A 55934-nucleotide genomic window follows, 5' to 3' on the forward strand; every position below is an offset into this window, starting at 1 on the left:
AGATGGCAGATTGGTTGTCCATGTACAGCACAGAGGGAGAAGAGAGTGGAGAAGCAATTTCAGAGAGTAAATTTCAAAGCCATTTGATCTCCCTGCCTGCCTGGACAGCTGCTATGTATTCTGCCTCAGTGGTAGATAGAGCAACGATGTTTTGAAGCTTGGAACACCAGAAGATTGCACCAGTACCCATCTTGACAACATATTGTTGAGATAACCACAAACTGAGGCCACTTGTGCCCAGTGTAAGAGACTGTTATTCAAGGGAATGCTACATAAGATATACCTTGTGCCCAGTGTAAGAGACTGAAGAAAATTTCACTGGGCACACAACAGTAAGTGCGCAAAAATGATAAACAAAGGTAAACAATAAACAAAAGCAAACCAAGGACACTTAGAGCGAAGCTAAGTGTCCACTACATGTCTGTAGGGTTAGATAGAAATGACACAGAGGATAAATGCAGTCCTGAGGTGCACAGGCACCTAATATGAACACATATCCACCTGTAGAGCGACCAGTATCCTTGCAGCCACCATGATCTGCATCAGAGAAGGTGGTGAAGGGCTCAGAGGTTGAAGGATCAGGAGAATAGGTCAGGGAATAGTCCAGAGTACCCTTGATATAGCGCATTAGGTGCTTCACAGCCTGCCAATGAGCCCAGCCAGGATTGGAGTTGAATCTGGCCAGAACTCCAACAGTATAGGCAATGTCTGGGCAGGTAGTGGTGGCAAGGTACATCAGAGCACCTACAGCAGAGAGATAGGGTACTTGGCACATTTGCTCGATTTCTGAGGCATCCTGGGGAGACTGGGAGTGAGAGAGGTGAAGATTTGGCTCCATGGGTGTTGATAGGTCGCATTTATTGCAACAGGTTATGAGCCCCGGGCGCTTGTGGGACTGTCCTGATAAGTCCTTTCTGCTTAAGGCAATGGATTCCCATGGCTGGGATTTCCCCATTAAGACCTACTTGTGCCTCAGTAATACATTTACCAGAGGCAACATGTGTAAGCCCTACCAATTAAGGCAATGGCCCCTGAGCCATCTAAGACCTTTGCAGGAGGCAGCATGCTGTAAGACCTACCACTTAAGGCAGTTGCCACTTTAGGCAGTGATTTCCCATGCTTTGCGCCTTGTTGCTGTGCACTGGATGAGGGGAGGCTGTTGCAAGTGTAATACTCCAGCACTCAGCAACACTAGTCCCTACTAGCACTTGGTGGTTAAACCACACCAAGTAAGCCAAGATACCTTGACCAAATAGCTCAGTGGTTAGAGCAGCCAGTCAAAACCTGGGAGGTCCAGGGTTCAATCCCCTGTCTGGTTGCATTTATTGCAACATTTGGCGCATTTTCTCCATTTCTGAGGCATCCTGGGGAGACTGGGAGTGAGAGAGGTGAAGATTTGGCTCCATGGGTGTAGGATAGTGGCTTGCAGTCAGCCATGCCAAACCTTTCCAGTAAATCCAGGCAGTATTGGCGCTGGGAGAGCGAAATTGAGCGATTGGGGCGATCTCTGTTGATTTTGATGCCCAAGAGTTGGGTAGTAGGTCCTAGATGTCGCAGTTTGAAGTGCTAGCTGAGTTGGGAGATGAAGGAGTCTATTGCAGCCTCAGAAGACGAAGCAAGCATCATATCATCCACAAAAACAGGCAAGATGATGGAGACACCATCCTTGGAGTAAATATAGATGCTGGCATCAGAATAGGTTTGTTTAAAGTGCAGGGACTCCGATACAAAGCACATTTTCTTGTTCCAGCAATTGCCACCTTGTTTGCTGCCATAGATGGCTTTCTGCAGCAGGCAGACATGAGATTTCGAGTTTCCTTCCACAAATCCTTCAGGTCATGCCATATAGACTTCACAGTCCATTTCCCCATTCAGGTAGGCATGGGAGATGTCCACAGAGCACAGATGGAGGTCCTGGAGAGCTGCAAGAACTAGAACCACTCTGACAGAGGCAAGGCACACTGTAGGAGCAAAGACCTCGAGGTAATCAAAGCCAGGGCACTGATTATAGCCTTTTGCAACAAGTCTGGCCTTGTAGCGATCTATGGAGCCATCAGCATTCCTCTTGACCTTGAATACCCACTTGGAGCCAATGACGTTGCATTCAGGGGGTCTAGGGACAAGTTGTTGATATTAGGTGCCTGTGCACCTCAGACTGCATTTTCCTTTTGTTTTATCTCTGTCTAACCCTACAGACATGTAGTGGACACTTGGCTTCGCTCTAAGTGTCCTTGGTGTGCTTTTATTTACTATTTACATTTGTTTGTCATTTTTGCGCACTTACTGCTCTGTGCCCAGTGAAACTTTCTTCAGTCTCTTACACTGGGCACCAGGTACAGTCCTGTATTACTTTACTCAATATTAGTCTCTTACACTGGGCACCAGTGACCTCAGTGTGTGGTTATCTCAACAGGTTATGAGCCCCGCACTCTAGGATTCTCAGCACTCGTTGGTCGCCATGTAATCCACCTCTGCGCACAACCTCGACCCAAAGGAACCACACACTTGCTCGCTACAGCTCAATCTTCGAGCTCCCAGCTTCCAGACTCACCCCATCCACCCCATCCTTCTCCTGTTGACTCAAAATTTGCCACCATGGCTGAGGACCATGCCAACTCGTCGCCCTCTGTCACTAAACTCACTGCCTCCAACTACTCGACCTGGAAAGGCAAAATGAAGGCTTTCCTGCGCACAAAAGGGCTCTGGACCATTGTTAGTGGTCTGGAAAAGCGCCCTGATGACTCCAAAGTCGAAGCTCAGGCCAAGTGGGACCTTAGAGCGGACAGGGCAGCTGGAGAGCTCTACCTGGCGCTTTCTAGTGAGCAGAGGACCATGTAGATGCTGTACAGGATGATCCTGTAAAGATCTGGAACATCCTAGCTTCCATCCACCTCCAACAGCGCCCTGGAGCTTGGTTTAATGCCTGGGATGACTTCTTTTCGATCAGGAAGGCCCCAGATGAGTCCCTGTCCTCCCTAATCGCTAGAATCGAAGATTCCATGTCCAAAATCCAGGAATTGCGCCCTAGGGATCCCTCTACCCCCTACTCCATCAAGGACTTGGACAATGAGCTGGTCTGCATGGCTATGATTCGCTCTCTAGGTGATGAATATGCTCATTTTGCGTCCTCCTTACTCCTATTCCACTCCCTGGACAAAGAGAAACTGAAGGAAGCATTCCTGGCTGAAGAATCGCAGCGCAGGCGTCGCCCTGATGCCAGTACATCAGCGACTGCGCTGTTAACCTCCTCTGGCGATTGCAAGTGCCTAGCTTCGTCGGTTTGCTCGTTCTGCAAATATTCAGGCCACTGCATCCACAAATGCCCCAACATTGCAAAATCTAAAGCCTACTATCGCTCTCAGAAGAACAGGAAGGAAAAGAAGACTCCAAAAACCGCAAATCAAGCATCTGCTTCATCACCTTCTGTTGCTATTAGTGCCTGTGCACCTCAGACTAATTGCCAGGTTCCCCACCTTCCATATTAATGATGTGTGCACTTATTTTCATCAGTTGTTCTTTGTTTGCTCAGTGTTCACATTTTTACTGTGCACAGAGTATCTTGTTCTTTAGTTACTGACTCTGTGCACATAGGTGTGTAAAACTACATAGACAACAATTTAGTTACTGACTCTGTGCACATAGAGTGCTGAGTATTGGGATATCTTAACACCTTCGCCCCAGACCTCTGGCTCATTGCCCTCTACCTCCATGCAAAACCAGAGCGCTTCCCAAGCTGTGGAATTCGCAGGAAATGCAAGTCTTCGCTTCCCTGACCCCTCTTCCCTCCTCTGTCCTCTGCAGCTCGATGCTGACATCCTTTGGATCGCAGACTCGGGGGCCACTGCTCATATGACACCCCATCGCCATTGGCTGCGAAATTACAGCCAAAAATGCGTTCCTATCAAGCTGGCAGACAATAAGTTGATCTACTCAGCTGGGGTTGGGTCTGTAGTGTTTGAGCCTGTGGTGGGAGGTAGAAAGCGTCGCCCTGTGGAGTTTAGCAAGGTCCTGCATGTGCCAGACCTTCGAAATAATCTGTTATCTGTGTTATATCTCTGTCACAACAAGGGCTTTACTGTGACCATCAATTCTTCGCAGATGGCATTTAGGCTGCGCTTGCAACATTCCCTCTTCATTGCACGAATTTCAGACAACGACTCGGCCTTCCTTGAGGGGGAGACTGTTCCCCTCACTGAGTATGCCTCTGCAGCAAGCACTCTGCCTCTGGATGTCAACCTATGGCACAGGAGACTTGCTCACCACCACCTGACTGGTGTCAAATCGCTGCTGGAGCAAAATCTGGTCACTGGGATGACCCTAGACTCCAAATCCTCCCCTGACCCCATCTGTGAACCATGCCTGGCTGGAAAGATGCATGCAAACCCCTTCCCCACTGCTTTCCTGGCGTGCTTCTAGGCCTCTGGAACTCGTCCACAGCGATGTACACCATGTAGGGCATGCCTCCTTCTCAGGCTACAAGTATTGGGTCACATTCATCGATGATTTCACTCGCTATCACTTTGTTTTGCCTCTGAAAGCGAAATCTGAGGTCTTTGAGGCTTTCAAGACCTTCAAGGCCTTTGCTGAGAACCAGAGCGAACGAAAAATCAAGATTTTGCAGGATGACAAGGGAGGGGAGTATATGAGCAATGCCTTCATCAATTTTACCACCCAATGCGGAATTCTGCGCCAGCACACAGTCAGAAATCGACCACAGCAAAATGGAGTGGCAGAGCGAGCCAATAGGACTACTCTCTGAGCGGCTTACTGCGATGCTGGACGAGTCTGGCCTTTCTAAGGCCTTCTGGAGCGAGTGCCTAGCCTCCTTGGTCCATGTTTGGAACAGATGCCCCACTGAAGCAGTCCAAAATGCGACCCCCTATGAACTATGGCATGGGAGAAAGCCAGATGTCCTCCCACCTTCGAGTTTGGGGGTGTACTGCCTATGTGCACATCCAGAAGGACAAAAGGCGACCTCTGGAGTCCCACATGGAGAAATGTGTGTTTATAGGGTACCCTGAAGGCTACAAAGGCTGGAAATTCTACAATCCCACCACAAAGCGCACAATCATCTCAGAAAGGGCTGATTTTGATGAGAGGTACTTCCCTTTGTCCACTCGCCCTTCCACACCTTCCCTACCTGTGCCTCTCCCTCCAAAACCTACCCAAAATGCGCCAGTAGCTCCTATGCCCTCCATTCCACCCCCTACAGCGCAATACTACCATCCAAGCACAGATCTGGAGACAGATAGTGACACTGATGATGATCTGGATCAAGGTGTTGTTGTTAGTGCCTGTGCACCTCAGACTAATTCCCAGGTTCCCCACCTTCCATGTTAATGATGTGTGCACTTATTTTCTTCAGTTGTTCTTTGTTTGTTCAGTGTTCGCATTTTTACTGTGCACAGAGTATCTTGTTCTTTAGTTACTGACTCTGTGCACATAGGTGTGTAAAACTACATAGACAACAATTCAGTTACTGACTCTGTGCACATAGTGCTGAGCATTGGGATATCTTAACACAAGGGGGAGTGATTTGTTGCAAGTGTAGTACTCCAGCACTCAGCAATGCTAGTCCCTACTAGCACTGTTCATATCAGGTGCCTGTGCACCTCAGACTGCATTTTCCCTTTATTTTATCTCTGTCTAACCCTACAGACATGTAGTGGACACTTAGCTTCGCTCTAAGTGTCCTTGGTTTGCTTTTATTTACTATTTACATTTGTTTATCATTTTTGCGCACTTACTGCTCTGTGCCCAGTGATATTTTCTTCAGTCTCTTACACTGGGCACCAGGTACAGTCCTGTATTACTTTACTCAATAACAGTCTCTTACACTGGGCACCAGTGGCCTCAGTTTGTGGTTATCTCAACACTATGTGCACAGAGTCAGTAACTAAAGAACAAGAGACTCTGTGCACAGTAAAAATGCGAACACTGAACAAACAAAGAACAACTGAGTAAAATATGTGAACACATTATTAATATGGAAGGTGGGGAACCTGGGACTTAGTTTGAGGTGCACAGGCACTAATAGCAACAATACTTGTAGCCAGAGAAGGAGGGGTGGCCTACATGGTGTACATCGCTGTGGACAAGTTCCAGTGGCCGTGAGGCGTGCCAGGATGAGGTAGGAAAGGGATTTGAGTGCATCTTGCCAGTCAAGCAAGGTTCACAGATGGGGTCAGGCATAGCTTTGGAGTCTGGGGTCATCCCTGTCACTAGGTTTCACTCCAGAAGGGACTTCACACCAGTCAGATGATGGTGAGCACATCTCCTGTGCCATAGGTCGAAGTCCAGGGGTAGAGTCACAGCTGCAGATGCATACTCAGTGAGGGGAACTGTTTCACCCTCCAGCAAGGCCGAGTTGTTGTCTGAAATTCGCACAATGAAGAGGGGGTGTCGCAAGCGAAGCAAAAGGCCATCTGAGAAGAGTTGATGCTGACAGTGAAGCCCTTGGAGCGACAGAGAAATAACACAGATAATAGATCATTGCAAAGAGCAGGAACATGAAGAACATTGCTAAACTTGATAGGATGACGCTTTTGACCTCCCACCACAGGCTCAAAGTGTTGAGATAACCACAAACTGAGGCCACTTGTGCCCAGTGTAAGAGACTAATATTCAAGGGAATACTACATAAGACATACCTTGTGCCCAGTGTAAGGAGACTGAAGAAAATTTCACTGGGCACACAACAGTAAGTGCGCACAAATGATAAACAAATGTAAACAATAAACAAATGCCAACCAAGGACACTTAGAGCAAAGCTAAGTGTCCACTACATGTCTGTAGGGTTAGATAGAAATAACACAGAGGAGAAATGCAGTCCTGAGGTGCACAGGCACCTAATATGAACACAAAGAGCACAGACCCAATCCCAGCTGAATAGACAATTTTATTGTCTGCTAGCTTGATAGGAACACATTTTGGGCTGTAATTTCACAGCCAATGGCAATGGGGCATCATATGAGCAGTGGCAGCCAAGTCTGCGATCCAATGGATGTCAGCATCGACTTGTAGGGGGCAGAGAAGGGAGGAGGGATCAGGGAAGCAAAGACTTGCATTTCCAGCAAATCCTACCGCCTGTGCAGCGCTCTGGTTCGATGAGGGAGTTGTTGGCACTGTACCAATTGCAGGGCAGGAAGTAGATGATGTAGAGGCTTGATTTGCGGTGGTAGCAGTCTTCTTGTCCTTCTTATTCTTCCTAGAGCGATAGAAAGCCTTTGATCTCTCCATATTTACACACTTATGGGATGATGTGTCGTATGACGGGTCTGGGAATTTCTAGAGCGTGGGGCTCATAAACCTGTTAAAATATCCCACAAAGTAGGCCTTGTGCCCAGTGTCAGAGACTGAAGAGAAAATACACTGGGCACACACAACTGCTAAGTGCGCAAAAATGGTAATCAAGGGAAAACAAACAGTCACAACATACCACAACACTGTATAGTGTAGGAATGTGAACTTAGAGCATATTAGCAAAGCATATAACAGTAGAATAAATGAAAATGCAAACAGAGGTGCAGAGGCACCACTGTAACAATAAGACCATTCTAGTCTCTCTAATTCAAACTTTCATTGACACAGATGGTCTCAGATATGCTTCTTGATTGCCAATACATGCATATGCAGCTGAATGCTTTGAATTCAATCAACTTATAAATCTAGAAGACAAAGAACCACCAGCCTGAAGAAAGGAGCTATTCTGGAGCCTGGAAAGCTCTGCAAACCCATCTATTCCAAGGCTTGCCCTCTGTCTTTGTGAGGCTTGTTTGAAATGCATAATCTTTTTCTGACACTTGGCTATCTGTATATTTAAATTTGTCATATCAGCTCCCCCTTGGAGAAGACCCTTCTCCAGTTCATCTAGTCTGGCATCATATGTTTCCAGTGATTTCTGAGTTGCCATCTGTTCATATTAGGTGCCTGTGCACCTCAGGACTGCATTTATCCTCTGTGTTATTTCTATCTAACCCTACAGACATGTAGTGGACACTTAGCTTCGCTCTAAGTGTCCTTGGTTTGCTTTTGTTTATTGTTTACCTTTGTTTATCATTTTTGCGCACTTACTGTTGTGTGCCCAGTGAAATTTTCTTCAGTCTCTTACACTGGGCACAAGGTATGTCTTATGTAGTATTCCCTTGAATATCAGTCTCTTCTTACACTGGGCACAAGTGGCCTCAGTCTGTGGTTATCTCAACACCATCATGTGCATTATAAGATTTTCTGTGGCTTTTGCAGAGTACCCTTAATTTACTGTCAGCTCACAGCAAGAGGAATCACTTATACAGGAAGCTTACAAGATGCTGGCTTGGTTTGTACTGAACCCTGAGCCTCCCATTCAGCTTGAAGTGTCTGAATATTGATTCCAGATCTTCTTAGACCCTTTTTTGCAGAAGCCTTTTTTGCTTGACAGTGATTCCAGCACCGCAAAAGCCACTGGCCAAGACCAGTAAGACTCTTCATGTCAAGATAGTGCACCTGGGAGTCAATGACAAAGAGGCATTGATGATACTGAATAAAATATTAGCCTGCATTTTGTAACACAACTAACTGCATACCCCAGAAACTCACAGAGATGGTATTAGTGGCTTAATTGAACTCCAAAATTGCTCACAACCCTCTCCATCAGACAGTCCAAACCCTTCTCGTTTCCAAGGGTGATAGATGAGCTGGCAAGCCCATTGATGACCAAAGGCATGAAAGACTGATATAGCAAAAGAAATTCAGGGCAGAAATGGCCCAAGGTAGCCCCACTTTCTGCAGCTCTGTTCAAGCTGACAGCCTATGTCATATAACTGTTTATATCAGGTGCCTGTGCACCTCAGATCATGTTTTTCCTTTCTCCTATTTCTATCTCACCCTACAGGCATGTAGTGGACACTTAGCTTTGCTCTAAGTGTCCTTGGTTTGCATTTGTTTATTGTTTACCTTTGTTTATCATTTTTGTGCACTTACTGCTGTGTGCCCAGTGAAATTTTCTTCAGTCTCTTACACTGGGCACCAGGTACAGTCCTGTATTATTTTACTCAATGTTAGTCTCTTACACTGGGCACCAGTGGCCTCAGATTGTGGTTATATTAACAATAACAGCCCACTGTGAAAATCATCAGGGAGGTGACTGAATAATGATTTGATAAGGGCAAGTGCAAATGTTGCTTCTCCCCTGCTGAAGTCATGTTGGCAAGGTGAATAACACAATCATGACGACAGAGTAGGGCCATAACTCCAGTATCTGAAAAGAATTGGGTACTTGCCTATACCACCATCAGAATATTGCAGACAGGTTAAATGATTAAGCTCACTTTCTGACATCTTTCATCAGCTGCAGTGAAGGATTCATTACAACTCTTGAGGGCTGATGGTGGTATCCTCGTACTCTGCTCAAATCTATCCTCATCTCCACAACTCTTCTTAGAAGACTGACCACTCCTCTTTTGCATTGATGCCTTTGTCCTTCTCAAACTTTCAACCTCACATTCCATAGTATCAATGTCTTCTTGTGACAGAAAAACTGAACCTGTAGGGTTTACTGGATCATCCTGTTGACTTCTTCTACATTTCTGGGAAAAGCAAGCATTGATGCAAACAATTGCATCAGGATTAGAGGAGCTAGGACCCAAGACTACTTAGTAAGATTATGTATGTGCACCAAGAAACATACCTATTATTATTTTTCCAGTTGTGACTACCAAAGCACAATGGGCAATGCTTTCATAGGTATTCCGAAGGCCCTGTCCTTGAACTTGAGACATCTGGAGGGTGGTGAGAGGATGATGGAACTGCAGGGAGGATGTCAGCTGGTGGGGTTGCAGCACTTTCCAGGTGTTGTTGAACATATTCATCAACTGAGATTTCCAGGATGCAATACCAGTGGTATGCATTACTAAACCTTCGACATATACCTTCATGTAAGTATCATTAGCAAACATCATTAATAGATATGGATGGAAATAGTTAAAAGCATGCATTGACTTGATAAACACAGCACAAGATCAGATCTGCAGACATGTGCACATTCATACAGCCACAGTGCAATCATTCATTAGACACAAACAACAAAGTCCCAATAGGTTAGACATACACAAAACTGTAGTCTCATAATCACAACATAAATGAAAACAGTGGATACAGATAATATAATCATTGGGACAGAATTCAGACACAAACCTTTGTGTCTACCTTGTAGCCCATGCTAGCAAGATATGCTTCAAGGGACTCACACCATGCAGAAATGTTTGGGGGCATGCACATAAAGACCTGCCTGACCAGACTCAGAAGCTGTAAACTGACAGCAAGGGTTGGCCCCAGTGGCTGTTGCAATAAATGCGACCAGACAGGGGATTGAACCCTGGACCTCCCAGGTTTCGACCGGGTGCTCTAACCACTGAGCTATTTGGTCAAGGTATCTAGGCTTACTTGGTGTGGTTTAACCACCAAGTGCTAGTAGGGACTAGCATTGCTGAGTGCTGGAGTACTACACTTGCAACAGCCTCCCCTAATCCAGTGCACAGCAACAAGGCACAAGCATGGGAAATCACTGCCTAAAGTGGCAACTGCCTTAAGTGGTAGGTCTTACAGCATGCTGCCTCCTGCAAAGGTCTTAGATGGCTCAGGGGCCATTTTGCCTTAATTGGTAGGGCTCACACAATGGGTGAGTTCTGGGGCTACTAGCAACAAATATAGGGCTAGAGAGCGAGGGATAGGTCCAGGAAGTATGGAAAGATGCGCAGAGGTGGATGATGTGGCAAATGACGTGTCCAGAGAGTCCTAAGGCATGGGGCTCATAACCTGTTGCAATAAATGCGACCAGACAGGGGATTGAACCCTGGACCTCCCAGGTTTCGACCAGGTGCTCTAACCACTGAGCTATTTGGTCAAGGTATCTAGGCTTACTTGGTGTGGTTTAACCAACAAGTGCTAGTAGGGACTAGCGTTGCTGAGTGCTGGAGTACTACACTTGCAACAGTGGCACAGATGGAAAGTACCCCATCTGCAGGAGCTGAAGTGCTGCTGGTGCACATGGACAGACAGCAAGATCAACCATTTGCAAACCTGGCACAAGACATATATGTCCTAAGTAGAGAGGAACACATGCAATAAAATCTTACCATTGAAACTAACACAAAGAACCTTCAACTGTTGAGAAACACAACTACACTCTGGTCATTCATACTCAATGCAGTGCTGGAAATTTCTAGAGAGCTGTCAATATGCAAGATAGGGCTTGATAAGTGAGGGGATGGTTTCAGATGACCACTACTGCCATTGTCTCATTTTCTTGTGAGCATTGTGGGATGGTGAGGATGGTGGGACAAAAAAGTCATCATGACTGACATGTAGCCCCTCTGTTAGACTGCATGTAAAATAATGCAAATTTTTCCACTGCCCAAACATGTGCCAGTGAGGCTGATGATGGAAGTGAGGTTCCCAAATCTGGCAGAAACCCTGGCCACAAAGCAGGCAACATCCAGAACCTCTTGACATATTCTGTTCATATTAGGTGCCTGTGCACCTCAGACCGCATTTTTCCTTTGTTTTATTTCTATCTAACCCTACAGACATGTAGTGGGCACTTAGCTTCGCTCTAAGTGTCCTTGGTTTGCTTTTGTTTATTGTTTACATTTGTTTATCATTTTTTCGCACTTACTGCTCTGTGCCCAGTGATATTTTCTTCAGTCTCTTACACTGGGCACCAGCCTCAGTTTGTGGTTATCTCAACATATTCCAGCTTCATTTTGGGTTCTAGTGAGGCCAGACCTTGATCCTTAACTGGGAAGGGTTCAGTGAACATGGTAAGCTCCAAATCTCCCAGGAAGATCTGCATAAAAATTTAGTAAATGGATTCTTTTGAGGTACAAGGCAAAAACTTACCTGATGGACTTGGTCCAGCCACTCAGATTCCACACTCAACCAGAGGGTGGGCACCAGCAGATGGTCCAGGGTGACCAGCTTGAAGTGGAAATTGGGCTCATACTGGTCCCAGAGAATCTTGCCCTTTGTTACCGAGTTGATGGTAGTGAGGTCTGTGAGATCAATTGTAATGTTGCAGAATTGCACTTGACTCGGTACATCATGCTGAACCTTCATGAACTCTGGACCAAAGATATCAGCAGCTTCACATATTTGGTTCCCAGAAAAACTGATTGAAATGTGGTCAGGAATTGTGTTAAGATAATTGCACCACAAACAAGGAATGACAGGGGATGCATCCGAAGCAGCAAGTCACATGATCCAACCTGCTTGGGCTACCAATCAATTCCAGAGGTACCTCTGCCTCCACTCTGAGGACTCACCTCTCATAAATAGCATGGGGTGAGGGAAAAAATATGCAATTTTGGACACACCAGCATGAATTCTCTTGGGGTCCTTGTTGACATCAGTAAGCACAGTGTTCCATGAGTAAATGTGAGCAGGGAAGGCAGGATCATCAAAATCCTGCAGCAAGTCAATGTTTGGAGTGGTGGAAGTCTTGGCCTTCTTTGAACCTGCAGAATTATCTGAGCAGATGGTTGTAAGCATAAAGCTCGATCAGTAACAAAACACCCACAAGAACCACTGTGATGTTTAGCCCTATCCATTCTGACAACTCCTGAGGTGGAGCCAGGCATGCTGGAACTCACAGTATTCAAGGCCACTGAGCCAGAGGTTGTGGAAGTCAACACTATGGGAATTGGGTCTGGCCAAGGTGCCACAAATTGCTCAAGACCCACTACTGGAGCTTCATGGGTGTGGACATGCATAGGATCACCAGGGTAATACCACCTAGCATTCCACTTGAGCATTTGGCCAACCTTGAACTCATCTGGGGTAGTGATAATATGTTGAGATAACCACAGACTGAGGCCACTTGTGCCCAGTGTAAGAGACTGATATTCAAGGGAATACTACATAAGACATACCTTGTGCCCAGTGTAAGAGACTGAAGAAAATTTCACTGGGCACACAACAGTAAGTGCACAAAAATGATAAACAAAGGTAAACAATAAACAAAAGCAAACCAAGGACACTTAGAGTGAAGCTAAGTGTCCACTACATGTCTGTAGGGTTAGATAGAAATAACACAGAGGATAAATGCAGTCCTGAGGTGCACAGGCACCTAATATGAACATAATACCCTCCAGGCATGTAATGTCGACCTTACGATGTATCTTCATATCCTTTGGCACTAACTCCAGCTTCCAGACTAGCCATATGGGGATGTGTGCTTCAAAAAGTCGCTTGCAGACATCAGGATCCATGGTAAATGCACCCATCCAATGCTGTTTTGCATTAAAAAATGGGCCAGAAGGGGGGGTAATTTTTATCTCAAGGGAGTCTACCATAGCATAAATATCCAGACAAAGACATTGGAAGAGTGTGGCTAGGACCACTGTATCATGGAAGGTGAATGGGAGTTGCTATGGAATTGTCAACTATTGAAATATCAGACAATGAGATATCATACCTTCAGATGCATGAGAGTCCTTTGACATTGCCTAATCCATATGTGCACCCAGAGAGGTCCCTCATCATCAGGGTTCTTTGGTGGCCAGTTCTTCACCTGCTCTTCTAGTCACTTATACATGATTTCCAGATGCTTCCACTTGTCCAGATGAACCCTACCAACCCTGAATGCCAATCCTCTCTCCAAGGCGAAGTCTTCCAGCACATTCCTGATGTTCCACCACATCCAAGACCATGTCAGGTCATCCTGATAGACTGCATGTTGAGGGATACATCTGGCCCACATATAACACTCAGCATATAGTTGAGGCCACTGGAAACAGTCAATGTAGCCAAATCAGCCATCATGGCAGAGTGTGATTGTCCTCCCCTTGAAGAGAAACGGTTTGGGAATGAAGTCAGCATTAGGAGAGGTGATCCAGTGGTTGTTATATTTCATGAGAATGCATGCATTGAAGGCACCATAATTCCATGAAAGAGAATGCATTGGTTATGAGCCACATTAGGTTAAATAATAGAGTGCACCATCACCTGGTTGGGTTGCTGCCATGACCTGTTGAGTGCATTCTTGAGGCATATCAATCCTATAAATGAAATAAGAACTGAAATATGTAGCATCTTAGTATGGATTCCACTACAGGGTCAATAAAAACATACCCAGGAGATAAGAGGCATTTGAAGGGGGAGGAGATAAATAAAGCAATATGGCTATAGTAGAATTGTTGAAGCATGCCCTGGCACTGAGTCAGAGTACCAGTCACAACATGGAGTCACATCATCCAACATTCCTCCAACAACACTAGCATTGCTGGTATCTGTGAGACCATCAAGGGGGAGATAAATGAGAAAACAAGTGGATCATGCACCTACACAGTATAAAGAACCTTGCACCCAATGAAGATTTCATGCACAGATGCCAGGCACACAGTCTTCAACGCCCCAAGTTGCACTATGCAAGGTAGTGCCTCCATGAAATGGAGTCTTGTCCACATGACTGGTACCACAAGCATGCCAATTTTACTGAGATAGGCACCAAACCCTTCAAATCCTGGCAGAGGAATGTGCCAAATGTTCCTCTCCATGACACAAATTGATAAAAAGAAAGAAGAAAGAAGAACTCACCTTAGACAGTAGCATGAAGGTGGTTGTGGATTAGGATGTGTGGATCATTTGAAGGGCTTGCAAAAGAAGTGTGACAAGTGCAGTGAGCACATGATCATTACTGCATTAAGTCAGAGCTGACTTAGCATGAGAAATTTGCTGGCAGTGCGCACAGACTATTTGGTGGTGGCGGTGCCATGGCAATGTTATGATGCCACCAGTATGCAGTCAGGTTCATGCATGTGGGGCAGGCTCATTGGTGCCTGAACCTAATATATAACATATGTTGTAATGCCCCTGCATTCAATTCAAACCAGAGTCCCAGAGGAGATACCAACAAATTAATTGTCATAGGTGCATACTTAGTAACCAAACATACACACTTGTTTCCCTTCTCTACTCTCCACTCTCCACTCTCGTTGTCAATCTTATGCCAGGGGAATGCTTGGTGCCCTTGATGGCTCTCAAAGGCTTGGAGCCTTCAAGAGTTGTCTTGGTATGGATTGGCTGTCAGCCACACAGACAAGAGTCCATCTCATGGAGGTGCTACTTTGTATAGCACAACTTGGGGCATTGAAGACTGCCAGCTTTCCTTGGCCTCAGCTGTTCACATTACCCACTGGTGAGTTTGAGGCTTGTGTCTCCCCAAGACATTAATCAAGTTTCTCTTCACTTTCTCAAACTTCCTGATCAATGCTATATTCTCTCCATCATCTGTTAAGGTTGACATTTGTCCTTGGCTGCCCCCATCTCTGCCTTCTCCTTCTCAGACAAGACTCTGTTCACTTTGCCCATTGGTGAGTTCAAGGTTTGCATCTCCCTTCCTTGGCTGATTTCCAATTGTCTTTGTATAGGGACACCAATCGAGTATCTCTTGCTCACTTTCTTACTTTCCTGCTTAAGGCAGTGTTCTCTCCATCATCTATTAAGGCCAATGGTTTTCCATGGCTACCCCCAGCTCTGCCTTGTCTGTCTGAGACAAGACTCCTTCACTTTTCCTGCTGGTGAGTTTGAGGCTTGTGTCTCCCCCTTCCTTTGCTGATCTCTGATTGTCTTTGTATAGGGATGCTAATCAGATTTCTCTTACTTGCTTTCTTACTTTCCTGGTTAACACAGCATTCTCTCTGTTATCTAATAAGGCCAATGGTTTGCTGTGGCTACCCCCAGTTCTGTCTTCTCCTTCCAATACTAGAGTCTTTTCAATTTGCCTGCCAGTAAGTTTGAGGCTTGCATCTCCCTTCCTTTGCTGAGCTCCAACCGCCTTTGTGTGGAGATGCTAATCAGGTTTCTCTTCTTCACTTTCTTACTTTCATGGTCAATGGTATGTTCTCTTCAACATCTATTATGCCAGGGGAACATTTAGTGCATCCCCCACCAAGTGCCAGGGGCTTGGTGCCCTTGGCAGCTCTCAAAGGCTTGGAGCCTTTGAAAGTCATCTTGGTATGGATATACCCTAAACTCTACCTTTTTGTTTCCTGAGGATATTCTGTTCATTTTACAAGCTGGTGAGTTCAAGGCTTGCTTGTTTCCTCAGTTCCTGATCCCCAATCACTCCTGTGTAGGGATGCTAATTAAGTCTTCCTGTCCTTCCTAGTGTTGTCTCTGCTTCCATCATAGTGAGCTGCAAACAAGTAAGTGTTTAGCCTTTGCATCTATTCCATTAGTTATATTCTTTACCTGGGGTGCACAATGATCCATTTAACAAGAGTGTGATTATGACATCTCTACAGACTGTGCATGCAGGATTCACTGAGGTGGATCCTACATGTTATTCCATGGCTGCTAACAAATGGGGAAGAAGAATGTTCTGTTGGAGATCCACCTATTGACTTACAATATTGTCTGTGTTTCTCTCCCTCTCCCTTCCAATCCTTGTCTCACTATGTGCCAGCCACCCTCACTCAATAATGGGCAAAGCATAAGTGCCATCAACCTAAGTGCATGATTTTCTAACCACTGTCTGATAGCTAACATTCAAGGGTTATGCAGGCGCTCTAATCACTATTGTTTCACATCTTGAACTGAGTGCAATTGATGCTGCAACCCTTGCCAACATCCTACTTTCAAGATCCCAGCATGAAGGTGGGCAATTTTCCAAGATTTTTGTTCCTTGACAGGAATCATCTCCCATAGCACCATCATTTCCATCAAGTTTGGCTCCCTCAACATCATCATCCTGTCAGGAGGGCACCACTTTGGTCCCTTTCCTCCCCTTTTCCCCCATCAGACTGGAGGTCCCCACTCCCCCTGTATCAATCCATCTAACATCTGCCAACACCCCTGACTCTGCCACTGTTCTTGTCTGTGGACATCTGGACATGGAACCAAGGGATCTGTCCCTGGCAGACAAGTGTTGGCATACTTCAACCGGAGTATTTTTCATGGTGACCCTGTAAACATACCTGTTTTGTATACAGCTTTGCTTTTTATTTTTAATTCTTAATTTGGCTCAAGTGTAACCAACAACACAACTACTAATGGATTTTCCACCTGGTGCAGGTAAGTGGAGATATCACAAATACAAAGGTTTCAAGATTGGGATCTGTTCATGGATGTGTTGTTACTGACCTCCATCCATTCTCGCCCTGACCATTTGGTGTGGTTGTCCACAAGAGTTGAGGGCTTGGCACCCTTGGGGGTTTGGAGCCTTCAAAGGTTCTCATCGATTGTGTCTACAAGACCCTTGGGAACAGAGTCATGGCATCGTCTGAGCCTTTCCATTCACTGTCATCACACATGTATCATATTACTAAGTGGTACATATTCCCTCTGTCTTGGTTGTTGCATCTTCCTTACTGTTCTCTTGCTGTTCCAGCATTTACCAATGTTTTGTTGTTGATCACACACATGAAACCCACACAAACAGAGCTCATCTCCTGAGGCTCTCCATTTACTGTTCAGATAACCACAGCTTCAGGCCACTGGTGCCCAGTGTAAGAGACTGAAGGAAAACTTCACTGGGCACACAGTAGTAAGTATGCAAAAATGATAAACAAAGATAAACAATAAACAGAAACAAACCAAGGACACTGAGAGTGAAGCCAAGTGTCCAATGCTAGTTGTAGGGTTAATAGGAAACATAACAAAGTAAGAAATGCGAACTCTGAGGTGCACAGGCACCTAATGTGAACATTTACCACCATTGCATATGTATTCCACTACCAAGTGGTATGTATTCCCTCTGTTTTGGGCCTTCAGGGGTTCAAGTCTCCACTTATTAGCAATGGATTTCCTCCATTTTCATTATTACATCTTCCATTCTGCTCACTACCATTGCATGCATATGTTATTACAAAGTGGTATGTACTCTTTCTGTATTGGTTTGTTGTATATTCCTTATGGTTCATTCCACCTGGTATTTATCACAATACAGAATGACACCAATCTTCTTTTCTGATATTTTCCTTTTGTTCCACTTGCTACTCATGTAATAACCGCAAGCATCATTATTCCATCCCAACAACCTGCCATTTTACCAAATAACTCCATGGGTTTTTTTATGTCAGGTAAGGCATGACTTTACTTACTGTAAATACCTCATCTGACTGCTTTTCCCCTCCTCCCCCATCGTTCTTGACATGCCTTGCATGCTGAAAGGTGTTGACCAAGTCGTGGACAACTCTATGGATTTGCACACCTGGGTTCTTCGAAACCACAGGATCCCCACCACCAAGATGGCCCCTCCACCAGAGGTAAGTTATCTTGTCACTGTCGATCCCATCTGACCCCTGCCTTCACAGATCAAAAAAGACAAGCCCAAGCCCTGGCACACAGTGCAACCACCTGAAGGATGGGAAGAACATATGTTCAGTCTCCGTGACAGGAGGAGATCACTCATTCCTAGTGTCTCTGTGTCCTCCCAAAATTCCACTACCCTGATCTTGCAGGAAGACCAGGTCAAGGGTGCTCCAATGGAGGAGGATGCTGGTGAGGCTAAGGCCAAGGAGGTTGAGGTCAATGTTCAAGCTGATGAGGGCAGTCAATGTCCTGATGATGGGGCTAGTCAACTTCTGGACAATGAAGGTTCATTTTTTTTTGAATATTTTTCTTGTTCTCTCACAGTGCTGTAGATGTTGCATTGTTATATCCTTGACTCCAGGGTTTGGTGCCCCCCACTTCTCTCATCTGACTGTGGGTTTGGTGCCCAATGGTCTAAAGCTAGGCACTTTGGATCCTCATGAGAGTCACCAAGTGTCCTGTGTCATTTTCACTTTGTTTTCTAGACACTTTGTTATCCTTTGATGTGTCTTTTGTTGCCCTTCAATGTATTCTCCTCTGATATTGACATGCTCATAGTAGATGAGGATGGTTCTGAATCATCACTTCTCCATCTTTGCCACCAGCTGAAGACTCCAGTTTCAATGCTGAAGATGAGTTTCCCCCACATCATCCTGGTCACTGTGTGGAACACAAACCTAAAAGCAAGGGCAAAAGTAGGGCTATGGATGTTGACAACAGTGATATAGCAAGTCAGGATGATCATGAACCCACCTGGAACACGAAATTTAAGAAGACTGGGAACTTGTCCCATGCCACTCTCAATGAGATATGTGACTTTGTGGCTGAAGTCAAGGCAAAAGCAGAAGAACTTGGATGTCAACACAGCAAGTCTCCTTGTGACATCCTTGTTGCTGCTGGGCTCAGTGTCAAACCATCTCACATGAAGCTCAACAAGGCCAATCTCTTCAACTCATGGTATTGGGCCACCCAACTGAAACCTGATGGTGGTATGCATGCCCTTGTCACAGATTTTCTTTTATAACATTCTTCCCAGCCAACTGAAACATGGTCAACAATATCATTACAGCAGAGTACAACCAACTCATGAAAGATATCCCCAAAGATGACACCACAGCAAGAGAGGAGAAGTTGAAGGCTGTTTATGAATGGAGCAAGAACTCCTCAGCAGTGCCCACTAACAAATCAGTCAAGTCCATTGCAGTCAGAGTCCACAATGCAAAGATGCAGTTCTCCAGATTGGTAAGTGGTTGTAAGTGGGTGGATGGGGGCAGATTGTACCATTGAGCAGGCTGAAGTGTGGTTGGCTCTTGAAGACATTGAAATTGCTGGAGTTGTGATGTATGTTGGACAAGACCCTGCAGGACACCAGACCTCTGGCATATTTGGTGGTTCCAATATCATATGAAAGTACATCAATGATCATGCCATTGATGTTTGGGGACTTATGGACAAGTACACCGCAATATTTAAGTAAGTGATGTTACACATATCTTACTTGGACTCATTGCAATTAGGTGTCTCAGGGATGGTAATGGTACTGAGGCTGGGATATTAGGGATGAGTGCTTCTGCCAGATCAGCTGTGGCATTGGAGATGTGTTGTCAAATGAAGGAGATACCAAGAGATTGCAACTGCCAGGTATTTGGATCTATGATGAAGGAGAAGTTGATAATGGTGCTCAAAGATCTATGCAGTACGTATTTCTAATATTCCATATATTCTCTTCTAATTGTCTTCCCATAAGTGATGCATGGGGTTGAAGTTGGTGATCCCTGGAAAATCATTTGGCAGTGGCTTCTTGAGTTTGTTAGGAGGAACTCTCTTGTCATAATCAACTGGCTGCTTGGGGTGCCCCCACCAGGCCCTGGTGTTGAGTACAAGAAACTCAAAGCTGATGTTCTCCGCCAACTTGTGGTACCTTATCTGCAGAGAAAGCTAGGCTTGATGTACAATGGACAATCTGATGATGATGATGAGAAAAATGATTGTCTGGATGGTGTGCCAGAGGTTGAAATCAAACCCTGGAATGAAGGTATTGTGTACATTTTTTGTCTAACTGATTGCTGACCATTTTTGCAGATGTCATCAGCATAGGGGATGCACACCCATTAAAGGGAGAGATCGCACTGGTCAAGGCTCCTGATGGCATGGTTTTGCACAAGGTGTCTGATGATCCTGAGTGGCAGAAGTCTCACAAAGAAGGGGATCCAGGTATGGCAGCACCTCATGCACAGAGTGGAATCCCATTTCCATTGCACAAGCAGCCTCATGTGGAGGTGATGGATAATGACACAGTTCCTTGTGAGGTGAGTCAATCCACTCAACCTTTGGTGTCTACTAATGTTCCCCAAGGCTTCACACTCTGACTGCCAAATACCCCTGCATGACAAAGGCAGGGATGCACACCCCATCACTGGTGACTGCAGTGTAGTGGTTTACCCCACTGCATTTTGGTCGAAACTAACAGGTGACATGCACAGGATGCACTTTGTGACCCACCAGCATGCACAAGCCATGAGAACACTCGAGAGTCTGGTCGATCTGAGTGCCCCTTGCCAGCTCAGCACTATGGGGTGAGGTCTGGACATACCAGTTGATTAAAAGACTAATGGAGGACTGCACAGGATCTGCATCATGATGCTGTCCCAAGCCATTTGCACCCATGGGACCCTGGCCCTTCTCAGCAGTTTCCACCATCTCAGCATTATGAGGTGAGTATCCCAGGCATTCTTCTTCTTGAAGGAGACCAATAGGATATCCTGCAGGACCCTCATTATGACTGTGCCAACTATCATGATCCTGGCCCCTCCAATGTTCCCTACAATGTTCATGATTTGATCCTTCATTGTCACATTTTGTTTAGCTTCTCTATAGGTATTACCACCTGCCTGCTGCGGTTTGGGGCATTTCCCTCCATCCTGTCAGATGTATCACATACCATCTTGCCCTGACCATCATATTTACCATGATGCTCCATATATCTCTGACTACTACCCCCAAGCCCAGCCCACAGCACAGCAATGGGTTGACAGAGGTAGTGCTGCACAGTATGAGGATGAATTTCCTGAGGATTACTTAGATTATTAGTCTCCTCAGTATTTTCTTTAGAAATACATGTTTGTTTTTCCATGATAGGGTGAGTAATGAATGAATGAAATCTCTCAGTTCTCCATCATTTTGAATGCAAGAGCATTTGTGTCTGCTTGACTGTTATTTTGTTACCTCCTGTGGCCACACTGCCATATTGCTGCTCACTTGATCTACCAATGAATTTTCTACTGATTGACATTCTACAGGGAAGATGCATCTACTCAAAATACTGTACTCTTGTTTGAAGAGTTTGAGCTGCAGAGAGCTGGGTCAAAGGACATTTGTGGTGAAGCTCAGAGGCCACACCTACAGATAAAGGAGCCTCCAGTAATGGGGAGGGGATATGGTGACATTAAGCAAGTGTTGATGTGGTGATCACTGACTGACAACTCTCCTAGTGTCACTGTGTCCAATGGCCAGGGACTCTGGTGAATTCTGCTGCCTGGTTTCCTGTGTACTTTATCTATATTTTATTACTGTGATCAAGTAAGTGTTTTTCCCTGGTGAGTTGAGGGAACTGAGTGGAATTCAAATGGAATTGATATGATTATCTTGATGTTGCCCAAGTCCCTTTAATCTGAAGTACTGCTAACCTTGCCTCAACACCACTTTCAATCCTTGCTTTCCAACCTTGCCACCCCCCTCACCAAGTGGAAAAACCCTACCTGTCAAACTTGAAGGAAATCAAGTTTCAAGTGTTTTTATTCCCCTCAAAATTCAGGCCATCTACCCATTATTTCAGGGCAACATCTTATGCTTACTAATCAGGTGTTGTTATCATCATCAGGATACTACAGTTCTATGTTACATGCAAGCACTGTAGAGCTGCAGAGGCTGCCTTCTGGATTTATTTTGGTCTTGTCTGGGTTCTCTCATTAACTTTGCCCCATAAACATTGTTCAATGCTTTTTCTAAGAGCCTATTTTTGTGTTGAGAATTAATCTACCTGCATTGCTACTAAAACAGGTCTATCTTGTATCAGACCCACCATGTTGTTACCATTTGCAGCTGCACAATTTACCCCCATTTAATCTGTGACATTGGCCCTTCACTGTGCTCTGTGAGTTAGTATGAAAAGTAGATATCATTACCTGTGCAATAAGTCAATACAGACCTGCATGGTGGATCTGGTTGTCTTGAAGCTGCCACAAAATTGATTTGAGAGCATTTTGGTATTCTGACATATGTATAGTACATGGACATCCTACTGGCCTCTATGGAGAGGGGTGGAATGTCCAACTGGCCTTCAGAGGGGGGAGTGGGATGTCCCACAGTAGCTTCCAAAGCTACCATGGGACATCCCATTGGCCTATGGAAGGGGGGGGTGGGATGTCCCACAGTATCCTCAAAAGCTATCATGGGACATCCCACTGGCCTCCAGAGAAGGGGGTGGCATGTCCCATGGTAGCATCTGATGCTCTCATGGGACATCTCACTGACCTCCAGAGAGGAGGATGGGATGTCCCACAGTAGCCTCTGAAACTATCATGGGACATCCCATTGTCCTATGGAAAGGGGGCTGGGATGTCCCACAGTAGCTTCTGAAGCTATCATGGGAAATCCCACTGGCCTCCAGAGAGGGGGTGGGATGACTTTGCTCATGTTGGCAAGGGACAGACACAATGGGTGACCCTTGGTGCAACAGAGATATAAGACAGATAGTAGATTATTGTGAAGATCTGGCACATGCAGGAAATTGCTAAACTCCACAGGGCAACACTTTCTACCTTCCACCACAGGCTCAAACACTACAGACCCTGTGCACATAGGTGTGTAAAGCTACATAGACAACAATCTAGTTACTGACTCTGTGCACATAAAGTGCTGAGTATTGGGATATCTTAACAGATTGTGCTTCTGCACCTCTTTCTTCATTTGATTTCTTTATTCTATCATTTCCTGCACTGATTTAAAGGCACTATGTTCGCTTTGCTCACATTCAGTGTTGTGTGTTATTGTGTGTTGCAATAAATGTGACCAGACAGGGGATTGAACCCTGGACCTCCCAGGTTTCAACTGGGTGCCCTAACCACTGAGCTATATGGTCAAGGTATCTTGTGTGGTTTAACCACCAAGTGCTAGTAGGGACTAGTGTTGCTGAGTGCTGGAGCTGTGGTGGGAGGTCAAAAGCATTTTCCTGTTCAGTTTAGCAATGGTCTTCATGTCCCTGCTCTTCAGAATAATCTAGTATCTGTGTTATTTCTCTGTCACACCAGGGGCTTCACTGTGAGCATCAACTCTTCGCAGATGGCCTTTAGGCTGCGCTCTCAACATCCTCTCTTCATTGCATGAATTTTGGACAACAACTGCACACTCCTGGAGGGTGAAACAGTTCCCCTCACTGAGTATGCCTCAGCAGCAACTACCCTGCCTCTGGATCTTGACCTATGGCACAGGAGACTTGCCCACCACCATCTAGCAGGTGTTAAATTGCTCCTACAGCAAAAACTGGTGACTGGAATGGCCATGGACTCAAAGTCTACACCTGACCCTGTCTGTGAACCTTGCCTGGCTGGCAAGATGCATGCAAATCCCTTCCCTACCTCATCCTGGCATGCTTCATGGCCCCTAGAACTCATCCACAGTGATGTACACCATGTAGGCTACCCCTCCTTCTCTGGCTACAAGTATTGGGTCACTTTCATCAATGATTGCTCTCACTTTTGCTTTGTCTTGCCTCTGAAAGCAAAGTCTGATGTCTTTGAGGCCTTTAAAACCTTCACAGCCTTTGCTGAGAACCAGACTGAGCAAAAAATCAAGATTTTGCACAATGATAAAGGAGGGGAGTACATGAGCAAGGCATTCGATGATTTTACCACCCAGTGTGGTATCCTGTGCCAGCACACAGTCAGAAATCAACCCCAGCAGAATGGAGTTGCAGAGTGAGCCAACAGACTGCTTTCAGAGTGAATCACAGCCATGTTGGATGAGTCTGGCCTTCCTAAGGCCTTCTGGGGCGAGTGCCTTGCCTCCCTGGTCCATGTTTGGAACAGATGTCCTACTGAAGCAGTGCAGAATGTGACCCCTTATGAGCTCTGGCATGGGAGGAAGCCAGATGTATCTCACCTTCAAGTTTGGGGCTGTACTGCCTATGTACACATCCAGAAGGACAAGAGGTGACCCCTGGAGTCCCACATGGAGAAATGTGTATTTATAGGGTACCCTGTGTTAAGATAACCACAATCTGAGGCCACTTGTGCCTAGTGTAAGAGACTAATATTCAAGGGAATACTACAAAAGACATACCTTGTGCCCAGTGTAAGAGACTGAAGAAAATTTCACTGGGCACACAACAGTAAGTGTGCAAAAATGATAAACAAATGTAAACAATAAACAAATGCAACCCAAGGACACTTAGAGTGAAGCTAAGTGTCCACTACATGCCTGTAGGGTGAGATAGAAATAGGAGAAAGGAAAAACATGATCTGAGGTGCACAGGCACCTGATATGAACACCCTGAAGGCTACAAAGGCTGGAAGTTCTACAATCCCACTACAAAGCACACAGTCATCTCAGAAAGGGCTGATTTCGACAAAAGGTACTTCCCCATGTCCTCTCACCCTACTAGTCCCTCTCCAGACATTCCTGGACTTCCAAATTCACTCAAACCTTTGCCAACACCCCTTCATCACCCTCATCGACTCCTAATCATGAGTACTACCACCCTACTCCAGACCTGGACTCTGACAGCAAATCTGATGGTGTACTGGATCAAGGGGGAGATGTTGAACCTGTAGGTGCTGATCCAGACTCCATTCAGCCTCCAGCATGTCTCCCAGAACCCCCTGCACCTCCTCCTCGCACCCCATTGCCTGTGCCCCCTCCAAGAGCTCCCAACCCCATTGGAATCAGTGCTAGACTCACTAGGAGGTGCAGACAGAAGCCCAGAGACTGGTGGAAGCTCTTCCCTGTGCAATTGGATGATGTGGAGGACATGGATGAGAGTGATGATGAACTGGCTCTGTCTGCATCGCTTCCTGATGGGCTCAGCCACTCACATTTGCAGAGTCTATGCAATGTTCAGATGCTGAAAAATGGTGAGAAGCAGCCTTGGAGGAGTTAGCAGCACACCAGAGCAATGGGACATGGAAACTTGTACCTAGGCCCCCTGGGAGTGAAGTCATTGGCTCCAAGTGGGTGTTCAAGGTGAAGTGCAATGCTGATGGCTCTATATACTGGTACAAGGCTTGATTGGTTGCCAAGGGATATAACCAGCACCCTGGTTTTGATTACCTGGAAGGATTTGCTGTTCACATTAGGTGCCTGTGCACCTCAGAGTTCGCATTTCTTACTTTGTTATGTTTCCTATTAACCCTACAACTAGCATTGGACACTTGGCTTCACTCTAAGTGTCCTTGGATTGTTTCTGTTTATTGTTTATCTTTGTTTATCATTTTTGCAAACTTACTGCTGTGTGCCCAGTGAAGTTTTCCTTCAGTCTCTTACACTGGGCACCAGGTATGTTGTCTGTAGTATTTTACTCAATTTTAGTCTCTTACACTGGGCACCAGTGGCCTGAAGCTGTGGTTATCTGAACGTTGTTGTTAGTGCCTGTGCACCTCAGACTAATTTCCCAGGTTCCCCACCTTCCATATTAATGATGTGCTCACTTATTTTCCTCAGCTGTTCTTTGTGTTACTATAACCACAATCTGAGGCCACTGTTGCCCAGTGTAAGAGACTGAAGAAAATTTCACTGGGCACACAGCAGTAAGTGTGCAAAAATGATAAACAAATGTAAACAATAAACAAATGCAACCCAAGGACACTTAGAGTGAAGCTAAGTGTCCACTACATGGCTGTAGGGTTAGATAGAAATAACACAAAGGAAAAATGCAGTCTGAGGTGCACAGGCACCTAATATGAACACTGTGTTTGTTCAGTGTTTGCATTTTCACTGTGCCCAGAGTCTCTTGTTCTTTAGTTACTGACTCTGTGCACATTGAGTGCTGAGTATTGGGATATCTTAACAGGTTATGAGCCCCACACCTTAGGACTCTCTGGACACATCATTTGCCATGTCATCCACCTCTGTGCAATTTTCCGTACTGCCTGAACCTATCCCTCACTCTCTAGCCCTATATTTGTCGCCAGCATCCCCAGAACTCACCCATTGTGTCTGTCCCTTGCCAACATGAGTGCAGACATCAGCACTGCTGCCCTCTCCATTACCCAGCTCACTGCCTCCAACTATACTGCCTGGTACAGCAAAATGAAGGCCTTCCTGTGCTCTAAAGGACTGTGGACCATTGTCAGTGATACTGAAAAGCACCCTCCTGTCCCTGAAAGTGATCTGTGCCTCCAATGGGACCTCAGAGTGAACCAAGCAGCTGGAGCACTGTATCTAGCCATCTCTGGTCACTTCAGAACCCTCATTGAACCTGTTGAGGATCACCCAGATCTCATTTGGTCAACCCTGGCTACTATCCATCTCCAGGAGCCTCCCAGTGCTACATACCAAGCCCCCATACCTTCCAATTTGCTCCAACAGACCATGACTATGCATAGGTGGTGTATACCCAGCCAAAACCTGCCCCCAATTGCTGAGTTGGCTGGAAATGCAAGTTTTTGCTCCACAGATCCCTCCTCACCTCTCTACCCTCTCCAACTCGATGCAGATGTCCACTGGAATGCAGATGCTGGTGCCACTGCATATATGACCCCTCATCGCCACTGGCTGCACAATTACACCCCCAAATGTGTCCCTGTGAGACTGGCAGACAACAAATTGGTATACTCTGCTGGAGTTGGGTCTGTGGTGTTTGTACCTGTGGTCAGAGGCCAGAAGCGTCGCCCTGTGGAGATCACCAATGTCCTGCATGTCCCTGACCTGTGCAACAACCTGCTCTCTGTCTTATATCTCTGTTGCAACAGGGGCTTCTCTGCTAGCATCAATTCTTCACAGATATCCTTTAGACGCCCCCCTGGGCCTGTCCTCTTCATTGCAAGAATTATGGACAACAATAACACTTTCCTGGAGGGGGAGACACTCCCCATCACTGAATATGCCTCTGCTGCAACCACCTGCCCTCTAGCCCTGGACCTCTGGCACAGAAGGCTTGCCCACCACCATGTGGCTGGTGTTAAATCGCTTCTAGAGTGAAATTTGGTCACTGGCATGACCCTAGACTCAAAGTCCTCCCCCAATCGAATCTGTGAACCATGTCTGGCTGGCAAGATGCATGCAAATCCCTTTCCTAGCTCAACTTGGCATGCAACCAGGCCTCTGGAACTCATCCACAGCGATGTGCATGATGTAGGCCATGTCTCCTTCTCAGGATATCAATATTGGGTCACTTTCATCAATGACTACTCATGTTTTCACTTTGTCTTGCCTCTCAAGGCCAAATCTGAAGTCTTTGATGTCTTCCAGAGGTTCAAGGCATTTGCAGAGAACCAATCTGAGCAAAAAATCAAGATTTTGCATGATGACAAAGGAGGGGAGTATATGAGCAAGGCCTTTGAAGATTTCACATTGAAATGTGGCATTTTGTGCCAGCACACTGTCAGGAATCACCCCCAGCAGAATGGAGTTGCAGAGAAAGCAAATAGGGTGCTATCTGAGCACATCACTGTGATGCTGGACAAGTCTGGGTTCTCCAAGGCCTTCTGGGGTGAGTGCCTAGCTGCCCTGGTCCATGTCTGGAACAGGTGCCCCACTGAATCTCTCCAAAATGTGACCCCATATGAGCTATGGCATTGAAGGAAGCCAGATGTCTCCCATCTTCGAGTGTGGGGCTGTACTGCCTATGTACATGTCCAGAAAGACAAGAGGCACCCTCTGGAGTCCCACACAGAGAAATGTGTCTTTATTGGCTATCCAGAAGGTTACAAGGGCTGGAAATTCTACAATCCCACCTCCAAGCACACCATAATCTCAGAAATGGCTGACTTTGATGAAAGGTACTTCCCCCTGTCCAAGTGCCCTTCCTTACCTTCTCTGGACGCTTCACACCCACCCAATCAACCTCCACCTGCACCTCCAGCTTCCAAACCACCTTACTACCATCCTCACCCAGGTTCTGACTCAGAAAGCAACTCTGGAGATTCCCTGGATCATGGGGGGGAGATAGAGCCTCTGGAGCCTCCAGCAGCTGATCCAGTGCCTATCCAGCCTCTCCCTGCTCAACCAGCTCAAGATGCACCACCTCCTCACACTCCATCACCTGCACCACCCTCAAGACCTCCTAGTCCTGTTGGCATAGGTGCCAGACTGCCCAGAAGGTGAAGACAGAAGCCCAGAGAGTGGTGGAAGCTCTCCCCTGCTCAATTGGAGGACTCTGGTGATGAAGGAGACTCTGATGATGAGTTGGCCATGTCTGCAGCCCTGCCAGATGAACCTCTTACATTTGCAGAAGCCATGAGTCGCCCTGATGTGGAAAAATGGCACAAAGCAGCCCTGGAGGAGTTGGCAGCTCACCAGACAAATGGGACTTGGAAACTTGTCCCTAGACCCCCTGAATGCAAAGTCATTGGCTCCAAGTGGGTATTCAAGGTCAAGAGGAATGCTGATGGCTCCATAGATTGCTACAAGGCCAGACTCGTTGCAAAAGGCTATAATCAGTGCCCTGGCTTTGATTACCTCGAGGTCTTTGCTCCTACAGTGTGCCTTGCCTCTGTCAGAGTGGTTCTAGTTCTTGCAGCTCTCCAGGACCCTCCATCTGTGCTCTGTGGACATCTCCCATGCCTACCTGAATGGGGAGATGGACTGTGAAGCCAGTGTCAGAGACTGAAGAGAAAATACACTGGGCACACACAACTGCTAAGTGTGCAAAAATGGTAAACAAAGGAAAACAAACAGTCACAACATACCATAACACTGTATAGTGTAGGAATGCAAACTTAGAGCATATTAGTGTAGCATATAACAGTAGAATAAATGAAAATGCGAACAGAGGTGCAGAGGCACCACTATAACAGTTGGAGGTGGATGGAGGCTAGGGTGTTCCAGATCTGTACAGCATCTACATGTGTCCTCTGCTCACTAGAAAGCACTATGTAAAGCTCCCCAGCTGCCCTGTCCGCTCTAAGGTCCCACTTGGCCTGAGCTTCAACTTTGGAGTCATCAGGGCGATTTTCCAGACTGCTGACAATGGTCCAGAGCCCTTTTGTGTTGCAAGTGTAGTACTCCAGCACTCAGCAATGCTAGTCCCTACTAGCACTTGGTGGTTAAACCACACCAAGTAAGCCTAGATACCTTGACCAAATAGCTCAGTGGTTAGAGCACCTGGTCAAAAACCTGGGAGGTCCAGGGTTCAATCCCCTGTCTGGTTGCATTTATTGCAACAGATGCCAGATATGCATGGGAAACATCAATAGAGTGAAGATGAAGGTCCTGGAGAGCTGCTAGGGCCAGAATGACTCTGATTGATGAAAGGCAAGCTGTAGGAGTGAATACTTCAAGGTAATCAAAGCCAGGGCACTGGTTTGATCAACTTCTGTCAGATGCTAGGACTAGGTGCATCAAGTGGGAGTTCTTAATGTGCAGAGGTGCCCAATCAGGGGGGAGTGTTGTTGTTAGTGCCTGTGCACCTCAGACTAATTTCCCAGGTTCCCCACCTTCCATATTAATGATGTGTTCACTTATTTTCCTCAGTTGTTCTTTGTTTGTCCAGTGTTCACATTTTCACTGTGCACAGAGTCTCTTGTTCTTTAGTTACTGACTCTGTGCACATAGAGTGCTGAGTATTGGGATATCTTAACATAAAGATTGAGTAAAATACTACAGACAACATACCTGGTGCACAGTGTAAGAGACTGAAGGAAAACTTCACTGGGCACACAGCAGTAAGTTCGCAAAAATGATAAACAAAGATAAACAATAAACAGGAACAAACCAAGGTCACTTAGAGTGAAGCCAAGTGACCAATGCTAGTTGTAGGATTAATAGGAAACATAAGAAAGTAAGAAATGCAAACTCTGAGGTGCACAGGCACCTAATGTGAACAAGTAGAATAAATGACAATGTGAACAGAGGTGCAGAGGCACCACTGTAACACTGGGTCATCCTGTACAGCATCCACATGTGTCCTCTGCTTGCTAGAGAGAACCAGGTAGAGTTCTTCTGCCACTTTGTCTGCTTTGAGGTCCCATTTGGCTCTAGCTTCAGTTTTGGATTCATCAGGGTGCTTTTCAGTGCCACTGACAATAGTCCAGAGGCCTTTGGTATGCAGGACAGCCTTCATTTTGCCTTTCCAGGTGTTGTAGTTGGAGGAGGTGAGTTTGGTCACAGAGAGTGATGAGTGGGATTGGTCCTCAGCCATAGATGTGATTTTTGGAAGTCAAAGATGAGGAGGGAATAGATGGGGTGAGTCTCAAAGCTGGGACATGAGGAAATCGCAACAGAGGGTGAGGGAGTGGGTGTGTGGCAGGTTGAAAATTTGTGCAGAGGTGGATGACATGTTGTATGACAGGTCTGGACATTCTAGAGCGCAGGGCTCATAACTTGTTAAAATATCCCACAAAGTAGGCCTTGTGCCCAGTGTCAGAGACTGAAGAGAAAATACACTGGGCACACACAACTGCTAAGTGCACAAAAATGGTAAACAAAGGAAAACAAACAGTCACAACATACCACAACACTGTATAGTGTAGGAATGTGAACTTAGAGCATATTAGCGAAGCATATAACAGTAGAATAAATGAAAATGCGAACAGAGGTGCAGAGGCACCACTGTAACATGGTCATGACACCCAGTCACCCAAGGGTAAACTTCACAGTATGTTCTGACTCACACTTGTGCAAGTCACTTCATCATATCTAGGTCCTGCTCAGCCCTGACCCATGACTTTGCCCATCAGGACTCATCAGGATACCTCTCCTCTGACTCTGGGGCCCAACCCAGAGATCTCTGCTGAAGCAGAGAGGTAACCAGTGTGCCTTGGTACTCTGCACACCCTGGGTTGCATTACCCCCAGTACTATGTTCCTATGGTTGAAACTCAATGCATCCATTCCCTCATTCCTGACCTCCTGCCTGCCACTTGTTTGTGCCTGACTCCAGACCAGCCATGTCAGCCCCTGAGCTGGACTCACCATCTGGACTCACCACCAACCTGGACTCACACTGAGCCCACTTCCAAGTTGGAATTACCCTCCAGACTTGCCTCTGAGCTGGCCTCAACAACCAGGCTCACTTCTGTTAGCTCCCCCAAGCTGTCTCTGACCCCTTGCTGGTTACCTCAGTCTTCATCCTTGGTCTTTACCTCAGTCATCCTAGCACTCTATCCCAGCAGTCTTGGTCCATATCTACTGTACTGGACACTGGAATCATGTCACTCATTTGACCTCCTGACCCCCCATTATTGATCTCTGGACCTCTGTGCACCTTCAGTGCAGTCCCCAAGCCTGGACTTGGCCAGTCCCAGCCCTTAACACCTTCCCTGTTCCCCATTGGCACTCAGCTTCAGCAGTTTTTGGGTCTGGTCTCCACACTTGGCCATTGCTACACTGGCCTTGGTGTTAAGATAACCACAATCTGAGGCCACTTGTGCCCAGTGCAAGAGACTATATTATTGAGTAGAATAATACAGGACTTTACCTTGTGCCCAGTGTAAGAGACTGAAGAAAATTTCACTGGGCACACAGCAGTAAGTGTGCAAAAATGATAAACAAATATAAACAATAAACAAATGCAAACCAAGGACACTTAGAGTGAAGCTAAGTGTCCACTACATGTCTGTAGGGTTAGATAGAAGTAACACAAAGGAAAAATGCAGTCTGAGGTGCACAGGCACCTAATATGAACACTTGGAGCCCTGGACCCCCTTTCTGGTCACCAGACTGTCTGTTACTGGCCTGCCTGGCCTTGGTTTCACTTGTCCATGCTCACCTGGACTTGCCTGAAGCTGGTTTGCCACTTCTCTCACCCTCCTACCCTTCAGTACTGGCCATTCCAGCCTTGGTCTCAGTTGGCCTCTTCACCCAGACCTCTGTCACAACTGTGTCCAGACCACCCTAGACTGGCTGTACCCCGGTCTCAACTGGTCTCACCCAACCCTTGCCCTGGTCCTGGCCTTAACCCTTCAACCTAGAAACATGTTAGCTCTTGAGGCACTGCAAGGCAGTGCCCAATTGAGTTGTCCACTCAGTTGGTACCAGGCTGGTGTAATATACACAGCAAGCATTTTACAATTTTCTTTGTACAAACATAGGGGAAAAAATCTTTGAAAAGATACTTTGTTTTATCTCATGTTCTCTGCTGAAACAACTGGCAATAATGTTGAATTTTGAAAGGTGTTTCTGACAGAAAACATGACACAGTGGATTTCCAATGTTTTATTGGTGAAAAACAATTACCATGACCCACCACCAAAAACCAAAAACAATCATCAAAAAAAATTATTAGTACTGCTTTCTACATGTTATGCAATACATTAATCAAATACTTTACCACAAAATAATTTAAACACACTGATCATTGAAGAACATGTAATGTTACATAGAACATCAAAAGTAAATGATATATGTTTTGTATGTGATAATAATAAAAAACATTTGGCCAAGTCTTTCAATGTTCACCTGACAAAAAAAACAGAACAGCAGTTCAATGTTTTCTCTAAAAACATGACATGCTAAACTACAATTTTTATGTACAAGAATATGGTACTGAGAGCATGCCAAATGTTCTAGGTCAAATTACAGTATCTTATCTCCCAGAAAACATGATAAATAAATAATGTATTAAAATATCCTGTTCTACCACAGAATAACTGTGAAGTAAGCATGTTATATGTAGAGGTGTTGTGAAGGTTCTGAGCTGTTTAGGTTCATTTGTGGGCATGACTGCCTTGTGCACAGATCCAAGTTTGTCTCTCTTTGACATTGTTTCATAGGTGAATCAGGCCTCTTGCTGCTCTGCTCTGCTGTGCACTTAGTCCCTCAGTAGCTTGTCAGCATACTGAGGTCTATCTACAGATTCCACAATTATATCCTAAAATAAAAGATGAAACACATAAAACAGTACAATGTATCACTGATAAAATGACTCATCCAGTTCTTTCAATGAGGACCATGGTGGGTCTGTCATGCACAAAATATCCTGTTTGACAGTTGTGGACAGACAAACATGACAATTTTACTCATTGAATTATTCCAATATGGCACAACATTCCAGGGGTGTTACAAATGTATACTAGGCATATTTAGGACATAACATTGCAATCTGCATGAGCCAATTTTTGTTATACTAAGTTTTTGAAATTTTGACCCAAAAATGTGGCCAGCCCCCAAAAGAATTCGTAAAAATCCTGGAAAAAGTGGAATAAGTAGCATTAGCCTAGTACAGTATGATTGCAATGTCAGGGTACAGCTGTCACACTAGTGAGGAGCAGAAAAAATTGAGCAAGTCTGAGGTTTGTGGTCATGTGAATTGCTGATCTTAGACAGAGGAATGCCCTTGAAAACCCACTGTAACATGCAACATGGTTGGTCTGCATAACCAGAGCTCAGCTGTTGTTGAAACAGGCAATGTATCATTCCCTGATACACCCAAATCTGACAAGGATCAGCACACAAGCAAATGCATGAGGACATGATCTCATGCTCCCAGCCCTGAGGCAGAGGATGAAGAACTGGAGTGGAAATGCACCAATGTACTTGACAGTTTGAAGTTTACAGTCAGTGAGAGTGAGTCAGAGGATGAGCTTGAACATGATGATGTCACATTCCAAATCATGGGTGTTGGTGAGGCTGATCTCTGTGCTCAGTTGGTCAACCTTGCCATTAGTGCTGGGGATGACCCTCTTGGTGAGACATGGTTACCTCTGAGAGAAGCAAAGTGTGCTGCCCAATGAAAGCAGTCACTCAGATGCCCCAAGGAATACAAGAAGGGTCCTGATGTCCATCAGCTCTCACAGAAAGCCATGACATTCATTGAAGTGGTTCTTAATCCTACCTTATATAGGGTCAATAACAGGTTACCACACCCTAAGTACCACATTCAATCTAACCAAAATTTTGGCCACCCTAAAAAGTCATGGGAAAAACTTTGGACCACCACCATTCCTGGAGATTCTCCAGAGCAGCAATTTAATATGGTTGGAGAAAATGTTTTCTCCATAATATATATATATTATACATCAAATGAAAGGGTAGCTGGGGTCCAAATTGGACTTTCTCCAGGCCAAATAGACCCCCTTGCCAGGGTGAACCTGGGATTTCCCCAGGCTAAATAGACCCACTTACCAGGGTGAACCTGGGCATTCCCCAGGCTAAATAGACCTACTTTCAAGGTTGATCCTGGGATTTCCCCAGGCTAAATAGACCCACTTACCAGGGTGAACCTGGGCTTTCCCCAGGCTAAATAGGTCCATTTTCCCAGGCCATGGCAAGTTGGAAGCCATTCTTACAGAGTGACACAACTTGAGACCATCAATTATGGCACTTGCATTGGAATCCTAGGTGATCAGGAGGATTCCTTGAAAGGCAGGGGGGATGGAGAAGATCAGACAGCAGGTGAGTGGTACAGGGGGAGAAAGGGGCAGGGCAGATGATAGAGGAAAGGGGAGGTAGAATGACACCTTCTGCATATGACATCAGAATCATCTGGGTGTTAACTCTCAGGAAACATCCCCCTGACCAAACACTCCACTCATCCTCATGCACTCAAACTAACCTACCCTGTGCTTTAGCTCACCCTGCCCCTCATGCTTCTCTCACAAGATGATGGAAGACAGTTTGGACACCAACAAACTCCCATGATGAAGTCAACAAATATACCATTGAAAAAACTCTGTGATTTTCAGAAGTTGGGACACTACCATCTCCTCTATGTCACCAGGAAAATCACACAGGTGTGAGAGGATGGAGACAAGGAACATGAAGCAGAGGGTATTGTCCTATGAAAGAATGAACTGTTGAGTGGCTCAAACACTAACAACACCACAAGGTATATCAGCAGTTGGTGTAAAGGACAGAGAAGGTGATCCTCTAAGTGCATACTCCATGTCCTGCTGGGGATTGAGTCTATGTCATGTTGGGGATGCTCCTTGTCAAGTGTGGGGATTCTCCATGTCATCTTGGAGATTACCTATGGCCTGTGGGGGTTCTCCATGTCAACTGTGGGGATTCTTCATGACCTGTGGTGATTCTCCATGTCAAGTGTAGGGATTCTCCATGACCTGTGGAGGTTCTCCATGACCTGTGGAGATTCTCCATGTCAAGGATGGGGATTCTCCATGCCATGTTGGGGATTCTCCATGGCCCACTGGGGATTCTCCATGACCCACTGGGGATTCTCCATGCCATGTTGGGGATTCTCCATGGCCCACTGGGGATTCTCCATGTCAAGGGTGGGGATTCTCCATGCCAAGGGTGGGGTTTTGTGATGAAGCAACTTCATTTAAGTCACACAGGCATAGTCTGTTCTTGTAGGAGTAAGTCTTACAGTCACTCAGGAAGAACTGGCCAAAAGTCTCTGTTTGAGGTAGACTGGGGAGCAAGTACATCAGTAACTATGGTTTATATATGTTCAGAGTGTGGTGGGAGACAAACAAGTACCTAAAAAGGGAGGTATAAAGGAAGAGAAAGAAAAGGGGACATAAAACATTATTATTCTGAGGCATTAATGGTCATGTAAGATCATGAATTATTACATTTGCCCTCCTGACCTTCGACAAGAAGGTTAAATCATTTAGTTTGTTACCACACTATCCATTGGAGTAGCAGCTGTGTAGATCATAAGTATAATCACAGAGAAAATGAGTATGATAGTCCAACCTGTGGATGGACCAGTGGTCTCTGAGCTGGTAGGGGTATTCTGAGATCTGTCGATGGTAGAGTTGATCTCTAGGTTCTGTAACATGGCATTGACATTTGCTGAGTAGTTATTGAACTTGTGGAAGGGGTCGCAAGGATTATTGGATGAGAAAGATGCATTGGGCTGAGCTGGGGTCTGAGAGACATCTTCAAAGGGTTGATTGCAGAAATTGCAAGAATGGTTCTTGAAGAAGGTAGTTCTTCCTTGCTTGGGATGACCATGGTTTTTGCACCCTCCACCTTGACCCCTGGGTGCATAGGGTTTGTGTCAACAGTGCCTTGGATTACCATGAGACACATTGGAGTTGTGGTATCTGCAGCAAAATGGTCAAAGATTACCTGAGTTAGGTATCCAGCTTGATTGTTACCATGTCGAGTTGAATTTCTCTTGGGCTTCACTGTTTGAGCTTGCCTGAATGCAGGAGGAAGGGGGTATCATAGATACAGATCAGGATCATCTGCATGAAGGACACAGAAGTTAACATAACTGGGTGGAACAACATCTCATTTGATGTCAAACAAGCCATCACAGATGGCTGTAGCAGTGATGCAGAAATGTTCTAGTTTGAGTGGCATGAAGTGCATGTTTGATTGTGGGGTGCTGGTTGACTGGGTATTCATAGTTCACTTTTTAAATGTTCTTGGGATCCTCCTGGGGGTGGTCCTTGAGGCCAAGGAGTAATCAGTGGACAGAGCTGGCAGAGTTGCCCAGCTGTTGCTCATGGTGATGTTGATGGTGTCTAGTGCTTCACAACAGGCAGCACAATCAAGTGTGGATATAGTGAGTAGAGGTAGCTCTTGTGGAGCATGGTCACTCTGGTTCCTGGGTGCAAGGTTATCAGCACTAGGTACATTCAGTGCTTCTAGGTATTGGGTGAACACTTCAAGGTGTGAGACCTCATGGAACAGGAGCCAAACCTTGTCACCACTTGAGTATTCTACCTGAAAGAGGGCATCTCTCCCCCTTCCATGGTGATCTGTAATCCACTTGACCAAGAGGTGTTTGGTTTTCCCAAGGCTGATTATTTGAGGGAGTTGTTGCCTGGGGAAGTGTTGATCATCATTAGGGACATGCAGATGTAACAGGCTGGCATGAAAGGTGGGGTGCATGCTGTGCTGTTTGAGGTCATTTGGCAAATCAAGCAGGAATGTGTTGTTCCGGTAGTCATCTAAGATCTTATAGGGGCTGATAAACTTAGGTGTGAGTTTTCGAGCATGCCCTTTAGGTAATGCTATGTTGGCTGTAGATAGGTATACTAAGTCACCTTTAACAAATGGCATGTCCCTATGTTTCTGGTTTGCCATAGTAGTTTGTTTTATACACACAACAATAATTGAATCATGGGCTTTCATAATGGCATTTTTCATGCACTGGGCAAATATTCTTACACTGGGGAATTCTGAGTTGGTTTCCCAGATCATGGATCTTGGTGACTGCCCATAGTTTAGCATAAATGGGGTAAACCTGGTAGTTTCTGACTGAGCCAAGTTCATTGCAAATTCAATTGCTGGCAGTTTCAATGCCCAGTCTTTCTGGTTTGGGGATATGCATGCATGTAGCATCTGAGTGAAGGTGTGGTTGGCCTGCTCAGTGCTTCCATTGGTCTGTGGATGAAAGCTTGATGACATTCTTCATTCAGTGCCTGTCAGCTCATTTAGTTTATTCCAGAATGTACTCATAAATAGTGAGTCTCAGTCACTGATAATATTCCAAGGCATTCCATGGTGCTTGTACACTCTGTCAAACATTACTTTGGTGATGTCTTTGGCATGGTAAGTCTGTTTCATAGGGACAAGGTGTACCATGACAGTTAGGTAATCAATTATGACAAGTGTCATATCAAAGGTTCCATTGAGTGTACATGATTCCAGCAAAGGGCTGACAAAGTCAATTCCAATGGTTTCCCAGGGGTAGGTAGGGACATCTAGCATCTCCAATAGTCCAGAGCTGGGATGATTGCTGGACTTAGAGGTCTGACATAGTGTACAGGATTTACAGAATTCATCTACATCAGAATTGATACCCTTCCACCATATGTTGTCTTGCAGGTAGTTGGTGGTTTTCCCTGGCCCAAGGTGTGCTAAGATTGAATGTGTGTGTGAGATCGAGATCTTGCATAAGTGGCAGGAACCTATGGTTATACCAGGAATACAAAGAATTTGCTGTCCTTTGTCTTTCAGGTAAATCAGACTGTTGTCTACTTCAAAATTTTTGTAGTTCTTAGGGTTTTTAACAATGTCAATAAAGAATTTATCCTTATGGTATTGATGGTGTATGTCCTCACATATGTCTAAGTCTGACTCTGCCATGGTGACTAATTCAGGCAATGAGGTTGGTACCTGTTCACTGGGTGTGTCAGCCATGATGTCATCGCCTGGACTGTTGTCAACATGTGTCATAGGTATTTTTGTCCTGGCAGGTGTCTTGGGTACTGTTGGCACATCAGGTGATGTGTCAGGCTTTGGCATACTCCTGCCCTCCAGTGATCATGTTGGGTCACCAGGTAACTTCAGGATCACTCACTTCACATTAGGGAATGCTTCCTGTGCACTAGACTGACACCTTGTTGCTCCCAGGAAGATGGGTGAGCCCATGTACAGTGGGGTGGTAATCAAGTTCAGTAGCAGCATTGAAGGTGCATGCTCCTCTTCAGCACTGACATATTCTGAGGCTGATCGTACTGTCCCCTTAGGTTCATCTGAGTATATACAGCTCAGTGTGTTGGTGATGACATTCATCTTGCCTGGTATATGTATGATCTCAAAATCAAAGTTGCCCAATGTTTTGAGCCACCTAACCTGCCATGGGGACAGCTTTTGTTGTGTCTGGATCCATTCAAGTCCTTTATGGTCAGTGAATATGTGGAATTTTGTGCCTTGCAGTAAGTGTTGGAATCTTTTCAATGACTCAACTATAGCTAATAGTTCCTGTTCATGCATGGGGTAATTCTGTTGGGCTGGGTTAAATTTACCAGACCAAAATGTGATAATGTTCCCTTTTTCCATAGTTTCTCCCTGCCAAATTACACTGCTTCCACCTGACAGGCACCACACCACAAGACAAGTTTATTGGGGCATGTCCTAGCATTGTTCATCATATCTTGCAATGCATATGTACTAACTCCTTTACTAGATCAAATGCCCTTTGTTCTGTGAATGACCAGTGCCAAGGAGTGTTGGCTGCTGCTGTCTTGTGCAGGTGCCCAAGGGGTATGCAAACACCTTTGCATCTGGGTGCAAGATACCTGACTGCTCTGATGAAGCCCATGAGTAGGTCTTGTTAGTGGGTGTTCTCCAATTAATGATTTTATCTACTTTGTCAGGGTCCATTCTAATACCATCTGCATCGATCACATGTCCCAGGATTCGTAATTCATCCACAAAAAACTGCAGTTTGTGTTCACTTAGGTAGAATTTGTGTCTTTGCAGAGTGTCAATGACAATTTTAACATGCTTTACATGTTCTTTGAGTGAGTCAGAGTAGATCACTATGTCATCCAGGTAGACATCCATGAAGATTCCTATGTATGGTGCAAATATGTGGTTCATTAATGACTAATAAGTTGTGCCTGCATTGCAGTTGCTGATCTGCATTACATGACTGATCATGGTCCCATTGGGTGTTGTAAATAGCATTTTGGGAACATCCTCAGGAGTGATGTGGATCTGCTCATAAGCATCCTTGCCATTGAGCAGGGACCCATAGGGGTGAGATATGATGTTGCAGAGGATTGCCTCCATGTCTGGTAGTGGGGATGCTAGTTTCCTGGTATTTGCATTTCATTCCCTCATATCTATTACCATTCATAGTCTTAGTGATCCATCCTTTGTGGCCTTTTTTAGCATTAGCATTGGGATTGCATTTGTACTGCTGCTGAACTCCCAATGTCTGGTTCAAATATAATCATCACACTTCAAGCGCCAAAGGGGCTCAAGAGGTTCAGGGCAATGAGATGGTTGCCATGAATATACTTTATTTTTGTCAATCAATGGAATAACATGGTTAATATCACAGAGAGGGGGAAGGAGGGTTTCAATGGCTTCTTTGCATATATCCCTCACATATGCTCTTAGTTCCTCTTGGCACCATTCCTTTTCATCTGCCAGCAGCTTGGCTGCATATGACTCAAGCGCAATTGTTTGTGGTCCTCAGACTGGCAGTGAGTTATTGCTGCAAACAGTGATCTGAGATGGGTTAAACCCAAGTAACACTTGATGTTGAAATAGGAATGGCATACCTAAGATTAGGTCATATGAGTCAAGGTTTGTGACATCCAGTACACACTTCTCATGAATATTCTGGTACAAGATCCAGGGTGTTGTGGTTGCTTTGACCTTTCTGTGCAATCCTGAGACCACAAGCTGGAGGTTCAAGGGCTTTTTGAGTAGATCAAGAGGAAGTTGTAGTTGGTCTACAAGTGTGGTAGAGATAAAGTCAGAAGGTGATCCTGAGTCAAGCAGTGCTTGACATGGCTTGTCATTAATGCAGACTACAACAATAGTGGTGCTCAAGGTGGCTTTGGAAGCACTCTGGAAGCACTCTGGAAGTGGCAAATTTGAGAGCAATGCCATGATGGAGTTTGAAAATTATGCCTCCCTATCAATGACACCCTTGATGGTCTGCTCACCTGCAGTCACTCTTATCAAAACCCATGGCTTCATTGAGTGGACAAACTCATTGAGGAAGGCCTTCTGTAACTGTGACTACTGGTGGTGGATTGTCCTCACAAGTACCTGGGAGTGGGAGTAAAGGGAAGGGCCCAGCATCCAACAAGCAGCTGGTGGCTGACTCCTCGATGGAAAGTACCCAGCCAAAAAACATCAATTGGGATACTCCTCATACTGAAATACTTGTCCAGTGGCTTCTTAGCCATCCTGCTAACTGCAGGATTCTTTTCAGCAACAAAAACTCAGGTGACTTACCCCCATCATTATCATCTACTTCGACTGAGAGACTGGTGGGACACAACAGGAAGGAGGTCCAAGTGATGATCACCCAAGCTGTTTTTGAGGATGACAGTGTCTACAAGGACATGTACACAGCGAGTGCTGCCAAGTTTCAAGTCAGTGTGGGCAACCATCTCAATACATGAGTCTCTGATCATCTAGGCTGAAAGTGAGCTATCAAAAGTGCTGTGTGTGATTCAAACAGTCAGGGGAAGGCATCATACCTGGCCATCCAAAATTTGCCAACCTTCATGGTATGTTACATGACTGATGTACAAGAATGCAGGGGCTTATGTGTACATACAGATGTCATTCTCAACAGTTTTCCTTGGTATGACAACTTACATTCCATTTGGCAGGGGAACCCATCATTCAATCCCAAGCCCTTCAACTCTGAGCCAAACAAAAACCATGCAGAGGGCTTCTTAGTGGTTATCCAAAACAAGATGCTTGGTATGAAGAACATTTCAGGTTCTGGGGCTGAGATTGCAGGTGATTGCATGGGTGTGGGGGGGACAGTGGGGGAACTCGAGGAAGCTGAGGAGGATGTGCCATCTCAAGCTGGTGGTGAAGTCACTAATGAGGGCAAAGAAGATGGTGGAGCTGGGTTTGATGAGGCAATGCTGGGGTTTGGGGATGAGCAGACTGGTGGTGATGAGCACCCCAATGTCAACATGGACTCCACATCTGTGCAGGGTGATGAGGTATGTTCATGTTCATTCAGAGCAATGTTAATGAAATTTTACTGATAAGTTATTGCTAGTTACAATGGCCTTCAATGCCAAGTGACACTCATTTCCCCTCTAGGTTCTCCCTCCTGTGAAGGGGTCATATGCCCTCATCAGATTGCCAAATTGCCTTCTCTCAGTCTTTGCCATATCTTTTCCCCCTCCTTCATCTGCAAGTATTGCCTCTATGACAACATCTGACTCCTCCAGTAGCTCTTCCCAAAAACCTAGCCAGTCCCTCTGGGACTCATCATCAAAGACAAGTTTGATGAAGCCAAGTTCGATGCTAACTAAACATGGCAAGTCTCAGCTTCAAGACCAGGTCATCAACTTGAGTCATGAAGCTGAGTCACTAGTGGCTTCTTCTTCTTCTGGGAAGACTAAATGCTATATGATCAAGATGGAATATCTTCATAGGAAGGAGGAATTGATGAAAGAGCAGGCAGAAATGGCGACTAAGATGGAATTGGAGTTGGAGGTGAAGAAACTTGACATCCAGCTGATGAAGGCCCAGGAAATCACCTTCAACAGTGAGGCAGAGATGCTTTGCCTCAAAATCAAGCTTGTGAAACTCATGAAGGCTGATTCGGACACAACCCCTCCTACTGCATAGGTTTATCTTGTCATGGCCAAGTTTTTACCCACACTTCCCCACTGTATCCATCTCTGGCATGTTCCCACTATGTACTTGTGTCATATTCATGTTTCCGCTATTCTCTCACAAGATGTACATATGGTGAATGTATTTTTTCATCTTGCTAATACTACCGTCTCCCACAACTGCCATTAATGGGTTCATTCCCATCCAAGATGTTGAAACAACTGATCCAATAGCTTTGCTTGAAATCACTGACCAATAGTCTCCACAGCCTCCACCACAGCAATTCTGTCCCCATCATCAAGGCCACTTCCTTCGTTGACCACCCAGTCAGTTGAATGCTCAATTGTATTGTCCATTTCCTCCTCAAACTGGATGATCATGTTGTGTAGGATGATGCAACAAAGCACCCAGTAAATTGTGACTTTCATATCTTTCTCTGTCTGGATTTTCAGGCACACTTCATGGAGGCTTTGAAAGCGCCCTTTCAAGGCAGCAAATGCATGTTCAACTCATACATGGATCTTCCAAAGCTGTCAGCCCATGTACTGCAGCAAAACTAGGTGCATACCTTTGAAAGGTACTTGTTATACACATTCTGATCTTGAGATAATCTCCCACCTTTAGGTTTTTTGAAGGGGACAACACACCACATCTCCAATGGGTATGCACTGTCCGCCCATGTCCAATGATTGTGTGGAATCAATTGCATAGGGTTTGAAGTGATGTGAGTCCCCTGGAAGGCCCACACATCATGGATGCTTCCCGGATGTCCAAGTCTGTAGTCCACAACAAGAAGATTGTGCAGCAAAACAATAAGCTATCTTGGTAAGTTTCTTCTGCTGTTCACACTCAGCATTTGAGTACACACCTGGCAGTTCAACGAGTACCTAGATTTTCTATCATAGAACATTTCCCCGAAGATATGTGGTTTCTCAAAGAGGGGAATACTCGAACCATCAGCAGCAAACACACCATTCCTCCAGGCTGAACAGGTGTGTGACTCAGTGAAAACCCGTGCTCTTTCCATCTCCTGCGAGTCTTCAGATGGAATATTGATGAATCTATCATACTCATCCAGTATAGCTACCATCACATGGTTCGTACAATTGACAACTGAGCCAATGCTAACACTGGCCCACTGTGCTACATCCTCAGGTGATGCTGCATTTCCATAATGCCCTGCACAGAAAAGGAAGATTGCCAACTGGACTGTGACTGCCAGCTGATGGTTTGTGGAATTGCTTTGGAATATCACATGTCCACTAATCTGATCCAGAATGCAATCAAAAATTGGTGGGTCTACATGAAGGTGCTTTTGAAACAGGTGGGGCCAATGATCTGCAAAATGTTTGAGGAGGCACAGCTGAGATGCCCGCATCATTGGCATCTCAGGTCTCTCAAGGATACATGCATGCTCTACTTCATCTCTGAGAGCTGTGATTGCATTTAGCAGCCAAGCATAATGCCCATCATGCTCAGCTGTGGAGTCTGTGTCATTGGAGGTGCTGGATTTGAAATCTGACAGGATTGGAGTGACTGGCGATGGTGGAGTGATGAAGAAGAGAGTTGTGGGGGAGCTGGAGCCTGAACTCAGCAACATTGACATAGATTCCAAGCTGCTACTGTCAACTCCACATTGTGCATTTTCAAGCCTTGCTATCGCAACATGAAGGCTAGTCTTGTCCAGCTGTTTGAGCAGATCTTGGCAGACAGATTTCTGGGGCATCTGGTAGCTCTTGGATGATGGGTAGATGTTTATTGATCATGTACAATGCATTAATACAAGTTTGATATGTTATTTGACATGTATCTTCCAGGATAAGTAACTACCATGTATTGCTAGTCAAGCAGTGCCACAGGGCATGGCACATTGGAGTCAAATTTTATAAAATCAAGGTTCAGCCAAAAACAATTTCATTGATTATGATTCAACTCAAACATTGTATTACATAATTGTCAAGGCTGCATGCAGAGAAATATATTCTAAACAAATTGAAACATGTGCAGGAGGGATGGTTGTCACCTGAAGAAGTCAAATGCAGTTTGCACATAAAATCCACACACCAGAGAAAAAACAGCATACACCTCCTTATCATCCTGATCTTTCATCTCAACTGGGTATTGCAAACAGGCAGGTGCTCCTGGCCATGTGGACAACAAGTGACAGAACTTGTTGATGTATGGTAGTGCAGTCAGCACATCAGTAGCACACAGGCCTAACTTGTGTGAGTCCTGCAGTAAAGACTCTGACCACATCATGAAACTGGACTCTCCAGGGAAGATGCTATAGAGGAGAGTCTGGTGGGTTAACCGCATTTCATCTGATGAAGTCCAGAGATTGGGGATGAGGGCCCAATCAAGCACATAAAGCTCATAGCAGAAGTTGAGTTCATACAGTTCCCACAAAAGGGGCCATATGAACCAGAGAGGGGGATTCAAGAGAGACAAAATTTTAACCTGCACAATGGATGGATACAGAGAGACAGAGCCAAAACAGATGTAATATTCACCTGCATTCCTTGCCATGTAATTTCCTCTGGTGCCCCTGCCAAACCCTGGGCTGAGTTAATGATACCTTCCCCCAAAATATCCTGTACAAACAACTTCCTTAATGCAGTCTGTGTTGAGGGGAGAGGGTCAGTGTTGATAGTATTCAAAAAGTCCTTCCACATCTGAGGGGAAGGGAACCTTGAGGGCAAGTGCAGATCAACCTGACTAATCCAGAGTGCATGAGCAGACAACCAATTGAAGAGGTAAACCTTCTTTCACTCTGGTGTAGACACATTGACAAAAAGCATTGGCTTTGGGAAGTGATAGCCTGGGTCCATGAGACCAGATGAGACTCTCTGTGAATTCTTGTTGGCTTCTCTCCAAGCAGCTGCAAACATGCTATGGGGTTTTGGAATATCTGGCAGGTTAGGTTCCTCCCATTTTGACTCTCCACCTGCTGATGACAATGCTGCAGGGTGGTCAAAGACAAGGAAAGGGAGACCTGAGAATTACATACCTTGAAAAGGGCCTGCAGAGGCTCTGTCCCTCGCAGTTCTGGATTGTCTTGTAGTAGGCTGCCTCCCACTACTAGAGGATGGGCATGATGAGGAAGGATATGATATGGGTAGGTGCTCAGGCACATCAGCAAGGGTACCTTCATAGCCACAGTGGGTATGGTATTGTCAGAGGGTGTTGCTTGGACCTTTCCAGATGGAAGGGAAGGGCTTTGCCACACCATTTTCTGTATACATAGACCTGACAATACCATCAGGGTATGTTAATTGTACTGAGCATACAATGTTCATAGTCAGGGGAATATATTCTTTGCTATGAATGAGCCAGATGGGCACCCCTGCAAAATACAGAGCTTCACATACTTTGGTGGCCCTAACAAAGCAACCCATCCATGTGTCCTGGAACTAATCAGTACTGTGAGGGCTGAGAATGATGTGGAGGTCCAATCTTGCATTCATCCTATTGTAAACAAACAAATCACCCACTAACTACTACATCACAGCTGAAGAAAAGCCTGCCTGAAGGCTCAGGTGAAGCACAACCCTCCTGGGCACTCCCAGTATCATGGGAGGGTTGGCCTGACTGTACTCTGAGCTGAACTGGGGATCACTGGGAAGGGGTTATTTGGTCATATAAGACTAAAGAAAATATCCAGTGCCAGATAGAAGGCCAGGAATGCACAACCTGGTGGTTCAGTAGCATATCCCTCCCCATGGTACCTGGAGTGTGAGGGGGTTTAGCTTCACCCTGACCTCCATACCAGTTTCCCCTTCATAGAAATGCACTAGTTAATGGGTGATTTGTTTGTTTATGATAGGATGAATGCAAGATTGGACCTCCACATCATTCTCAGCTCCCACAGTACTGATTAGTTCCAGGACACATGTGGTATTGGTGGGGAAACAGTGCAGGAGATAACTGCCAGCAGGTTTGTGAAGTGACCAATGGTGCTGATGGCATATTCTATTGATCATACTATAGTGTACACCAGAATTTGCTGAGGTTGCCCTGAGAGAATGTCCCTGATGAGCCAGAATGGTGATTTCTTGACTTGTGTTACAGCAAGGAGGCTTAGCAGTGCAAAATCACTATTTGGCTTTGTTTGTTTGTTGACAAATCATTCAGTAGACCATGTGATACATCATGTAAGCATTGGTGAGCATCTCACCATGTTTTATATGTGTTCCCAAGGACTACATCCCCAACATATCACAAAGTTACATAATTGTCCCAATGAGCTCTCATTTTCATTTGGGTAATTTGTCATCAGTTGCTATCCAAATATTATGTAATATGGCTCATCAGAGAGCCATGACCCAACACTTTGATCCATCCACCAACACCTTGGACTCAATAATGATAGTTCACTCACTACACCATGATTAATGACAAACATGCAAACATTGGGATGATTTTGTGAGCCACTGTACTATTGACACTGACCCTCTCCCCTTGACACAGACCACATTAAGGAAGTCAGCTGTATGGGATATTTTTGGGGGAAGGTATCATTAACTCAGCCCAGGGTTTGGCAGGGGCACCAGAGGAAATTACATGGCAAGGAATGCAGGTGAATATTACATCTGTTTTGGCTCTGTCTCTCTGTATCCATCCATTGTGCAGGTTAAAATTTTGTCTCTCTTGAATCCCCCTCTCTGGTTCATATGGTCCCTTGTGTGGGAGCTGTATGAACTCAACTTCCACTATGAGCTTTACATGCTCATTTGGGCCCTTGTCCCCAATCTCTGGACTTCATCAGATGAAATGCAGTTAACCCACCAGGCTCTCCTCTATAGCATCTTCCCTGGAGAGTCTGGTCTTGTGATGTGGTCAGAGTCTTTACCACAGAACTTGTGCAAGTTAGGCCTGTGTGCTACTGATGTGCTGACTGCACTACCATACATCAACAAGTTCTGTCACTTGTTATCTGTGTGGCCAGGAGTGCCTGCCTGTTTGCAATACCCAGTCAAGATGAAAGATCAGGACAATAAGGAGGTGTATTGTTATGTTTCACCCCTGTTTTCCTTACTTCACCATACATTTACCTTGTGTTTTGTTCTGTTGGACTTCTTTTCCTTTTCAAGCCATCTTCTCTCTGATCTGACAGCTCTCTATTTCCACCATTAGCATTACTCCCTCTCTACATGCTTAGGACATGTGTTGTCATTGTTCAACCAATGGCATAGATAGCTTGTTGCATGCAGATGCCTGTCCTGGACCTCTCCCTGGCTTGCATAAGGGTACAGCACATAAGCTGAGACCAAGGGAGGTAGATCCAACCCTGAACCAGCTTCCCCCTGTGTGCACTCCAAGACTTGTCAGTTTCCCATGCTCCCAGTCTTAAGTCTGGTCCCCCAGACTTAACCCCCAACCTCTGGCCCTAACTCTGATCCAACTGGACTTGGCCCCTGTCTCCCAGCCTTGACTTTGGCCACCTGGACTTAGCCCCTGTCACCTGGTCTTGAAGCCCAGTCACCTGAGGGTAAACCCATACTTAACAACTGCATCAAAGATGGGATTGCTCAAGTCAGAAAGCCTTCTACTCTGGTGCAACTCCACAAACTTGCCCAGACTATTGATGTGTGCTACTGGGAACATACAGCAGAAATTTTGCACACCACCAAGTCCACCACTGACAAGTCACAGTCTTCCAACTCTGACAGTAAAGCTAAATCATTGTCCTCCACCTCTGCTCCAAAGTCTGATGCCAAGGGCAAGGGCAAACAGAAAGATCCACCCAAGTCCAACATGTCCAAGTCTGACATTGCCCACCTTCTGGGCAAGGATGGCAAACTCACCTCCACTGATTGCCAGCACAGGATGAAAAACAACCTCTGCCTCTTCTGTGGCAAGGCTGGCCACTCCACTAAGGACTGTCCCAAGTCTACCTCTTGTGCAGCCAAAGCCAGTGCAGCTATGGTTGGAACTCTGCCTCCTCCAGGGAGCTTGCACAGCCTGGAGGAAGTGTTGATCCCAACTGTGTGCAACCAGACATCTGACTCAATGTGTCCACTCTCTCTAGTCCCAATTCTTTACTTCCATCTGTAACTCTTGATTGTTCTGTTGATACTGTTTCTGTGTTGATCAATTCCAGCTCTTCTCATTGTTTTGTAGACCTGTCCATAATCAAAAAATATGCTATTCCTGTTTCCTCCATTGCTCTGCCAATTCTGCTCTACTTGTTTGATGGCAGTACAAATGCTGTCATTTCCCAAGAAGTAGATCTTTCCCTCCACTTTCCCTCTGGTGATGTCAACTCCATTTCATTTTATGTTACTCCATTGGATTCTTCATGTTCACTGGTATTAGGACACAACTGGCTCACCCACTTCAATCCATCAATTGACTGGGTACTGGGCAGTATATCATCCAAACCATTGTTACAGGGAATGCCAACACCCCAGGCACCTTCATCACCTTCCACTGTGACCTCCACTCTGGATCTGACACCCTCTGCTCCATCTGCAGCTCTGACTGCAACTCTGACAGACTTGCCACACTCTGCTCCACTCATCTCACTCATCAATGCTGCTGTGTATGTCAGAGCCTGTGCTCTCCCTGGCTCTAGACAGTTCTGCTTGCAGCTCTCTGCTGATGATGTGAAGCTTCATGCATCCTCTGCTTCTTCTCTGCCTCCTGACCTCTCCTCAGTCCCTCCTAGTATTGTGAGTTTGCTGACATCTTTAGCAAAGACAAGGCTACTGAACTTCTGCCACACTGCTTGTTCAATCTCAAGATCAACCTCAAGGAAGGAGCTTCTCCACCCATAGGCATGACCTACTCTCTGTCTCCACCAGAGCTTGAAGCTCTCCACACCTCCATTGATGAGCATCTTGGCTACAGTTTCATCAAGCAGTCCACCTCCACTCATGGTGCCCCTGTCCTCTTTGTAAAGAAGAAGGATGGTTCACTCTGCCTCTGCATAGACTATCAAGGGCTCAATAAAATCATGAAAAAAGATCACTATCTGCTGCCACTCATCTCCAACTTGCTTGACTCTCCAAGCTGTGCTAAAGTCTACACCAAGATTTGACCTCCACCATGCCTATCATCTAGTCCACTTTGCAGATGGCAATGAATGGAAAACAGCTTTCTGCACTCATTATGGTTCTTACAAGTGGTGGGTAATGCCATTTGGTCTGACTAATGTGCCTGCAGCTTTCCAGCAATTCATTAATAACATCTTTGCAAACATGCCCAATGTCTGCATCATGGTATACCTCAATGACATCCTGATTTATTCACAGGACATGGAGTCGCACTGTGAGCATGTAAAAGAGGTACCCCACTGCCTTCAAAAGCATGGTCTTTATGCCAAGCCAGAGAAGTGCAAGTTCCACTATGACTCCATTGAGTACCTTGGCTACATTCTTTCTCCCTCTGGTCTCACCATTTCTGCCAAGAAGGTTCAGGCAGTCCACAACTGGCCTGAGCCACAGAAGGTGCAAAACATCCAGTCCTTCCTCAGATTTGCAAATTTCTTAGACAATTCATTGATAATTACTCTGACATTGTTGTTCCTCTCACTCACCTCATGTGAAAGGGTGCTCCTTGGAACTTTTCTGAGGAGTGCTGCTCTGCTTTCCTCTGCCTGAAGGATGCCTTCAGCTCCACTCCTATTCTCACCCACTGGATTCCTGACACTCCACTTACAGTTGAAACTGACACCTCTGACTATGCCATTGCTGGCATTTTGTTGCTCACCTGCTCTGATGGTGAACTCTGCCCAGTTGCTTTCTATTCCCACACCATGACCATGCCAGAACTCAACTATGATACCCATGACAAGGAGCTGTTGGCTATCTTCAAGGCCTTCTGCCATTGGTGGCATTACCTAGAAGGTTCTGCCTTACCTGTCAATGTGGTGACAGACCACAAAAACCTTGAGTACTTTTCCACCTCTAAGGTTCTCACTCATCAACAGGCCTGCTGGTCAGAATACCTTTCACAGTTTAACCTTTCTGTCTGCTTCTGACCTGGCTTCCTGGGAGCCAAGCCCAATGCACTTATGTGATGTTGGGACATCTACCCAAAAGGGGGGGATAGGGACTATGCACAGGTAAATCCTCACAATCTCCACCCTATGTTTACACAGGAGCAACTCACATCATCCCTCTGTACCACTACCCTTATGGCACCTGTGCTCCACACCACCATGGTCTTTGATGTTGAGTGCTTGCACTCTGACATCATCTCCACCCTACCATCTGACCCTGTCTCCACCAGCCATCTCCCAACTCTGACTAAGCCTTGGTGGTCCCTGGACTCTGATGGTCTACTCCACCTTGATGGTTGCATCTTTGTCCCTGACATTGATGATCTCTGCCTTCAAGTGCTTCAGTTCAAGCATGACCATCCTCTAGCAGGCCATTTCAGGCAAAACCATACCCTAGAACTTGTCCACAGGGACTATGTGTGGCCTAACCTCCACTCCAACATGAAAGAATATGTCAGGTCCTGCACTGCCTGTGGACAGAGCAAAACTCCATGCCACTGCCCCTATGGTCTACTGAAGCAACTCCCCATCCCAGAGAGACCTTGAAACTCCATCTCCATGGACTTCATTGAACACCCCCCCAACTCTGATGGTTACTCCACCATCCTTGTGGTGATGGACTGCCTCTCAAAGCAGGCAGTGTTCATCCCCACTCATGACTCTGTCACCTCTGCTGAACTTGCTAAGCTCTTCCTTACCCATGTCTTCTCCAAGCATGGGGTACCTGCTAATGTCACCTCCAACAGAGGTCCTGAGTTTGTCTCACACTTCTTCCACTCCCTAGCAATGGCCCTTGATATGCATCTTCACTTCACCCCAGGTTACCACCCAGAAGGTGATGGCCAGACTGAGCAAACAAACCAGACCCTCAAGCAGTACCTTCATGTCTACTGTAACTACCAACAAGACAACTGGGCTGAGCTTTTACCCCTAGCAGAGTTTGCTTTTAACAATGCACCAAGTGTGACAACTGGAGTCTCTCCCTTCTTCACTAACAAGGGATACCATCCAAACCTGTCTGTGGTCCCCAACCAGGACTTCACCTCTCCACAGGCTCATGACTATGTTGTTGAGCTTTCCACCCTTCATGACTTCCTCCACTCCAAAATGTCCACTGCTCAGCAGTGCTACCGGGTCCAGCAGACACCAAATGCATACCTCTGCCTGAGTTAAGGTCAGAGAACAGGCCTATGTCAAAGCCAAGTACTTCTGCTCCACTCATCCTTCAGAAAAACTCTCCAAAAAGTACTTAGGTCCATTCACCATCTTGGCCAGGCCAGGTACACACTCCATCACCCTTAAGCTCCCTGACTCTATGTGCTTGGTACATCCATCTGGTCTTCCATGTCTCACAACTGGAAGCCACAGTGGCCAACCCTTTCCCAAACCAACAACAACCTCTGCCTCCACCAGTGGATGTTGATGGTGACCTTGAGTATGAAGTGTCAGAGATACTTGACTCAAAGGTGGACTGCTGTTGCTGCCACTGTCAACTCTTGTACCTAGTCTGCTGGGGTGGTTATGAGAACACCAATGAAGAAACCTCTTGGTTGCTTGCAACTGAGTTGGGTCATGCCTCCAACATCATCTCTGCTTTTCATGAGTGCTATCTGCACAAACCTGGCCTGTATCAACCTCTGCCATAATACTCCACCCACATAACCTTCCTCCATGGACCAACTCTGCCCCTTACTGAACTACCTTAAGTACTTTAGAATTTCCTCTGCTCATCCATCTTACTTCTCAGAACCCCAAATAAAATCACAAGTCTATTTTGTAGTAGTACAAAAATATACAAACTAAAAACAAAAGAAAAAAGAAAAAAAAGAAAACTACCTTACTCCTTCATTGCCTGTTCCTCTCTGCCACCCTCCTGTTCTTCTCCACCTTCTTGCTCTCCTCTGACTTCCTCCTCTTCCTCATTGTCCCCATTCACACCTTCATCTGCTTCATTGTCCTTGTGCCTCTGACTGTGGCCTCTTCCACCCTCCTCCTGTGTGCTTGAACTCAGCCACTCTGGCCTCATGTGCATCCTCCCTCCTCCTCATCTCTGCCCACTCTGCCCAGGTGCAGTACAGCCCCCACTTGTCAGCTGTCAGCTGCCTCTGCCAACCTCTTGAAGGCCAGCACAACAGTCTCATGTGCTTCAGCCTGCCTCTCCATGGCCTGCAGCTGCTGCTCCCACTCCCATTCTGCCCATCATGTGTGGACTCCTGCACCTGAGGGACCCTTGAGCAGGGTTTCTGGTTCATCTTCCTCTCTGCCTGCCTCCTGTTCATCATCTGCCTCTTCTGTCTCTGTTGCTCTCTCCTTCCCCTTCACTTGTGGCCTCTTCTTTTATCCCCTCAGGAGCTTCCTGTTCCTGCTCTCTTCCATGATGATCCTGCCACTGCATCCTCCCTTGTCCAGCTACATACCTTCTTTTTCTTGTGGCAGGGCATGCAGGCCCTGGTCTTGCCTTGTCCTGGCTTGCACTGCCCTGCCATCAGACTCACTACACAGCAAGTGCAGGGGGGCCTCCTGGTTGTGGTGACCACCACAGAGGTCCCAGGGACCCTCTGGGTGGTGTTGACATCATACACCACACCACATAGTCTAAGAAAGTAAACAACTGCAAGTCAGCTCTGCCTGGCTCACAGTACTCTGCCACTTACCTTTGTGCAGCCTCATCCCACCTGGCCTGGGCCCTCTGCCTCTGCCTTTCTGCCTCCTCCTCTGCTGCCTTCTTCCTTTTAGCCTCCTCTTCCTCCACTCTGCCTCCAACCTCTCCTCCTCCACCTTCCACCTCTTGGCCTCCTTGCACTTGGCCTTGTGCTCTGCCTTGCACACTCTCTCTCTCCACTCAGTCTCCTCTCATCAGCATGCCTTCTCCACAGACTTCTCCTGCTTGGTGTTGGTGGAGTCATTGGTGAGGATGACCAGTTCTTCATCTATGACTTGGGAATAGTCACAGACATGGCCAGGGGTTGGCTGGGGGGTTTTGCTCTGGCACTGGGAAGGACATGATGATGGGGGGAAGGGATGAAGGTTCAGTACCCTAAAACATGTTTTTAAGTGGTTCTTCAGACTCTGATGGAGCTCCACTGCAGCTAAACTGTTGTCCTTGAGGCATCAAAACAATTTCAAATGATTGACTCATGTTGACCTTGTTCCAAACAAGTGGCCTTCAGGGGTTCAGGCCCTAAGGGGGGGGCACTGTCATGACTGTGCAAGTCCTCACTCACTCTGCACCCTTTTCCTACCAGTCATTCACTCACCAACTCTGCCCACCTGCTGCCATTTACAAACCATCTCCACTCTGACTGCTGTCAGACTTTACTGCTCTCCTACCAGACCATGCAGACCATCCTCTGAGGGGTCATGTGACTAACCTTCAGACTACTCCCTGACAGTGCACAGTCAGGTACTCTGCAGTGCACACACTGCATGGTCCAGCACCTGGACTGTTCCCTTTTTGAGATGTTCTATGTTACCCATTCATATGTCCTCTGTCTACCCTTCATTCATTGTCTAGGAAGTTTTACTTGAAATTTTATGAGTCTCTGTATGTCAGTTCCAATTCTGATTACTGTACCTCCATAGTAGTATAAAAGCATGTATCATACTCTGCTGTTCTTTAGTACACATATCAACTTAGTTCCTACTCCCTCTGTCTCTGTCTTCTGCCTGTCAGAGTTACCTCCAGCTTTCCATCTGTCCTCTCCCTCTGAAATATGAGGGCTGAGATCATGCAAGGGGTAGTACATGAGCTAAACCCAATGCCCTCACTCCACTCTGCCAGTTGGAGTCTCAGCAGACTTCATTCCTGCCAACACTTCTGCCAGTTGGAGTTGGTCAGAGTAGGCCTGGACTTGACAGGTGGTGAGGTTCTCATCAATGAAGGGCCAGAGAGCTTGCAGCTTGACTGATGACAGTGAATAGATGGTGCCTAATGGCAGGGTTGTTCCTTCTTCAAGCTCTATTTTCAGGTCCTACTCTCAGTGAGGCAGGAGTGCTGTGGCCTTGGCTTTACTGAAGACACCAGCAAAATCATGGTACTCCTCCAGGATGTTAGGTAAGGCTGGGGGAGGTGAGGCCAAGGCCAATCAGGCTTGAGCTGAGTCCAAGGAACAGAGCTGAAGTTGGAATTGGATAGACCCTTCCAGTTTGCAGGTGCACATGAAGGTGGCTGCATTGATTAGAGAGATGTGAGGGGCCTTTGGGGGTGTGCAAGTTGGGGAGTTGAAGACCAGTACAGATTGCACAGGGCTGGGTTGGTCACTAGGGCTGGGGTCAGGAAGACTGGTGGGAACCAGGCTTACAGGGGGTGTTGATGGGGTTGGCATTCCTTGTGCAGGAGTCCAGAATGTTAGACTGCTCAGTACCCAATCAATCAATGGATTGTAGCAGGTGAGCCAGTCATGTCTGAGGACTATCTTACACTTGGGATCCAGTGGGGCTAAAAACAGGGTTACCAGGGTGACATCACTGGACATGAAGTGGATATTGACATCTACTGCTTGAGTTGTGGTAAAAGTGGACATTCCATTGAAGAGCTGGAGTCATATTGGGGAGACTGAGAAACAAGTGTTGATTAACAAATTGATTATCTATAAAACAATGAGTGGAACTGGAGTCCACTAGAGTATGAAGCTGAGGTAATTCTGGATTTTCTATAGTGATATATGGGGTCAAAGAGTTTGGACTGGAAAGAGCAGATGCATTGAGACAAGCCTCCAAGTTTGCACAACTGGAGTCAGTGCAGTTCCTGGATTGTGCAGAGTCCCAGGAGCTGCTACCTATTTTTTTGTCTCAGGTAGAACCTGAGCCCAAGGCCAATGCAGCCTCAGTGGTAGCTGCAGTGCAAGCCTTGGCCTTACCAGCTTTCTTGGGGCATTTGTCAGCAAAGTGACCAGGGCCTCTGCAGAACATGCAGAGGTTGCCCTCAATGCAATGCTTGTGTTCTTCTGGGGTGAGTTTCCCATCCTTGCCAAGCTTGCTAGGCTCAGGCTTGGACAAGTTGCTGTTATTATTTCCTGGCTTTGATGAAGCTGGCTTAGGGGAGGATCCAGAGTTGTTGCTGCTGCTGGTCTTGGTTTTCTCTTGACCAGTCTTGGACTGATTGTTGTTGCCAGAGCCACTGGACTTGTTGTTGGAGGAGGAGGATGAGCCCTGATGCTTACTTGCCTGTTGGATTTCTTCCTTGCACTCCCAATAGCACACATCTATCTCCTGGGCAAGTTGGCAGAGCTTGTGTAGTGTCCAGGGCTTGCCAACCCAACAGACTTCATCCTTGATCCAGTCTGGGAGCCTGGAGTAGAAGTGGTGGTGCAGCACACCATCACTGTAGCCTCAGACTTGCAAAGCAAGCTGATTAAAATCAACTATGTACTTGTTGATGCAGTGGTTATCTTTCATATGTAAATGGTCAAGCTGACTCTTGGCATCAGCAACTGGGTTGTGGGGGCTGAAGGTGGTCTGTAATTCTAGGACAAACTCCCTCCAGGAGTCCATCCAGAGAGGCCAGTCACCAGGGTCCT

The 55934-nt window shown here is 46.0% G+C and overlaps 2 protein-coding genes and 5 non-coding genes across 7 annotated transcripts; 2 read left to right on the forward strand and 5 right to left on the reverse strand.

Annotated features, from left to right (window-relative positions):
- Nucleotides 1-1246: 1246 nt before the first annotated feature.
- Nucleotides 1247-1319, forward strand: F5J12DRAFT_t223. The gene has a single exon. It is a non-coding gene; the product is annotated as a tRNA-Phe (tRNA).
- A 7764-nt stretch (nucleotides 1320-9083) lies between these two features.
- On the reverse strand, nucleotides 9084-9714 carry F5J12DRAFT_729505 (uncharacterized protein; the record flags this gene model as incomplete). Its single annotated transcript, XM_051741952.1, has 3 exons — nucleotides 9084-9260; nucleotides 9309-9615; nucleotides 9668-9714. Coding segments are annotated over 3 exons (531 nt in total), but the record flags the coding sequence as incomplete, so codon positions are not given.
- A 618-nt stretch (nucleotides 9715-10332) lies between these two features.
- F5J12DRAFT_t227 lies at nucleotides 10333-10405 on the reverse strand. The gene has a single exon. It is a non-coding gene; the product is annotated as a tRNA-Phe (tRNA).
- Nucleotides 10406-10809: 404 nt separating this feature from the next.
- On the reverse strand, nucleotides 10810-10882 carry F5J12DRAFT_t226. Its single transcript has one exon. It is a non-coding gene; the product is annotated as a tRNA-Phe (tRNA).
- Nucleotides 10883-11704: 822 nt separating this feature from the next.
- On the reverse strand, nucleotides 11705-12614 carry F5J12DRAFT_899458 (uncharacterized protein; the record flags this gene model as incomplete). The annotated part of the gene is made up of 4 exons (XM_051748173.1): nucleotides 11705-11824; nucleotides 11878-12098; nucleotides 12300-12503; nucleotides 12554-12614. The coding sequence occupies 4 exons, from the start codon at nucleotides 12612-12614 to the stop codon at nucleotides 11705-11707; spliced, it is 606 nt and encodes a 201-aa protein (XP_051594150.1).
- Nucleotides 12615-23355: 10741 nt separating this feature from the next.
- Nucleotides 23356-23428, reverse strand: F5J12DRAFT_t225. Its single transcript has one exon. It is a non-coding gene; the product is annotated as a tRNA-Phe (tRNA).
- A 6152-nt stretch (nucleotides 23429-29580) lies between these two features.
- On the forward strand, nucleotides 29581-29654 carry F5J12DRAFT_t224. Its single transcript has one exon. It is a non-coding gene; the product is annotated as a tRNA-Phe (tRNA).
- Nucleotides 29655-55934: the final 26280 nt, after the last annotated feature.

This window comes from Pisolithus orientalis (genome assembly GCF_024613125.1).
Source record: "Pisolithus orientalis strain OTSU chromosome Unknown F5J12scaffold_140, whole genome shotgun sequence".
In the NCBI taxonomy this organism is placed as follows: Eukaryota; Fungi; Basidiomycota; class Agaricomycetes; order Boletales; family Pisolithaceae; genus Pisolithus; species Pisolithus orientalis.